At 51.3% G+C, this 60,948-nt stretch overlaps 1 protein-coding gene across 1 annotated transcript; it reads right to left on the reverse strand.

Annotated features, from left to right (window-relative positions):
* Window positions 1-15,606: 15,606 nt before the first annotated feature.
* KIAA1755 (KIAA1755 ortholog) lies at window positions 15,607-54,888 on the reverse strand. The gene is made up of 14 exons (XM_047746513.1): window positions 54,658-54,888; window positions 43,698-43,895; window positions 38,161-39,505; window positions 37,392-37,580; window positions 33,696-33,819; window positions 31,585-31,678; window positions 30,618-30,704; window positions 29,220-29,336; window positions 27,410-27,508; window positions 26,326-26,474; window positions 24,176-24,314; window positions 22,610-22,732; window positions 21,754-21,975; window positions 15,607-17,801 (listed from the first exon to the last, which is right to left on the reverse strand). Exons 1-14 carry the CDS (start codon window positions 54,658-54,660, stop codon window positions 17,100-17,102), a joined length of 3,591 nt encoding a protein of 1,196 aa, XP_047602469.1. The 5' UTR covers window positions 54,661-54,888; the 3' UTR covers window positions 15,607-17,099.
* Window positions 54,889-60,948: the final 6,060 nt, after the last annotated feature.

The raw sequence follows: 60,948 nt of genomic DNA on the forward strand, positions 1-60,948 counted from the left end.
AGCTGCCTGATGCTTCCCTGACCCGAGCTTCTCAGCCCGGGATGTCCTGGGTGAGGGTCCTTTTCGGGACACCTGAACAAGGAGATCCTCCAGGCTGGCCCTTGGTTTCCTCACAGGTGCAATGGTGTGAATGAGGCTCTGACGTCCAGCTAACTGTTGGCTCAAAACATCCACCAAGAAGGGGAAACAGCAGGTCTTCAGGCCTCTCCATGACCTCTGTCCCTGTGATCAGGGGCTGCCTCCTTGCGTCCTCCACAGTCAGATAATAACTGACCTGGGCTTATCAGCCCGACCTCTGGTTGCCTCCACATACAATGTCACATATGGGTTGCGAAACAACTGCCTAGTTCCCCAGAAGACTGTCTGTTCCAACTCCCAAGGCCCAGATGGCTGCTCTGGCCAGCCTGGGAAATGTCAGCCCCCGGGGGAATCTGAACTGCGGTCAGTGTTCTGAGGGCACTTCCAGAAATGGCTCCATTTCTGAAAAAAAGACCGTCTTTGGTGGTAGCAAACCTGCATCCTGGGCTCAGAACTGATAGCGCCTCGGTGTCTGTTCTTGGGCAATCTCTAATGGTACAGTGATCACAGCTTATCCTTCCGGGGCCTTCAAGCCTTCAGTGGGTTCTCCTTAATTTGACAAATATTTACTGAGTTTCTACTATGTGCCAGCTACTGTTCTAGGCACAAAGAGAGACAGTAGTAAACATTAAAAAAGCGAACAACAACCCACAAAAAACAAAACCCAAATTGCTGCCCTTGTAATGCTTACATTCTACTAAGGGTGTTCACTTCACAGAGGACACATAGACAAATGTACTACAATGCTGGTGGTGACAAGGGCTTTGCAGAAAAATACAGAAGGATAGAAGCTAGTAAACAAGACAGGGAGATGGAGAAAGTATTATTCTCTTTAGAAGTGATGTTTGAGTAAAGATCTGAAGGAAGTATGAGAGGGAACGACATGGATATCTGGAGAAAAGATACGCCAAGCAGAAGAAAAGCAAGTGCAAAGGTCCTGAGGCAACAATGTGTGTAACGTGTGGGAAATGGCAAAAGGCCAGTGTGCTGGAGTCCAGTGATAGGAAGAGTGTGTTGAACATGCAGGAGTGCATTTTGTCAGTGTATGTGTGTGTGTTTGGGAGAGAGAGAGAGAAAGGAGAGAGAGAGAAACTTAGAGACTGTTTCTTTCTTTTACCTCCCCTGCCCCATCTTGGCATCATCAAGATTAAGAGGGGAAAAACACAGATGATTAAATGATTTAAATGTGCAAGTGAAATAACACCTCAGTGAGCACATTATGCAAATCTATGCAATTAACATCACAAATGAGGTGAAGCCACCAAGGCCAGGGAACTAATTTCTCCGGGGGCTCTGGCTCCATTCTTGCCCCTCCTGCCTGCCAGAAACTTCTCTGGGAGAACAGAAGAGAAGCGAGGGGATGCCCTGGGCCCTGGGCGTGTGCACCGTGGGACTTCACCTGCATTAGATCCCCCAGGCACCCCACACCTGTCAGAAGCGGTGACAGTTACTGCCCTATTTCTAGGAAGAGGAAATGGAGGCATAGAGAGAAGGAGATTAGGTCCCAGGCCTCCTGGGGGGTAAACACAAGAGCTTTTTTGTGGAGAATTTTCCAATTTGTCCCTCGGGAGGTTTGAGTTTCTAGGAGGGGCTGCAGATTCTCCAGGCATTTAAAGAAGGTGAAGTTTCTGGAAAGGACCAAGAGATTCATGTTCTAGGCTTTGTGGACCATACTGGATTGTGCCTTTGTGGTGTAAGCGGCCACAGTCGGGTGTGGTTGTGTTACAGTAAAGCCCGCTTACAAAACAGGCCGTGGCCCCATGTGAAGGCTCTCCTGGGCTCAAGAGCTCGTGGCTCTAAGGCATCTGGTTTAGTCGGAACTTCCCCGGCCATGGAGCAGGGAGCCACCAGACACCGTGTGACCCTGAACCAGTCCCTGGTCCCTCTGAATCTGCTTCTTCACCTGAGCAATGAGCAGACGTCCTAGGGGAGGGGGCAGCCCTCTGCAAAGCACCGTGTTCAGCCCTACCTCTGCACTACAAACCACTCAGCAGTGGGTCCATGGCATAAAACGACCATTTCCTGAGGCTCCTGGGTTCTGTGGGTCAGGAGTTCAGATCTAGCCCCATTAGGGACAGTTGGTCCTGATCTGTGATGTCAGCTGGAAATACTTGAATGCTGACTCAATGGCTGGAATCTGGAATTACCCAGAAGCAATCTGCACTTGCAGATCTAGCTATCAAGCGTAGCTGTCAGTGGGGGCTCAGGGAGGCTCTGGCCAGAACCCTCTATGTGGCCCTTCCCAGTAGTCCTCTGTGTGGACTATCTGCTGTTTCCTCACGGCATGGTGGCTGGCTTCCAAGAGAGCAAAGTGGAGGTTCATTTTTATGACTTTGCTTTGGAAGCCACGGAGCACCCCTTTGGCCACGCTCGGCTGGTCATAAGAGTCACAAAGGGGAGGGAATATAGACAACCTCCCAGCCCCCCACTCCAGGAAGGAAAGTCAGAGGGATAGCTCCATGGGCGATGTCATGGTCATCTTTGGGAAACACAGTCTGCCGCATACACGTGATGTGGCATCTGGGCCTGGGATCTCTTTCTCTGCTTCCAGGCAGCCCCAGCCCTGTCACCAGAAGCCCATTCTCCTCTGACCCCTCCCGCGGACCCAGCTAAGACTTCTCTGGTCAAACTCAGCCCATGCTCCATCCTGGATCTCCTTCCAGAGCTGATCCTTGGGCCCTTCCTGCAGAGGGAAAAGTGGTTAAGCTTTTTTCTTACAAACAGTGAAGGAAACAAAAGCAAACACCCCCCCCCACACACACACACACCCACCCACACATCCACCCTATGACCCTGGCATTTGCAGGAGGGTTGGCCAAACAGATTGGGAAATGTTGAGACAAAACCAGCCGGGAAATGACTTCTCCAGCCAGAGGACACAATTCTGTGTTGAGGGCTGGAGCGGGGAGCGGGGCTCCTGGCCTGGCCTGAAGAGCAGAGATTCTCAGACAGTGAGTGGTCAAAATAGGGCCTCTGAATAGGGCCCGGAGCAAGGCAAGGTCATGTGGTTCTGAGCTGCCTTCAGAGGGGAAAGGATCATGGAAATCTGGGTCCCTGAGATTCTGGGCGAAGACGTGAGAGCCAGGCCAGCCCCCAGTTAGATTAACAACAGCTCCCTGGAATCAGATCCAGTGGATTCCCACCTTCTACGTCTTCTGGGGTCTGATCCTGCCCCCAGCAATGGGAGAAGCATCAGAGAAGGGGAAGGGCTCACTGTACATCAGCAACAGAGCTGAGACTTGAACCCAGGGCTCTGTGTCCTTCCACTGAGGTGGCTCAGCCGAGGCCTCTTAGGGCTCAGAATCTCTTATAAATGGGTGCGATTATTAATCATAATGTGACCTCCCATTCATGGAACTCCCAGGCAGAGCGCTACATGCCCCTCATTACCCAAACCCATGACAGTGCCAGAGGGTTAGGGGCTCTTCCTGAGGAGGCAATGTGACTGACACAGGAAAGAGATGGTTGAGACGGGTGAGCCCCTGAGCCCAGCACCCACGCCCTCAGAGAGAGGGAAGTGGCCCGCTCTGACAGTGCTGGGCCCTCGGGCGTAGTCCCGGCCCTTGCTCAGACACTTTGGCACTTCCTGCCCCAGGGTCATTGGCAACTAGAACCGCCAACACCCCCAGCTAGATGAGGCTATGTTAACAGGAGTTCCTGGGGGAGGAGGTGGTGTGGAACCAGGTGGCCCCTCCAGGCATCCCACTCCCGGCCATCCTATCTCAACCTCTTGGCAATTCGAGCCAGGATAATTGTCCCCATTTTAACAGATAGGCAAACTGAGGCCCAGAGAGAAAATCAGGGCACCCCTCTTCTGGATAGTTGAGGGTGGCAGGGGAGGGAGCAGAAGCTGCAGCCGGATCTTCGCGACGGCCTGCCCATGTGGCTCCTTCCCCAGGGCGCGTAGGATGCCTAGGAATGATGGAAGAACAGAGGAGCCCCCGGCTCCCCCCCCCCTCCCCCCCCCCCCCCCCCCCCCCCCCGCAGACTTCAACTGATCAGATAGTCCCTGTGACTCATCCCCACATCCCCACAGCCCCGGAGGCTGCTCTGGCTTCAGCCTTCCTACCACAGCCCTGTTCCTGGGCAGTGAGGAGGCCACCAGGCCTGCCCCTCCCCTCCCCCACTCCTGGGGAAGCATTGTCCTCCGATGAAAGGCACCACATGGGTGGGGCGACCATGTAATTTACTGTCCAAACCAGAACACTTTGGGGAGCTATTAATAATTATGTGGGGACAAGAGGCATTAACCTAGACTGTCTAAGACTTAAAGTATTAAGTCTGACACAGAAGCACCAGCCACAAACTGGGGCAATAGAGCTCATAGGAAGATATTTTTGAGAACACTTCAAGTCATACAGCGGGCCTGGGGGTGGGGAGTTCAAATCTGCGTGCAGAGCTTTAGAGCACACCCTCTGAAATGAGACTGTCTGGGTTCACATCCTGGTTCGACTTCTTGAGGGCTGTGTGAGCTCAGGCCTTTTACCTAACCTCTCTGACCCTGGGTTTTCTCATCCATAAGATCAACCCACCCCCCAAAGGACTGTTGTGAAGATGAACTCAGATAACATGCAGGTAAATAATCCACAACAATTTTGGCATAGATTACATGCTCAGAAAGTAAGAGGCCATTGTTGTATTGTATGAATTTTATTGTTCTTAACTAATGAGGCCAGGAACTGAAAGGAGTGGATCTCAAGGTCTCAGATAGGGCCCTGCCCTATTCACAGTCCTGTGGGAATGAAGGCTTGAAGGACAGACCCGGGGCTGTGGAATTCGGAGATGTAGGAGGGCCTTTCTGACTTCGATGTGGGCATCGCGGTGGGCTTCCTGGAGGAGGTGGCCTCTGGGTAGGGTCACAGTCCAGATTCTTTGGAAGATTAAGGCCATAGGTCCTGTTTCTAAAGAGCTTCTGATGTCTGTTTGGCTCCATAGGAGCACCCAAAAAGAAAGTCCACTGAAGTTCTACTTTTTCTCTTCATGACAACTTCCATGCTGCATTAGAGATGTCAAGTATCAGAGTCTTTTCCCTCAAAAGTTCCTTTTGGGGTCCTTGGGCTCGCATTTCATCAGCCTAATGTTTTGTCCTAGTTGCAAGGAACACAAGGCCCTAGAGCCAGCTGGAATGGAGCTCAAGAGAAGGAGCCGGGGCTCGCACAGGGGTATGAAAGTGGGAAGCAGGTGAGTGGGCAGCCTGGCCTCAGAGGAGGGCTGGTGACTGGACCTAGGCCCAGGGCCCTTGCCACCTCTGGGCCTCTCAGAGCTGGCTCTGGGCCCCTCAGTTGTAGTCACCCCCACCAAGGAATACTTTCCTGCGTTCTAGGGACACATTTTGACTCAGCGGCCTACTGCCCTTGAAGTTACACAACACCCTGGATTCAGAATCCGCCCAGCATCTCGGATTCCCAAATTCAAATCCTGGGGAAAGACTTGTACTGGCGAGCTTGGGTCACATGTCTACTCCTCATCCAACTGGCTTCAGCGGCCCAGGCCCCAGGATTAGCAGGTGGGACTTCGCTCTCAGAAGAGGAAGAAGGTTTTTGCAGGAGAGGGACACAGGCTGGGCAGAAGGCGTAGAGCTGGGTCAGCAGAGGCTTTGTGTGGAGGACACAGAGGGGCTGAGTTTGCATCAGCCTGGCTGTGGCTGGTTGAGGGGTGGCTGCTTCAGCCGCATTCCTGCGTCTGGGCTCAGTGGCCCCAACGTGGCCCAGAAAGGGAAGTCGCCAGTGAATCAGCAACAGAACCAGAGCTCAAAGCCGGTTCCTTCTCCCAGCCCAGGCTTGAGTGTCTGGGGTGTGTGCGTTGGAGGGTGGGGGCGGAATGTGGGTAGAGGAGCAGGGAGAATGAAATCAAGAAATAACAGGCTTCACAGGAGCGATAATGACATTTTAACTTGAAAATTGCAAGGAGACAGGGCTGCGGAGGCGTATGCAAATTTCCATGCAGATGAGATGCAAATGAGCCTGCCTGCTCTTGCCTGGCGCACCTGGATGTGGCTTGGTGACAAATCCTAACGGGCACCGCATGGCTGTGTGATTGATTATCAAGGCCAGCTGGGATGACAACTGCACTCCCTCCTTGCACCCCCCCTCCCCTGGAGCTGGGGGAGAGACGAGACTGTTTCTAGAGCGCCCTCTGACAGCGGACCCTGAGGTATGGCCCTACCTAGTTCCGGACCGCAAATTTGGGGTACGGCTATTACTTTTCTCCGCGCCAGCCTCCGTGGCAGACATCATTAATCAACCATCGAATTCTTCTTACTGAGCCAGCTGTGTGCTCTAGGCAGTCCCTACTAATTGATCAAAGTGGGCATTCATTCATTCATTCATTCATTCATCTAACAAATCTTGTTGAGTTCCTTCCCTGCGCCAAGGATATGTTGAACAGAGACTTTCAGTTCCTGCTCTCGTGAAACTCACAGTTTAGAAAGGGATATGAGCATTAATAAAATATTACAAAATGGCAATTGAGAGAGTGCCGTGATAGAGAAGTGCCTGGTTTTAAGACTTGTCCTCAGTGGCCAGGAAAGGCCCACCCTATTGCTGATATCTGAAGCATAAGAAAGACTTAACCAATTGAAAAAGAAGGAGAAGAACATTCCAGGCACTGACACAAGGAAGAACTTCTAAGCAGACATTGTCAACACTATACCTACATTCCCATTCCTTATGATCGCTTTTTGTTTCTTTGCATCCCTTCTGTAGCTTAAAAAAAAAAAAAAAGCTTTATTGAGGTATAATTTACATACCACACAATTCACCCAAAGTGTACAATCCAATAGTTCTTTATTGTACTCACAGATATACATAGTCAATTTTGGAACATCTTCATGACCTCCAAAAGGAACCCTTTCCTCCTTTTCTCCTTAAGGATTCATACCCTCCCACCCCACACGTTCAGCCCGAAGCAACCACTAAATTACTTTCTGTCTCTACTGATTTGCCTGTTCTGGGCATTTCATATAAATGGAGTCATGTAACATATAATTTCTCCTGACTGCCTTCTTTTCCTTAACCTGAAGCTTCATCCCCGTGTAGCATGGATAGTTCTTTTTCTTTTAGAAATTTTTTATTGTGATAAAAAATATATAACATAAAATTTGCCATTTTAACTATTTTCAAGTGTACAATTCAATGGCATTAATTCCATTCACAAGATGCAGTCATCACCACTATCTCCGTTTGCATCCCCCCGAACAGAAACTCTGTATGCATTAAAAAATAATTCCCCATTCCCTCCTCCTCCCAGACCCTGGGCAATTTTTTTTTTTTTCCAAAGTAGACTCCATGCCCAGCACAGAGCCCAATGTGGGGCTTGAACTCAGGACCCTGAGATCAAGACCTGAGCTGTTATCCAGAGTCAGATGTTCAACCAGCTGAGCCACCCATGTGCCCCAGGCCCCATAACTTCTAACATACCTTATGTTTCTATGAATTTGCTTATGCTAGATATTTCATAGAACAGAATCATACAATATTGGTCCTGTTTGTCTGGCTTATTTCACTGAACATATTGATCTCAAGGATCACCCATGTCATAGCAGACATCAGAACTTCATTCCTTTTATGGATGGATAATTTTCCGTCTAATGGACATACTATACTTTGTTTCTCCATTTATCTGTTGGTGGACACTTTGGTTGTTTCCACTTTTTAGCTCTTGTGAATGATGCTGCCGTAGGCATTGTTATACAAGTACCTGGCTGGGTCCCTATTTTCATTTCTTTGGGGTGTACACCAAGGAGTGGAATTGCTGGGTCATTTTATGTTGACCCTTTAGAGGAATGCTCGAACTTTTCCACAGTAGCTGCATCATTTACATTCCCGTCAGCAACACAAGGGCGTCAATTTCACTATGTCTTTACCAACATTTGTGATTTTCTGCTTTTTGGATGAGAGTCGTCCTAATAGGTATGAGATGATATTTTACTGTTTTTGATTTGCATTTCCCTAATGACTAATTATGTTGAGCATCTTTTCACATGCTCGCTGGCCACTTGTATATCTTTGGAGACATGTCTGTTTAATTTTTTTTTTTAATTTTAATTTTTATTTTTATTTTTTTTTAAAGATTTTATTTATTTATTTGACAGAGAGAGATCACAAGTAGATGGAGAGGCAGGCAGAGAGAGAGAGGGAAGCAGGCTTCTTGCTGAGCAGAGAGCCCGATGTGGGACTCGATCCCAGGACCCTGAGATCATGACCTGAGCCGAAGGCAGCGGCTTAACCCACTGAGCCACCCAGGCGCCCCTCTTTTTTTTTTTTTTTAAAGATTTTTTATTTATTTGTCAGAGAGAGAGGGAGAGAGAGCAAGCACAGGCAGACAGAATGGCAGGCAGAGGCAGAGGGAGAAGCAGGCTCCCCGCCGAGCAAGGAGCCCGATGTGGGACTCGATCCCAGGATGCTGGGATCATGACCTGAGCCGAAGGCAGCTGCCTAACCAACTGAGCCACCCAGGCGTCCCCTGTCTGTTTAATTTCTTTACCCATTTTTAAATTGGGTTGTGTATCTTTTTGTTGTTGACTTGTAGCTCTTTATAGATTTTATTTTATATATATATAAATATATATACGTGTGTATATATATATATATATAAATATATATACGTGTGTGTGTGTGTATATATATATATATATATATATATATATATATATATATATATATTTTTTTTTTTTTTTTAGAGAGACTGAGAGTGTATGTAAGAGCCAGGGGTGGGAGGGCAGAGGGAGAGGGAGAGAGAGACTCTTAGGCAGGTTCCATGCCCAACACAAAGTCTGACATGAGGCTTGAGCTCATAACCCTGAGATCATGACCTGAGTGAAAATCAAGAGTTGATCGCTTAACCAACTGAGCTGCCCAGGCGCCCCTGTAGTCCTTCATATATGTTAGATATTAAGCCCTTAATATATATATGATTTGCAAATATTTTCTCCCATTCTGTAAGTTGGCTTTTTTCACTTTCCTAATAATGTCCTTTGATGCACAAAAGTTTTCATCCAGATAACGTCAAACTTACCAATTTTTACTTTGGTTGCTCATATTTGGGTATCATATCTAAAAATCCACGGTGAAATCCAAGCTTATGAGGATTTACTCCTAAGTTTTCTTTTAAGAGTTTAATAGTTTTGGCTCTTACTTCTGGGTCGTTATCCACTTCCAGTTCATTTTTATATGGTGTGAAGTAGAGGTCCAACTTCCTTCTCTGACATGTGGAAATCTAGCTGTCCCAGTACTGCTTGCTGAATGGACTTGGCACCCTTGTTGAAAACCAATTGCCCGTAGATATTCAGACTTATTTCTGGACTCTCAATTTTATTCCATCTGTCTGGATGTCTGTCTTTATGGCAATGCCATATTGTTTTGATTACTGTAGGTTTGTAGTAAGTTTTGAAATTGGGAACTGTGGGTTCTCCATCTTTGTCCTTTTTTTTTTTTTTTTCCAAGTTGTTTTGGCTATTTGGAGCCGCTTGGAACTCAACCTGAATTTGAGGATCAGTTTTTCCATTTTTGTAAAAAAAGGCTGTTGGAATTTTGATACAGATTACATTGAATCTGTAGATTGCTTTGGGTAGCATTGACATTTTAACAATGTTAAATCTTCCTGTCTATGTACCTGAGATGTCTTTCCATGTTTTTAGGTCTTCTTTAATTTTTTCAGCAATGTTTTAAAGTTTGCAGTGTATAAGTCTTTCACTTCCTTGGTTAAATTTATCCTTAGCTTTTACCCTTTTAGATGCTATTGTAAATGGAATTGATTTCTTTTTTTTTTTTTTAAGATTTATTTATTTATTTGAGAGAGAGGGAGAGTGGGGGTAGGGAGGAAGGAGGGAGAGGGAGAGAGATAATCCTGAAGTAGACTTCCCACTGAGCACAAAGTCTGATGCGGGGCTCAATCCCAGGACCCTGAGATCATGACCTGAGCCAAAATCAAGAGCTGGCTGCTTAACCAGCTGAGTCACCCAGGTACCCTGCAAGTGGAATTGATTTCTTAATTTTCTTTTCAGATTATCCGTTGCTGATATATAAAAACACAACTGATTTTTGTGTGTTGATCTTATATCCTGCAAATGTTAGCTCTAGTAGTTTTCTTGTGGGTTAGTTGGAATTTTCTATATACAGGGTTTTGTCATCTGTGCATAGAGACCATTTTACTTCCTTTCCAATTTGGATCCCTTTTATTTCTTTTTCTTGTCTAATTGCTCTGGCTAGAACCTCCAGTACAATGTTGAATAGCACTGGTAAAAGCAGGCATCCTTGTCTTTTTCCTGATCTTAGGGGGAAAGCTTTCACTTTTGTACCATTGAGTTTAATGTTGTGGGTTTTTCATAAATGCCATTTAGCATGTTGAGTAATTTCCTCTCTCTGCCTGGTTTTATGACTATCTTTTATCATGAAAACGTGTTTGATTTTGTCAAATGCCTTTCTGCATCGGAATGGTTATGTGGGTTTTTAACTTTCATTCTATTAATATGATATATTTCATTGATTTATTTTCTTATGCTTAACTACCCTTGCATTCCTGAAGTGAATCTCAATTGGTCATGCCGTATAATCTTTTTTAATATATTGTTTGGTTTGCTAGTATTTTGTTGAGGATTTTTTATGTATATTCATAAGGTATATTGGTCTGTAATTTTCTTTTCTTGGGATGTCTTTTTTTCTTTTTAAAGATTTATTTGTTTATTTGACAGAGAAAGAGACAGCAAGAGTGGGAACACAAGCTGGGGGAGTGAGAGAGGAAGAAGCAGGCTTCCTGCCAAGGAGGGAGCCCGCCCGATGCAGGGCTTGATCCCAGGGCTCTGGGATCATGACCTGAGCCTAAGGCAGATGCTTAATGACTGAACCACCCAGGCGCCCCACTTGGGATGTCTTTATCTGGTTCTGGTATTAGAACAGTGTTGGCTTCATAGGATAAGTTAGGAAGTGACTTCATTCATATTTTTACGGCTAACTAATGTCCCATTGTTTGAATATACCACATTTTGTTTATCCATTCATTTGTTGATCAATATTTGGGTTGCTTCTACCTTTTGGTTATTATTAATAATTAACTCTAAATATTCATGTACTAATTTTTGCATGGACCCAGGTTTTCATTTCTCTTGGCTATATTCCTCACAATGGAATTGCTGGGTCATATGGTATCTTCATGTTTAACCATTTGAGGACCTGGGAAACTTTTCTAAAGTAGCTGTGCCATTTTACAGTCCCACCAGCAGTGTATGAGGCTTCTAATTTCTCTACATCCTCGCCAACACTTGCTTTATTTGACTTTTTGACTCCATCCCTCCTAGTGGACGTGAGGTGGTCCCTCACTATTGTTTGGATTTGCATTTTCCTGATGGCTAATAACGTTGAGCATCTTTTTGACTGTTTATTGGCATTTTTGTGTATCTTCTTTGGAGAAATGCTTATTCAGATCTTTTGCCCATTTTAAAATTGTTTTATTATTATTATTATTACTATTTAGTTGTGAGTGCTTGCTACGTATTCTTTATACTGAATATTATCCTCATGGGCCTGCACCTGCAAAGACTTCCAAAGACTGCCCTTGGGCTCCTGGGCCCTGCTTGGAGCAGCACCCTTTTGCAGAGAGTCCCATGGGCCTTGGCAGTATAAAATGCCCTGCGGGGTCCCCGTGTCACCAGGCAGAGGCTGACACTTGGTCTACAACTGCACCTTGGCCTCCTTCCCTTTCTGTCCTGATTGCCTTTCAACAGCTCACCTGCACCTGAGCCTCATCTCCAGGTCTGCTTTTAAGGGAACTTGACCTTATAAAGAGTTTGGAATGGTGGAGGAACTAAAAGGGAGTCAGCATTGCCAGAACTCAGAGAGAATGCGGAGACTGAGGGGTATGGTGAGGCTAAAGCCGTAGGCAGAGGCCACACAGAGCTTTGTGCATCACTGCGAGGGGTGGGTCTTTATCTGGAGAGCCACAGGGGGTCCCTGGGTGGTGTTAACCATGGCTGGACCTTATCTGACATTTTGTTAAGGTGCCTCTAGGTTCTGTGTGAAAGAGACATGAAAAGGGCCCGAGTGACTGCAGGGAGACCATGGAGGAGACACAGGACAGCTGTCCAGGGGACCCAGGGAAGAGAGGGTGGAAGCTGGGATGAAGATAGGGAGCGTGGAGGGAGAGAGAAATGAAGGTTAGAGAGAGATGGGCAGGTGGATTTCCGGGCTATGGGGAAGTTCAAGGACAACTGGTGGGTTTCCAGCCTGAGCACCTGGAGAGGTGCTGAGTGCACAGAGAGGGTGGTGGAATTGGGAGGGCAGAGCAGGAGTTCCACACATGAGATGACACTAGTTTACCATCAGCTGCTGGCCCCATCCCATTTCACAGATGGAGCAAGTGAGGCCTGAGGAGTGCAGGGGTTTACCCGGGGTCCCCCATCATGCTCCAAACAGAAGGGGATGGGACTTCGAGAGTCCTGTTGCCTACCCAGAACACTTATTTCCAGGGGGCCCACTGGCTCCAGCCTCAGAAGGCCAGTTTTTTAGGTGGGAGTTTTTTAGGGTGGGGTTTTGAGGCTGATGGATTTATTCCAGGCTGGAGGCCAGTTCACAGTCCCCAGAGGACAGTGTCTCTGTTTTATGAGGGCAGCCTGCGCCCTGACTCCGACCAGCCACCCTGTCCAGGTCTGGCGGGCTAACTTGAGGGCAGGAGGGTAGGGGGAGCCCACATCAGAGTGGCTGACAAGTTGGAGGCTTATCTGTGCTCCCAAATTTGCCATTAATCAGACCAGGGTCCAGATCCTGAGCTTTCCCCTCTTTGTCCTGTGACCCCTTTCCTTGTCATCTGACCTTGGGCAGGGCACCTCCTTCTCGCCTGTCTTTATTCAGTCTTCTCATTTGTAACATGGGGACATCCCAAAGTATGACTTTTGTGCCCTCAGGATTGTAAGAGAACAGATGGATAAAAAAGTACCTTGTAAACTGTAAAGTGCCTTAACTTCTGTTTTGGCTCAGTCTTACCTCTGCGCCAAGCCACTGCCCAGTGGGTTTCTAAGGCTTTGCTCCCTGACCAGACAGTCACCCCTCTGGAGAGGGAAAGAGGTCTGGTATGGAGTCCAGGGATGCAGAGATCTTATCACTCTGGCCCGGGAGGCTTGATAAACCCATTGTGCAGGTGGAAAAACTGAAAGGCAGCCCTCTGCTCAGAGTCCTCAGGCTGTTAAGCTTAGCTTCAAAGGCAGGGCTCTCATTCTAAAGATGAGAAAATTCCTTATTCATTTAGTGACCTGATTGGACAGATAAGCCAGAGGGGAAGCAACCTGCCTAGGGTCATGTGGGCAGTCAGCAGCAGCGGGTAAATGCCGCTGGAGGTCCCTGCCTCCCAGGCCTTGCCCCTCCCACCACCCCTTGCCCACCAACCCCTCAAGCACGAGAAAGGAACTCCCATCAGGGTGAGCTAGACGTAGTCATGTCACTGGCAGACTTTCCACCAGCATGGAGGGACCCTGCACCTCCGCTCCCCAGAGCGGCCTCTGAGGGGCTGAGGCTTCGCTGACACATAGCTCTGTGGTCACTCGTGGGACGTCTCCTGGGGGAGACCACATGCCACACCCCCACCATGGACAGGTTAGGGCAGAAGTCAGTTAATCAGAAAACTAATTAAGAAGTCCACACGATTCAAAGAGCAGAACGTTCTTTTGGAATCTCTTGGTGGCCTCTGGAGAAATTTCTTCCTTGATCGGCTGGATAGTGAAAGCAGGGGCCGGCCGGGTGGCGCCAGAGTATGATGCTAGATACCATCTAGATACCATTCCTTGAGCACTTAGTATACTCCAGGCACCTTTCCCAGGGCTTTCCACATCAGAACTCACTTAGCACGGACAGCGAGGCTTTGAGATCTGATTATCCTCATTTTATGGGGAAGGAAACCAAGGCACAGAAAGGTAGCATCACTTGGCCAAGGATGCACAGGTCTTGAGGCACAGAGCCCGGGCAGAAATTTGGTCTGTCCAGCTCCTGAGCCACATGACTGACCACTTTGCCACACTGGCTCGCGGACTACGGGAGACCGGAGGTGCCGCGCCCAGAGGACCAAGACCAGCCCAGCAGAGGCGGCTGGGGTACACAGCAGCGGCCAGGCTCAGCACGATTTCTGAGGGGACAAAGCCTGTGGCCGGTGCAGAAGCAGCAATCAGCCCAAACTGTCCCAAGACGAGTCCAAAATGTCAGCGTGGCCCCAAGTCCTGACTCTGCCACTTGCTGCGTGGTACTTCAAGTGTCTGTTTCCTCCTCATTAAGATGGACTGAACTTGGTATTGGCCTCACAGGACTGTTGTGAAGGATCCAGGGAGCCCTGGAAAGCGTCTACTGTGCTTAGTCCCGAGCTAGGCACAAAGAAATTGCAGACGAAATGTTAGCTATTAATATTATTATTTATTATTTGTATATGTCATTATTCATCATTAGATTTCATTTCTGCATCCCTCTCCCCACCATGCACTGCTGGATGTAGACAGGGTGTTGGGGTTTGGCTCTTTTTAGAGACAGAGGGATGCACAAGATGGCTTTGGGGAGCCCTCCCTTGCATGGATTCCGGAGCCATCCATCCCCCTCCCCACCCCCCCTCTTCCCTTGCAGAGTCTGTATTCTCCTCTCTCCAAAGTTAGTTTCCATCCTTGCACCCCAGGTGCCCTGGCTCCCTGCCTGTGGTCCCCACTGGTTGGATGCCGTTGCTATAGCAACAGCATTTTAAGAGCCTTCAGCCCCCCCTCTGAGGCGACAGGCATGGATGGAGGTGGGCTCAGCAACTGCCTCCTGCATCCTCTGACCAGTGTGGATGGAAGGCAGGAGAGTGGAACACAAGAATGAGAGCTGGCCTGGGCTGGGGGGCCAGTCCAGCTCGGACCCCAGCTCCAAGCGTTGCCCCACCATACCCCACCTCGCCTTGTCATAGGAGAAACACCTGAGCTCTTGATTACAAAGGCAGATTCTAGCCCTGCCTTGGCTCCAAGGCCCTGATTTTAATTATCTGGGTGGGACTCCCTAGGAAGCTGCCTTTGATCAGCTCTGCTCAAGGCTCTGAGGCAGACAGGCCACAGACTGCATGTGAAAAAAATCTGGAGTCCTAGAAGATTGCTGAAGCCATCTTGGGCATTGAGGTTTGTGTTACTTTCTTTGCTGAGCTCGCCTCATCCCCCTAGGCATGCTCCAGTCCCACCTCCCTCTCTTTCCAGAGCTGAGCTGAGTACCCACCCTCTGCCCAGAGTCAGGAAAATTCCAGGCCCAGGCCCCCAGAGGCCACCTTGTTAATGCATTCTAGATGGAGATGGGGGGTTCACCCTTTCCCAGCATAATGACCTTCAGCGGAGGCGCTAGCCAGGTTTACTTGGGGTGATGTGAAAGCCTGGCGGTCTTCTAGATACTCAAGAAGAGGGGTGCCTGGGTGGCTCAGTGGGTTAAGCCCCTGCTTTCGGCTCAGGTCATGATCTCAGGGTCATGGGATCGAGCCCCGCACCGGGCTCTCTGTTCAGCAGGGAGCCTGTTTCCCTCTCTCTCTCTCTGCCTTCCTCTCTGCCTACTTGTGACCTCTCTCTCTCTCTGTGTATCAAATAAATAAATAGAATCTTTAGATACTCGAGAAGGGACAGGCAGGGGTAGGTAGAGAGAAATAGGTAAGGAGCTACATGATTAGGCTCACAGAAATCCCAGAAATGCTGAGGCCTAACAAAACCAGAAATAAGGGAACAAAGCAGACTACCCTGCCCTGGGCGTCAGAGGTGGGGAATCTTTTTATGACAGTCACATTGTGACCAGCAAAGAATAACTTGACCCCAAAGAAGAAGTAAGCTATTCAAGATGTTATCACCAGTCCTTACTCAAACCAAGACAGCACAAGAATGATAAGGCCACAGGCCCCCTGAGCAGTCCCAAATAAAAGAGTGTCCCTGTCAGGACACCTCTCACTCCCGAGATTCTTTTGTCTGTGTTGTTTAGTAAAATTCCACCACATTACTCATTCTCCTTTGTCCCCGAGATTCAATCTTCAACTCCGTGGGACAAGAACTTCACTCTCCCGCTTCACCATGAGATCAGAGGGGCCTGTCCCCCTGCTGGATGGAGATGTGGTCTCCCCACTCTCACCCACCCCAACCACCAGCACGACGCTAAGACACTGGGCACCAGAAGCGGTGCCTAAAGCGGGGCGGGGCGGGGGAGGATCTGGGATGGGGGAAGTGGAATTCATAGAGTCTGAGTGGGTGGGGGGGAGAGGAGAAGACAGAACATCAGAGGGGGAGAGGGTTTTCTCTGGAGCACCCAGGGAGAGGACAAGACCCCATGGGGTTCCTGGAGGGTGAGAGGACAGCCTTGTCGGTGGAGGAGCCCTTGGGAGCGAGAGGGAGAGCGAGAGTGAGCAAGAGAGAGAGCGAGAGCGAGCGAGAGAGAGCTTTCCTCGCTTTCTCAAAGTGAATCCCAGAAGAATCCTTTCTTCTGGGATTCACTTTGCCCCAAGCCGGCCCAGAGAATAAACAGTCAGCCCCACTGATTCACTCGACAACACACCCTTTATTCCCCTCCCACACTCACCTCCCTTCTCCTCCACCACTGGTTCCTGAAATCACAGCCAAATAAACAGGCACCGGGATCCCCGTCCCGGATCAGAAGCCACGCCCGAATCCCCCCACTTCTGGCAACTGTGTCCCGTGGGCCCCCAGGGGAAGCTTATAGCACCCCTGCACTCCCGGTGGGTGTCTGGCTCGCCCAAGACTAAGACCTCTGGAAGGGTCTATGCCAACAGCTCTCTCCACCACAGGCCCCGGGGGTTGTCGAGTCTGTCCTGGGCTCCACCGTGTCCTGCCTTACCCTCCATTCTCACTATTCTGATGGTGAGTCACGTCTTCCTAGAAGTTTCTGGGGCAGGGAACAGGTTCAGCTTCTTGCCCTCTCCCAGCGTGGGCCAAACACACAGTGAGTGCTCACGAGCCCCAGCCAGGGCTCCACAGCTCCCTCCGATCGCTGGGCCCCTCCCCAGCCACCCTCGGGGCCCGGTGCCATTGGTGGAGGTCCTAGCTAGAGGGAGGCAGGGGGACTCGTCTGGGGTGAGTCCTCCAGAGACGTCTGTGAGTCTGTCCCCTCCGAGGAGAAGCTGCCCCCAGTAGGGTGGGGGGTCTCACTCTGCCTGAGGAGTCGCTGCCGGGAGAAGAGGGGGTCAAAGAAGGGCTCAGGGGCTGGAAACCGAAAGGGCTCCTGGGGGCCTTTGCCTTCTTCAACCTCTATGGCCCGACCAGCTTCCTGGGGCAGAAAGCCCGCCTGCACATTTCTGTTCTGTCCCTCTCTGGGGGCCCGAGGCCAGCAGGGATGTGGTAAACGGTCCAGGCCTGGTGAGTCCGAGGTGGGCAGGCCCCACCTTCCTCTGGAAGCGACGTCTCCATTCGGAGCCTGGCCTTCGGCAGCAGCCCTTCTGAGTTCTGGGGGTGCTGAGCGGGCCTTGGGCCCCTCTGGGCATGGGCAGTGGGCCAGGGCCTTCTTCAGAAGTGTCTGGATCTCCTCGTGCCTCACCCGGGCCTCCTCCCACAGGTCCTGGCCCAGGTCCTCCTGGCTCAGGGAAGCTACCTGCAGCCCCATGGCCGTGAGCTTCTCTGCGGGGAACTCCGAGGCCAGGCGCTGCCGGTAGCGATCGAGGCGGCGCCGATCTCCAGGGCTGGCCCTCTGGGCCTTGCCCAGCCTGAGCTGCCTCATCAGGTCCTGGCAGTCTGTGTGAAAGCAGGTCATCTGGGGGCGACAAGAGAGGGAGGTGGGGTTCAGTCTAGGAGCAGGACATGAGGACAGGGAGGCCCATCTCCAAGCAGAGAGGAAGTACGGCTGGGTTGGTCATAAGAAGTGCCCGGTCAATGTCTTGGCCTCCTGCGCGTGGCCCTGAGTGTCTCTGCTGCCAGCGAAGACAACGGGTCCCCTCTCTTCCCTGAGGTAAACACACCTGCCGTCAGCAAACGGTCCTCAGCCCCCTTTGGAGCCTCAGGCATGGTCTCCTCCCCACTGGGGGCCCACAAAGGCTCACCCCTTGCTGAGGCTCTGCCTTTCCTTCTCAAGAAGGGGAGGTGGTACTAGCAGATCATTCGGGTTCTCGGATTGTGGAAACACTGTCTTCACCCGTTCTGAGTGGCACAGAGGGAGGCATCTCATGGGTATTTATTGAGCACCGACTATTTGCCAATCTCTGTGTAGCTCATGTATGATTGCACTGAATAGTACCAGCAGCCCATTTTATAGAGGGGGAAACCAAGGCTCAGACACATGAAATCACTTGCCCCAGGTCACGCGGCAAATCAGGAGGGAGCTGGGACTTGAACTCAGATGCGTCCAGCTTTCCACAGATTTATCTCTCAAGCCCGTCCTTGCATGAGGGAAACTGGTCCAGCGAGGGCAGTGCCCACACACTCACCAGCGAGACCACCAGCCGACCCAGGCCCGGGGTGGGAGGGGGTGTCCACTCAGCTGGGCCTCTGCCTCATTTTGGGATTCTGCTGTCCCTACTTCACCCACAAAATGTCTGCAGGCTGCAAAGGAGCCAACATGTTCCCAGCAGCTCGTGAAAAACATAATCTTTCTCTCCATTAATTTAGAAGCCGACAGCGAGCTGTTAGCTGTGGGGATTGGGGAACCGTTTTCTCCAAGGAAACCATCTTTCCGCGGATTAAGGGAACTTGTCTTTAGATAAATGGCTTCATATTCGCGGCAGCACACGGAGCTCATGGCTGTGAAAGGGCTCCATAACTCTCTGTTAGCGGCACAATTGTTTTATTATTATTTAGTGCCAAAGCTGCCTGCTCTCAGCCTGGGGCTGAGCCCAGCCCAGGGCTGTCTTCGTCTGTCTGTCCGCCTGGCTGGGCCTCCATCTTCCAGGCTGAGCCGGGCAGGGATGTGCAGCACCTTAGCCATCATCTTACCAACCCTTTGGGTGTGTGGATTAGGATTCAGGCCCAGAGAGGAGCATAGGCCTGCCCAGGTCAAACAGCGAGATGGCCATGGTGGGATTACAAGTCAGGCTCCCACCTCCTGTAGGATTTCCAGGCCTGGGGGTACAGGGGGAGCTCTATCTTCCCACATGCCCCCCTGCCCCCCAGTCTTCCTTCCTCCGCCTCACTCCTCACTCTCCCTCTGGCCACTTGACCCCTATGGGGGCCTGCCCCGCCCCAGGAACCTGGGAAGGATGAGGGCACAGTCCTGGGGCTCACCTCCCCGGGGGGTGATGAAGCCATAGGATCATTCCAGATCACAGTGAGCACCTTGAAGTGAGACAAACAGGGTGACCAGAGAGATGGGCGGGGGAGGGGGGCAGACAGCAAGGCAGGAGGCAGGGGACATGTGAGCTTGTGAGCTGAGCGCTGAAGACAAGAAACCAGCAGGTCTCGAGGAAGAGCGAGTGAGAAGGCACAGAGTCGTTGTGAGTCTGCTCTACAGGGCTGATTTGGGCTGAAATTAGTAAGCAAGGGAGAGAAGCTGCCAGATGCCCTCAACCCATGAGGCATTACCACCGCTCCTACTGCTAATGATGATCGTATTGGTGTCGATAATAATAACACCAAATTAGAATACAGCCCCGGGGGCGGGGGAGGGGAGGGTTACTTACATTTCATTTCCTCCTCTCACTACCCAGCGAGGCTGGCCCCAGAGCCAGGGTCGGGGGGGACCTGGGTTGGAATCTCAGCTCTGCCACTTCCCCCAGTGTGACCCTGGAGGAGTTGTTTGACTTCTCTGTGTTTCTAAAATGGGCATAATCATAGCACCTGCCTCTGAGGGTGGCTGTGACAATAAGACGACACGTGAATGATGAACAGGGCCGCCACGTAACAGGAACTACAGGAGCATTGGTTACGATCACTGTTATGATCGTTATTCCTGACAAGGAGCTGAGACCCAGAGTAGTAGAGACCTCACTGAGGTCACACGGCCTGTGCGGGCAGAAGCTGTCCCTGACTCTGAGCCTCAGATGCAGCCACTGCTTGGCTCTCTCCTGTCAGCTGGGAGGAGGTCGCTTTGGTGCCACTGGCCACATCCTTTGCCAGCGGCCCCACAGAGACAGAGAGTGGCCTGTCCTCCCTTTGCCCCAGGCTAGACTTGACCAGAGTCCCTCTTGCTGCCCTCCAAAGCATCCTGTGTTTTCTGTCTCCTGTGTGCTGGGCCAGCCTGACGTCTGGCCCTTCCTACACTCTGTGTGAGGGGGTGAGTCTGAGGGCACTGGGCCTGGGCCAGAACTGTGGGTTCTTGGCCCATCTGGGGTAGCCCGGGCTGTTCCTTTGTCCCCCTAAGCCTAGTTCTCCACCAGGAAAATGAGAGATTTGACTAAATGGATTTGGGAGAGGTGGGGGTGGGGGTCTTAAGTCAAATCCTGCTTGGTTACTGGCCCACTGGGGAAAGATGAGTGAGACACTTCCGTCTTTGGGCCTCCGTTTATGCATCCGCAGAAACAATGTTGGCACCCCTCCCTCATAAAGATATGGTGAGATTAGGGGCACCTAGCTGGCTCAGTCAGTAGACCATGGGACCTGATCTCAGGGTATGAGTTCGAACCCCACGTTAAGCATAGAACCTACTTTAAAAAAATTAAATTAAAAAAGAACAAATAGAGATGATGAGATCAAGTCAAGCAAGGTTTGTGAAGCACTTGTTGGAGTGTCTGGCATGGAGTCCACAGTCACTAATGTGGGCTCATCTCATAATAATCATAACACCATCATCATCATCATCACACCTGATGGAACAGGGGAATCTATTACCACCTGCCCTCGCATCTTTGGAGAAGAACAGAGAGCATCATGAATCCATCTGTGTTTAAATTCCAAATCTTCTTTTCCGCAGCTGTGTGGCCTTACACAAAGCCCTTTCCCTCTTGGGGCCTCAGTTTGCTCATCTGTAGAATGGGACCACTCAACCTTGCTGCACTGGATTACGAAGAGATGATGGTCGCAAAGCAAAGGAGTTCTTCTTGCCTGCTACCCCAGCACTGCCACACTCCCATCCCCCAGAGGAGCCCTACCCTCTCCTCCCCACTCCTAGCTGAAGTCTGGGTTCTTGGCAAGGACTGAGACCTCTGTTCTGAGGGTGCTCAGAGAAGCCTTTCGGGCCTACCTCTTGCAACCGCCTCCCCTTCCCCAGCTCCCACCATCTGTGCAGGGCAAGGTGAGGCATGGGAAAGGCACTAGAATGGTGCCATGAGCTTGCTGTGTGACATTGGCTAAATGACAGCCCTTCTCTGATCCTGTTTTCCCAGCTCTGCAACAGGCAGGTGGGGCAAGATCAACGTTCTTGACCCGGTCTGACTACCTGCAGTCGTCCTAGTGAGCTACCCGTGGAGACAAAGTCTATGGCTTTGATTGGATTCTGGAAAACACCTGGCACCCTTCCCCTAATCCCAATGTTGAAGAAGCAGGTGATTTCTGAGTGTCCTCCGAGAGCTGACGTTCGGGTCGCTGGGAGGCTGCTGGGTGTAGTGTGACAAGCTGGGGTCAGAGATCAGCCAGGACTGATTTAGGGGGATAACCTGTCCTCTCCCACCTGGCTTCTCTTCTAGAAAATGCAGGTCATGCTCTCCTCCCACCCTACAGGGTTACAGAAGGAGTCACGCGAAGAGCCCCCGGCTGCACAAGGGCTGCTTGCTGTCCCCACCCCAGCTCACGGCTGCAGAGGGCGGGGAGGGGTCCGTGCAGGCGGCCACAAGGCTCACCTTCTTGCAGAAGAGGTGCAGGTGGAGCAGCGTCTCCAGGTCCGTGCGCTGCCGCTCAGCCGCCATGTAGAAGTGGGTCAGCTTCGCCTGGAAGGCCCGCTGGGTGGAAGCGAAGGCTGCCAGCTCCGGGAACTCTGCTCCTCCCGCTGCGCTGCTTCCTCTGGCCACGGCTCCCAGCTCAGCCGCCTGCTTGGACAGCTCCAGGCCACGGCGGTACTGGGCCTGAGCGGGGAGAGGAGGAGGTCCACTCAGCTCCCATCCTAGCCAAGGCCTCCTCCGGAGGTCCGGAACCTCCACTGTCCGGCCGCTGGGTGGTGACACTTGCCAGACCTCTGTTGCCTCATCTGTAAAACGGGGCCAGGCCTCTGCCTCAGCAGCCCACTTGCCTCACTGGGACTCTGCTTAGAGTCATCTCCTTCTGGAAAACTTCCCTGACCCAGGGTCTGGGTTTGGGGCTCTTGCTGCATGTCCCCACATGTTCCCAGTCCCTGCTGGCCAAGGAACTCCCTGAGAACTAAAAGGGGCTGAACTAGGGTCCAGTACATCAAGGATACAAATTCCTTGCTCCGACCTCTGAGCCTGACTGAAGAGATCTCGGGTGGGACCCTGGACTCTGCATTTAATGAAATCTTCCAGGAATTCTGAGAGAGGTTTTTTTGGTCTAGTGGTGATCCTGGAAGGCTTCCTGGAGGAGATAGCATCTAAGCTGAACCCTTCGTGATCTCAGCGGGTCTTCTTCCTATCTCTGGAAGTTTCATTGTGCTCTCCAACCTCCACACCTTTGCCCCAGCCATGCCCTCCTCCTCCACTGCCCTCTCCATGTGCCCTGGTCCTGCTCCCAGTCTTAGGAACGCACGGCAGCCTGGAGAAAGAAGTCCTCAAACTCCACGTGCACCTTCTCCACAGTCTCCAAGCTTCTGTCTTTGGGGGTCAGCGCTTGCAGGCACCGGCTCCCCTCCTGCTCCATCCAGTTGCTGACCTAGGGCAGGGGAGGGAAGTTTGGACATGGTAGGGGGACCTGGGGGATGTCTCTTAGCCGGTTCCCCAACTCCCTTGGAGATGGGGATCTTCTCGTCCTCAGTTATTCAGTGGCTGGACCCGTGCCCACTGGCCTAGACTGACACCTTCCCAGGTCTGGGCAGGAGCGATAGCTTGGGGAGGTTGGGTGCATTGTCACGTTCTTCAGCTACCTGAAGGGAAAGAGTGCCTGGGTGGCTCAGTCAGTTAAGTGTTTACCCCTGGCTCAGGTCATGATCACATAGTCCCAGGATCGAGCCATGCCTTGGGCACCCTGTTAGGCGGAAAGTCTGCTTCTCCTTCTTCCTCTGCCTGTCCCCCTGCTCCTTCTCTTTTGCTAACTCTCTCTCTTGCTCAAATAAATTAAATTAAATTAATTACATTAAATTAAATTAAATCAAAACAAATACCTGAAGGGGAGAGTACTCCCCGAAGGGGACCCCAGAGGGCATCTGGCCTGGCCAGCATCATGCACATTTGCTTGAACCAAGTCACAGGGTAGCAAATTTCGCTTAGTCTAACCACTTGCTGGCACCAATCATAAAAGAGGCAGCCTTGAGAGTAGTGAGCTCCCCACCCCCAGGGGTATACAAACAGTGCCAGAGGAAAAGCTGCCTTCTGTAGAGTAAGGTGCATGGGTGCTATGAAGTAAGGTGCTATGCACTCAGTGTATCGACTGGGCAAGTCAATTCCCCTTTCTGGGCCTCAACTTATTCAGGGGCAAAATGGGGCAGACATGAGGAATCAGCAAGGGACAGCGGCTCTCCAACCCATGGGCAAAAGTCCCCTTCTGATTCTGGGATGCCTTCAAGAGTATGTGTTCATTCATTTTATCCTCAAAAAGCCCAGCACAGCAGGCACTTACATTATTCCCCACTGAACGGATGGGGAAACTGAGGCAGAGAACAGTGCAATAACCTGCCTAAGGTCATAATCCGTGGCTGGAGCCAGGATTAGCGCCCACGCTGTCTGCATGCTCCACAGCTCCAGCCTGGAGGGGTGCACTGGCTCGAGACCCCGGCAGTCAGAGCAGCAATGCCAGGGGCAGGATCCGGGATCCCCAGGTGTGTGACCACAGGCGGGTGATGTCATGTCTCCCAGCCTCCGCATCCTCATCGATGCGTGGGAGGAATCCCGCCATCCTCCCACATCACTGGCAAGGAAAATCCTGGTAGGTGCAGAGGCTCTGGCCCAGGGCTTGGAGGGGTAGGGCTTTGGGGGGGGGGGGGGTTATGTCTTCACACGTCCGGCACCTAGAGAATGCCATGTCACGGCCTTGTCACTGGAGGCCCGCCTGGCATTGTAAGAATGGCCAGCCTTGTGTCCTTACGCCAGAGCAGAGTGTCTGCTGGGGCAGGACCTGGGGCAGGGTTTTCTCTGCAGGGAAGCCAGCCTCCCCTTTCACCTGGAGGATGGCAGCTTCCAGACGGCCCAGGCGGATCCGGAGCTCCAGCCTCCCCAGGAGATGGTTAGATGCACTGACGAGGACATGCAGCCGCTCATCCACGAGGCCGTACAAGGCGACAGCTTCAGCCAGATGGCTCCTGGGAGGTGGAAGAGGGGGAAAGAGGGCCCCAGATGTTTCTCCCCACCAGTACTCCCCCTGCAGCCTCCCACCAATTCCATGGTTCTGGCCTGGGGATTCCAGCTGCTGAGTTGCTGTGTGACCTTTGACAGGTCCCTATACCTCTCTGGACCTCAGACTTGGCCTTCCAAGGGACTGGGAAGACCAGAGGACACAGCACGAAAGCAAATGACCCCCTCCCCTTCCCCGGGAGGGTATGAAGTGAGCTGGACAGATCTGGGTTCAAATCTTCACACCCACCCCAAGCCCCGGAATCAGACGCTGAGCGCGGCGTGGACATCAGTGCTTTCTAAAGCTTCTTGGACAGTTCCGGGGGCAGCAAAGGCTGAGAAACAGGCCTCACACACTCAAACCTCTTAACACAGTGCCCAGCACACAGTGTGGGTTAGCGCTTATTACTTCTATTGTAAAGATGGTGAGTGGGTGTAACACACCCTTGTAGCCCAGCCTCCATTTTACAGATGGGAAAACTGAGGTCCAGAGAGAGGAACAGACTCTCATGCATGGCATTCTGTATTGAAACCTGGTGTGCAGCTTTTTAAATATTGTCAAAGCCAGAAAGACATAAGTGAAGGGACGCAGACGGGAGTGAGGCGTGGTAACACTGCCGTGAGGGGAGGAACACCCCTCAAATCCTACCCCACCCTCTTCTGCCCTATGGGGTCTTAACTTGAGAAGGAAAAAGGAAAAAATGCTTTGGAAGGAAAGCCTGCTATCCTTGCTCTGGGCCTCCTCAACGGACGGCAGCTTCCCACAGATCGCTGCCCTTCCAGGAAGGGCTGAAGGCCCAGGGTCTGTGGTGCTCAGGCTGGAAAATACCAGCCTGCCTGGAGGGACAGAGAGAGGAAGGGGCGGGCGTGAGGGCGGACGGAGCTGCAGGGTCCTCCCCACAGAACAAGTAGGCTCAGCGGCTCATGTGGGACCCCAGCGCCCCCTGGTGGAACTTCTGGGGATCAACAGTCTGGAGAGGCCCACGGAGGACAGAGGAGCCAGGGAACCAGCCAGCGAGGTGGGGTCACTCTGGGAAGGATAGTGCCAGCCCCACCAGGCCGTGTGAGGGGCAGGGAGATGGCTCCAGCCCAGCACCAGGCCCCACATCAGCGTGAATCTCTGTGGCTGCAGCTCAAGGTGACGGGTTCAGGCTGCCTGGGTTGAAGTCCGGACCCCGGTACAGGTCAGCTGTGTGATCCTGGGAAAGTCACTCAACCTCCTTCTGGGCCTCAGGCCCCTCCTTTGTAAAAGGAGGGTAATGCTAGATTCCTCCTAGTGGAAATTAAACAAGTTAATATTTGCAAAGCCCTTAGGACAGGGCTGTGCTCGTACTAAGTACTATTCAGGTGTTGGTTAAATAAACTAATGATTCTTGGAAGCTTGTGTAAACTTTGTAATTGTGTTTGTTCTAATGGAGATAAAATAGCTCCAATTACTGATGGATTTAATTACTGACTTGCACCCCCCACCCTGAAATGTAAGCAAACCAGTACTTTCCAGAAATATGTGTCTGTTGTTCTGTGGCTCTGAGACCACTGATGCCGCCTAAGGTTACCTGAGCGGGGCTGAGGAGCCCACCAGGGAAGGCGGGCGGTGCCGTTAGAGCATTTCCCTGAGCCTCAGCCTCCCATCGGCCAAATGAGGATGGTATGGCCCTCACGAGGTTCTTCTGGGGAATAAACAAGATAGACCCTTGAAGGGACGCAGCCTAGTGTCTTAGAAAGTCAGAGAAAGTGCTCGAGGTTGACCAGAAATGAGCAGGGGCTGTCCTTGGACACCTACCTGGGCTGAGGAGGGCCAGGGCTGAAGGAGGGGCAGCAGAGAAGGGACGGGGACCTTACCAAAGCCTCAGCCCAGGATATGAGCCCTGCAAATGCCCCCATCCTAGATGTCCTTAGGGCCCGCTTGGTGGGTCCCCAGCTCCAGGCCTCCAGGGCCAGGGAACAAAGGTGGGTGAGGAAAACCCTGGCCATTCATACCTGACATCGGGGTTGGAATCCAGCCTACCAGCTTCCTGCTGCAGCTTGGCCAGAGTGGCTCCCCCTTCCCGCTGGAGGCCCAGCAGGCCTGGGTCCCTCAGCACGGCCTCCATCAGCTCCTTGGACTTGCTCAGACACCTGGAGGCCTCCTGTCAGTGTAAGGAGGTGGCCTGAGGATCAATCCCCACTCTCACTCTACAGCCTTCCAGGGCTCCCCACACCCAGATCGTGCCTGAGTCCCCCAGTTTCGTATTCAAGGTCCTGCAGAAAGTCTATCCTTTCTATCTCTAAAACATCTCCTCCAGCCATGCTTCCTCTCATCACCATGGCAACCTCACTGGTTCAAGCGCCTCATCTCTGTGGGACACTCAGCCCAGCCTCTTCACTGGTCTCTCTGTGGCTCGCTGGCTCCCTCTGTTCTCCATATGGCAGCTGGAAGGATCTCAGAGGGCCAAGGCGTTCATCCTGCTGCTCAGAACTCTCCCAAGGCTTCTCTGGCAGCTTAGGGTCCCAGCCCAGTCCAACTCCTTGATCCAGCCTCTGTGGGGTTAAAAGATCCTCCTGTTGTTCTCTTCCTCTCCTACCCTGCTCCCACCGCTCTGCTCTACATTGGCCTCCATGCTCTTCTAGAACATACCAGAACAATCCCCCCTCAGCACCTTGGCACATATTTGCCCTCCACCTGGCACAGTCCCCCTCCTGTTCCCATCGACAGCCCCTTGTCATTCTCAGGAGTCTGCTTAAATACCATCTCTTTACGGAGGTCCCCCCTCTTTCCCTATGGTTCTCGATCTTTCTTGGCATTTGGCACACTTAGTAGCTACATATCCATTTCTTTGTTTGCTTTTTAAAGGACTGCCTCTAGCACTGCACCCACGACACCTTCCAAAGGCAGGGACTAGTCGTTTTGCCCCAGGCTGGGGTCCCCACGGCGTGACACACAGCGAGACCTATAAATATTAATCCAATGAATGAATAAAAAAGGGGGATGGTTATGTCCAGCACACTGTCCCCTTCACTGAGCCCCTTGGTCCACGGAATCTGGGGTACAGAGGGGCTTCCCCACCCCATGAACCTGGCTCACCTGCACCCCTCCAGGAGGCTCGCTCTTCTCAATCTGGTTGATGGAAGCCTTTAGCAAGGAGGCGGCCCGGCGGAGGTCAGCAAGGAAAGGGTCCAACTTCTGCATGATGGAAGACCAGAGCCGGGGTGTCAGCCTGGGCCCCCGAGGAGGGCGTCTGCCCATGCCAGGGGGAACCAGGGCGGGCATCAAGCAATGGTTCTCAAACTTGAGCTGCATCAGAATCACCTGGAGGGATGGTCAAAATCCAGACTGCTGAGCCCCACTCCTGAGTTCTTTATTGAATTCTTTTGGGTGGGGCCTGAGAAGGTACGTCCCTAGTAAGTTCCCAGGTGGTGCTGATACCGCTGGTCCAGGGACCATACTTTGAGAATCACTGGGGCTGGGAAGGAGAGAGGGAGAGGAAAGAAGACCCAAGGTATCCTCTGGGGGAAGGGGCAGGAGCAGATGTGGGAGGGCGGAGATAGGGGACATCCTCTGCTGGGTCCCCCTTCAGCCCAGCTCCACCACTGACAGGCTGTGAGACCTTGGGCAAGTTGCCTAACCTCTCTGTGCCTCTACTTCCTCCTCTATAAAATGGGATCGCAGTCATCCCTACCTTATAGGCTTGCAGGAGGATGAAACGGGTTCATGTGGGCGAGGCATTTAGTGTCTTAGCCATCATCATCATTAGTTTTATATTCTGGGTCTATGGGCTAGATTTCATGAAAATAGAGTTCAAAGACCACTGGATTCATCAGAGGGGAATTGAAGGCCGGTGGGATGAATAGGAAAGGAGATCGTTCAATATATACATCCTTCAGCAGCATTTTTGAATTTTGAACCCACTCTGCCTTTTCAAAAATGGGCACAGGTTCAACAGGCGAGAACCCAGGCCCCAAACAAGTAAACAAACCACCACACGCGACGGTCAGTGGGGACCAGCGGTTCTCACCGGGGGGTGATTTCGTCCCCCAGGGGACATCAGACAATGTCTAGAGATGTTTTCGGTTGTCGTAGTTTGCGAGGTGCTCCTGTCAGAGTGGGTAGTGGCCAGGAACAGTACAAATCATGCCACAATGCACAAGAGAGCTCCCCCCAAAAGGGAATTATCCAGTCCCAAATGTGAACAGTGCCGAGGATGAGCAGTAGGGAAAGTCGAAGATGACATTTATGGGCACTGGTTTCCATGCGATTTAAGCCTGGAATCTTCTGTGTGCTGTTGTGCTAGTCCCTCCCCACCACCACACACACACACACACCGTCCTGTGTGTCCTCGTGTGTTAAACTGGACATGAAATGCCCCCTCCGGGGTTGTGCTGAGGAGAGGCTGAGATCATGAGGGGAAGGAGCCCAGTGCGGGCTGTTTCCTGATCTTCCTCTCTCAGAAGGGAACATGTCTGCCTCCCCCGCCAGCCCCTGAGCTCTCTGAGTTGTGCGGGGCCACAGAACAATCAGTTAACAACAGACACAGCTCTGTGCACACACCAGCCACTCTTCCAAGCTCTTCGCCCGCATTAACTCAATTAATCTTCACAACAGCCCCCTCGGAAACGACTATCTTTACCCCCCCTTCCCAATTTTGGACTAAAAGAAAAGGACTCAGAGAAGGTAGGTAACTTACTCAAGGTCACACAGCAGAGCGGGGAATGGAACCCAGGCACTTTGGGCCCAGAGCCTCAGCTCTTAATCATCACCCTCTGAACCCTCATCATAAACGTTTGTTGAATGTCTGGTTTGGAACCTGACAGGGTCGCTGGATCCCTGAAGCAAGAGTGTGAAGGGAGGAAGAGGAGGAGACAGGGTGGGGGGTAGAGGCTGTGAGGGCGGGCACCTGGAAGAATTGCACCCACTCGCTGTGGCAGTAGGGGAGGGAGCCCTCCAGGGCTGGGGGCAGCTGGCTGGGGTCCACGTGGTGGCTGAGAGCCTTCAGTGAGGTCACCACCTCTACCTGCAGATCAAAGAAGTCAGTCAGGAGGACTGGAGGATTCCAGGTGGGGACATATGTTTGAGAAGGGCCTGCCAGATCCCCATCCCACCACTGCTCCACCCGCCGAAGGGAAGGCTGGCCCTGGCTTTAAGAGTTGCTTTCTGGACCAAGGATCTTCTCTGGAAAGTCTGACAAATCAACATTAAGAATGAGATCCTGGCTAAGGAATGGCACATCAAAGCACTTAATATACCCCACCTCTTAGCCTGTGCCCAGGGCAGACATCACTAATCAATCACAGCACTGGCTCCCTCTAAGCCAGGCTCTTTCCCAGCACAGCTCTCCAGGCCATCACACAAATTGATTGATGCTGACCCTTTTCTTGTAACTTCTTTGGAATCCTTGTACTGTCCTCTGACGACCCACCCAGGTGCTGTCTCCTTCTTGGGGCTGATGAAAAAGTTCACCAAATCTGAATGTCCTCTAAGACATGGAGGAGGGACGAAGTGGCTGCTTCTCCTGGGTGCTAAAGATGAATGTTTATGTCAGGCCCAGCTCCAGATACCTAAGCTTGGGATCAGTTTTTTTGGACCAGTCTGTTCTCCTTGATACTCCAAGAGTGGTCCACGGACCAGCAGCCTCAGCACCACCTAGGGGCTCCTAGAGATGCGGAATCCCACGCCCCATCCAGAACTCCTTCATTGGAACCTGCACTTCGACAAGGTCCCTCAAGGGATTTGCTGGTCCATAAAAGCATGAAATGCACATCCTGGTTCACAGTGTGTCTCTTTACCGATGAGGAGAAAGAGGAAGGAGACTTTTAAAATCATTTCCGGAAACAAGGCAGAGGGCAGGGTGCCCACACCATGATTGTAATACATGCACTGATTAAAGAAAATGGCAGGCCTCTTTCCTGCAAAGCCCTAAATGATCCGAACCGGAGATGGTGAGAGACCCAAGGGAGGGGGAAGGCAGGAAGATCGGGGCCGCAATATGCCTCTAGCCTGCTGCGTGGCCTTGGGCCTCAGTTTCCCCATCTGAAAAAAGGGAAGGAGGGGTCGAGGAGATGAAGCTTTTTAAATAGTCTTCATGCCATTGCAGGTCCGTCATGCGCCAGGAGCTGCTGGCATTGCCAGAGAGGGAGAACTGTATGGTTTGGAAGCACCCGCCGGAGAGGCTGAGGCTTGGAGTTGTAGCACCCGGCCTTGTACTTGCTGACCTCCACTAGGCTGACCTTGAACTTGTTAACCTTCCCTAGCTGCTGAATTCTGCACCCCAGCTCAGTTCAGCTCCCCCACTCACCTGGATGTCAGGCAGCATCCCCGGCTGGAGAGCAGCCTCCTCGTCCCCCAGGTAGAGCACAGCACCCATGGAGGCTGGGGCCAGAGCCTGTCAGAGAGAATCATTTCAGGGGGGTTCTGACTAGACCTTCACTGAGCCACATGCTAAGATTCAGGCAAACAGGGTGGGTGGGGCAAGGCGGGGGTGGGGGTGGGCGGACGTGTAGGTGGGATGTTTGGAGGGTGAGTCATTGGGAGTCAACAGAACAGCAGGTCCAGGCTGTGTTACAAACTTCCTAGATGATCCATCCCCACTGGGCCTCAGTTTCCCCATTATAAAGCGAGGAGAAGGAAGAAGAGGAGATCAGACCATAAGGTAAGCATACGCCAACCTTCCACTTCCTCTGTTGCCTAACCCATTGACTTAGGAACCTCTTCTTCCGGCCTTCTGCGCTCATGAGGTTCAGAGGACCCAAGTCTAAGCCGATCAGTGTGCCGCATTCCCCTGGCCATGAAGATTGGTTGGGGGATGACCACCTGAGCTAAGGAGACAGAAGGAAACTTGCTGGGACCCCTGGGAAGAGAATCTCTCACTCTGTCCTACTGGACTTAAATGAAAGACCATGGGAAGTGAAAGCTGTTGGGAACCACATAGCTACCAAGGCAGGGAGCCTGGCTGAGAAGAGCGCCCTCCCAGGAGAAACTGGCCAGAAATGCAGAGACAGGAACCAGGTCTTGGAGACAAGATTTGAGCCCCTGAATCAAGCCATACTTGGAAGCTGGATCTAATTTCCGGATTGTCAAGTCAAATGAACCAATGAACTCCCTCTCTCTTCAGGCCTCTTTGGGCTGGGATTTCTATACTGTAATTAAGAGTGTCTGCCTGGCGTTCCTGGTTCCAGCTCTCAGCCCCCTGGGCTCCATGAGCACCACAAGTCCCCTGGAGCTCCCAACACTTGCTAGGCTGAGGTTGTCCACCGCCCGCTCACCTGGGTGGCCTGCAGGGCACTGACCAGACCAGGATACGGGGGCTGTTTCCTGGCATCAATCACAACAGCCAGCCCCTTGGTTTTATCTTCAGGCCTGTGGGTGGTAAACAGAGTTGGCAATCTTGCTGGATGGACCAGGCTTTCTAGGGGGAAGGAACTATGGGGGTGGGGGGACTGGCTGCCAGGAGCCTTGATTTATTGGTGAACTCTTCCTCCTACAAGACCAACTAACTGCCAATGCCCACCCCACTCCAGGAAGCCCTCCATGATCTCTCTCCAGGTGGAGTCCATTGCTTCCTCTTCGGTGTTCCCACAGTACCTCACACAGCCCTCTCTCACACCCTATAAGCCACTGTCCCCACTGCAGTGGACGAGTCATCCAGCATTGAACCCATCCTTTCCCTGTGGGCAGAGCTCTCGTTTTCTTCAGGAATCCCACGTTTTGCTCAGGAATCCCATGCCCTCCGTATAACAGGTCCCCCAGGGGCTGGTTTCTGATTGGTTGAGGCCAGCAACCGTGGGGGCACTTCTGGGAAAGACAGGCTCTCCTTTACCAGTTTCCTCCTAAGAGCTAGAAAACGGAGACCAAGAAAGTTAAATTTCCTTATCAGTTAAGACATTTTGAACTGGAATTTGTTGCTTGCAGCCCGAACGCCCTCAGTGGTTCCCGGTGTACTTTTCGGTGATGACCTTAGGATTTCCCAAACTGGCCCAATTGTCAGGACTTGTTAAAATAATCGGTTCGTCACCCCCGCCCCTGCCCCATACCCCCAGCAGATCCAGGGTGGGGCAGGGAGGCTGTGCGGTTCCAAGTGCCCTTGGCCGTCCTCATGATCAGGCAGGTTGGGAAAATAACCCCCGCCCCGGGGACCTCCAAGCCTGAAGTCCAGCCAGTTCACAGAAAAAATGGAGGCGGCCAGTGTGGTGGTGGACTTGTGGTACAGTGTCTGGAACCTGGACAAGTTGTTCCATCTTGCTGAGAGTCCATTTTCCCATCTGTAATGGGGATCATAGTGCTGACCCCGTGGGACCGGCTGTGGTGAGGACTGATGAATTCATTGGAGTGAGGCACTCAGTGAATGTGCAGGGTAAGAGGAACATAAATGCCTGCTTTTGTCATGACCCTAGAAGGGGAAACTGAGGCACAGAGTGGCGACATGGCAGACAGTGAGAATAGGTCCCGCACCTCGCCTGCCTCCCACTGTTCATGCTGGGAGAGCCGTTTGTTTCCACACAGGCCTGGCCACCAACCTGGGGGGCAGGCCCCGATGTGAGGAGCATCTGAGTCTCTAGCGTGGCCTAGTGTGAAGCTGAGGCCAGGACTCCACAGTTTACATTGGTCCCCAGAGTCCACTTGGTCGTCCTTTTTTTTCAAGTGACACTCAGAGAGGGGGAGGTTACTGCCCCAAGGTCACATAGCAAATTGGTGGGATTCCAGGACTCTAACACACTGACCACTTCTCAGCACAAAAAATGTGGGTCCCATCTGCCCCTCAGGCCAGAACAGTCACACCACCTTGAAGAAGAGGAAGAAAAATCTTAATGGCCAGCAAGTGGCCATAATAGTTCCCATGGGGTAGAGCGTGTGAAGGTTCCAAAGGGTTCCACCAGTCCCTCCATCCCCTACCCCTAGCCACACAGCCTCTAGGTTGGGTTGGGGTCTCTAGCACAGTCCTGAACAAACACCACCTCTGAGACCCTCCTGGCTGGGGGCTGGAACGCTGAGGAAAGGATGGTGGCTTTCCCCAGCCAGCCCAACCTGAAGTCACACAGGTGGGGGAGTGGAGGTCTTAGAAATCAGCCAGGATCACCCACTAATCATCACCGATCTACATCACCCCCGTTCTCTTCACCACACTGATGCTCCTAAGAGTTGCTCGTCCATGCTCTGCTCCTCACACGCCATCCATCTCCCGCAATCTGGGAACCACCTGATGGCAGGGACTAAGTCTGTCCTGCTCCCCTCTCCCCCCAGCATCTGGCTTGGGACTGGCTCTGGGAACAGACGACTGGGTGGAAGGGCACAGTGTCTGTCCATTCAGTGCCCAGCCCGGGACTCTGGGCCAAGAAGTCAAAAGGGGACAGAGTGGCCAGCTGGCCCAGCCCCTTACCTGGGGACAGTGCACAGGTAGGAAAGCAGCTTGGTGACTTCTGAGGTTGTGCACCACGGTGCCTCCCAGGCCCCCTCAGTGGTTGACACCAGAAGCAGGGGCCTCCCTGCCCTGTCCCGACCACCTGGAGAAGGGAGGACACAGGTGAGCAGTGAGAACCCAAAGTCTCTCCACCTCGGATGTCCTTTCTCTCCTCCCTCGGCAACTCTGAACTCTGAGTCAGCCTTCAAGACCCAGCTCAATAGCCACTTGCTCAGAAAGCTGTCTTTGACTCCCCCCTCCATTCTGGACTCCCTCGTTCTGGACTCCCTCATTCTGGACTCCCTTCTGCACAGGGCACTCTGGGACGCACAGCTCAGGGACTAGACTTTGGAGGCATGTGGATGGGTTCAAGTGTCAGCCTGGCACTGACTCACTGTGTGTCCTTGGGCTAGTCGCTGTGCCTCTGAGCCTGTTTCCTCATCTGTTAAGTGGGGAGAATAAAATGTGGAGCTTACTAGGTCATTTCGAGGGCTAAATGAGATGGTCCTGAGAAACACACGGAGCCATGGGCTCAGTGACAACCATCGTTACATGGAACATCGCCTCTGTCCTCATCTCTGCCCCCAGCCTAGGGCTGCCAGCTCACGTTTCATTCTTGCAGACTTTTACCCAGGGGTTCCGTAGACTGTTTCCCATTCCAGGAATCAGAGCTGCATGGCTCACTGTCCCCACAGGGGCTGAGAGTCCGAGGCCCAGGGAGTCAGCACAGCCCAGCTGCATGGTGGTGAGGGGAGAGCACAGAGGAAGGAAAGAGGCTCAGGCCTCTGGAAACTGGGCCTGCCTCACACCCTGGGCTCAGAGCCCTGCCCTCCAGAGTCACCTCACGCAGAACCATCTTGCAACAGCCACCGTCCACTCCACGTGGGCACGACCTTCTACAGTGTGTAAGTGTGTAAGACCCTTTATGGCTCAGGAAGTCTTAGAGACAAGCTTAACAGCCTTCATAAGTGCTGTCTCACACAGGGGTGCAGACTTTCTAGAACAGTCTTTCCTTCATGCACATTTGCAAATTTGACATAATTGAAAAAGATGTCTGACCGTGTGTGTCTAATTTTAGATCCTCTTGAGATCATGGGTTTGATTTTTCTTTTCCCCGTGATACTCATTTATAAATTTCAAAAGGAAAAGCATTTCACTGGGGACAATATGGGAAATTTGAATATGAACTGGGTGTTGAGTAGTATTAGAAATTATATTTAATTTTGTTAGATGGGCTAATGGTATTGCAGTTCTTAGGGAAAATGTCTTCAGAGCTGAGAGAGGCATGCTGAAGTATTCAGGGACAAGATATGAAGATCTTTCACTTACGCCAAAATGTTAAGACTTATTAAATCTGAATAATGGGTAAGTGGGTGTTCATTACACTACAGTCTTTGCTTTTTTTTTTTTTTTCCGGTATGTTAGTATTTTTTATAAGAGAAAGTAAAAAATGTGAAATTATCAAACATGAGAAAATGATATAACCTACAAAGTCAGAGATATCTGTCCATGTTCTTCTGAAATCCTCTCGCAGCCACTGGGGCCGTCAGGTCAGGCAATGCTGCATCATCGTCCCCAGGCCCATTTTCTTGATAAGGAAACTGGAGCCCAGCGAGGGGAAGTGGCTTCCCAGGCTCGCACAGAGCCAGGTCCCTCACCTGTTTGAGTCATGCTTGATCCTGCCCTTGACCACCAGGAGAGATGAGCTCTCCTGTAGATCCATGACTGGAGCTCAGTAGAGGCTCTGTGGGGTGCTGCTCCCCTACTCTAAACAGTTCGTGGCTCCCCATGGCCTCTAGGAAAAAGTGCAAGTTTCTCCACTTGCCCCTTAAGTCTCCCCAGAGGCTGCACACTCTTCCAGGCTCATTTCATTCATTTTGTGTTATCAGCTATATTGTGTTCTTCCTACAGCCCCCCACTTCCATATGTTGAAGTCCTAATCCCCGGGAACTCAGAATGTAACTGTATTTAGAGACAGGGTCTTTAAAGACATGATTCAGTTAACATGAGGTCATTGGGGTGGGCCCTAATCCAATATGACTAGTGTCCTTATGAAAAGAGGAAATGTGGACACAGACACACAGAGAGAAGACCACGTGAAGATCAGATCATCATCTACAACTAACAGACTGTGTCACCCCTTGCCACCTATGGCCCAGCCAGAAAGGGTCATCTGTCATTGCCTAACCTAGGCGGATCCTTTCTCACCTCTCACCTCTGTTCATGCTGTTTCTTCTGCCAGGGATTCTCTCCCCTCCTATTTCTGTCTGGTGAAACCTTCCTTATCTTTCCAAGCCCAGTTCAGATGCCACCGCCTCCAGGAAGACCTCCTCTCTGCCCTCTGTAGAAGCCCTTTTCCTACTGCAGCCTCCTACAGCAAATGTAGGCCTTTATTCAATCCTGCAAAACTGAGGGCTCCACTCATTGTATCCCAGCACTCAGCACAAAATGGTACAGGTCTATGAAGTAAAGTAGATTTTCAAGACAGTAGGTCACAAAAAGCCCTGAGGTCTTTCTTGCTTCTGGACATTTGCACATTCTGTTCCCTCTGTCCGGAACACTGTTCCCACCCCTTCACCTGGATAAAACCTAGTCATGCTCTAGATTGAGCTTTCTGTTGCTTCCTCCTTCCTCCCTGACCTCTCCTCGTGCCCAAGCCTGGGCCAGGGCACTCATCGGTCCTCCCACAGCACCCTGTACTCCTCCACAGTGCAATTTGTTTACACTGGATTGTAATAACCTGTTGAATTTTCTCTACCCTGAGAATATAGACTTTTTGTTGTTCCCTGCTGAATCCTCAGTGCTAAGCCCAGGGCCTGGCTGTACACAGCAGGTATTAAAGAAATGTTTGTTGCAAAGATGAATAAATATTCAACAGAAGGGATAATATCCTCTCTACTGGATGCTGGTAAAACCCCACTCGGATCCCTTTGTCAGGCTTGATACCCATCCCCCAGCAGCTGTTGACTGCTGGCTGTATTGGCTCATAGATGTCCCGTTCTCTAGAGAATTGCCCTCAACTGAACTGGGTCACAGGTTCACCCTGCATCCCAGGCCCTGCCTGGGTTGATGACCAACAGACCCAAGCACACAAAAGACCAGCCCCCTACACCTTAAAATGGAACCAGCTCTGTGGTGTAATTCATGTCCCAGATCTTCACGGGGTCAGGCCCATTGTCACTCAGCTCCTCCCCTGCCATGTCCTGCTCTCCTCACTCCCCTTCTCCTGATAACCACCTTCAACAAATCACTTCTCCAAGAATCCCTGTCTTAGGCCCTGTTTCTAGGGAACAGACCTAAGACACCCATTCTGGCTGCTTCACTGAAAAGTAGGATGGATGGATGGATGGATGGATGGATGGATGGATGGATGGATGGTTTAATGGATGGATGAATGGATGGATGGATGGATAGATGGATGGATGGATGGATGGATGGATGGATGGATGGATGGATATCTAGAAATTGCTTTCATATAATCCAGTTCCTTCACTGGAAATATGAAGAGCCTGAGTCCCAGGGGTACTTGGTCCAGAACACAAGTCTCCAGGACCTTCCTTGTCTCCTCCACACCCACCAACACCAGGATGCTTGGACACTCCCCACCCCAACACACCCTCACCCCACCCCACCACCCTCCTCTCCACCTCCTGCTGCCCTATGATCCCCGAGGACCTGGCAGACATGCTATTCTTGACTGGAACATCTCCACACTCAGAGCCCCCATCCTGGGCTCAGGCCCTGGGGTCTCCTCATCCACAGCGGGGACTCTTCCAGGAGGGCCTTCTGGAAAGCCAGCCTTTTCCCTGGTCAGTGGGCCTGAGTCAGCCGCTGGGCCAGATGCTTTGGTCTTAGTTGTCCCAGCTGGGGAAGAGCAACAAAGAAAACAGTATTAAGGAGAATCTGGGTTTCCCCAGATTCTTCTCTGACATCTTCTGACTGATAATAACAGCTTATGGCTACTGGTCTCCTACCACGTGGCAGGTGTTATGCTAGGTCCTTTTTTTTTTTTTTAAGTTTATTTATTTGGTAATCTACACACCCAACGTGGGGCTCAAACTCACAACCCTGAGATCAAGAGTCACGCGCTCTTCCAATTGAGCCAGCCAGGTGTCCCTAAGCTGCTTACTTTTAGTGTGTCTTTGAACCTCAGAACAACTGTGTGAGGCAGAGGACACCCACACTGCACCAAGAGGGAGTCCTTGACCAAGGTCAGCCATCCGCTGCGGGGCCGAGCTGACTGTGGACTCAGGATGGCTCAGAATAGCCATTCCAGATTCCTGAGACTTCAAGCCTCTTGACATGCTCCTGGTGCACTAAAACCTTGAGGCTGAACCAGTTCAGGGAGGGGGGGGGGTCTCTGTCCCTGGCATCCTGAGCCTCCTCGTCACCTGTCACGTCCAGAGAATAGTCCCCTGTCCAGCCGAGCGAGTGGGCACCTTACCTTTCCCCAAGCCCTTGGCCCGGTTGGGTTTGGGAGAGTAGAGCGAACACAAAACTTTCCAGGGCCCGTCGTGCTGGAGTGAGGCTTTCTCTGGGGGCCCCGGGGCTTGCCTTTGCCCTTTCAAGAAGGAGAATCTGAGCCCAGGAGTGGGGGACCTGGAGGAGGAGGTGTTCTGACTGGGGCCAGGCCCAGGTTTGGAAAGTCTCCCATGGCTCAGTTTGGCCCTCTCTTCCATCTTGGTTTCAGGGACTGGAGTAGCAGGAGGGGAAGCTGGGCACAGGTGCAGGGAGGACCCTTGTTTTGGGTCAGGCCTGGGCTGGACCATGTTTTCTGGATTTCCCAGATGTCTCTGCACCTTGGAGGAAGCCGGGTCTTCTGAACCACCTGCCTCGAGGCCAGAGGCACAGGGAAATGGCTTCTCAAGGACGTTGAGGCAGGGCTCCCGGGGTTGCTGTTCTGAGTCGTGGGTGTGTGAGTCAACCTTATGGTTGACCTTTCTCCTCAAGTCGAAAATGCAGGGCTCCTCTTCTGAGCTTGCTGCCTTCTCACAAGCCCATTTTTTCAAGGACGGTCCCCCACTGGTGCCTGAGAGAGGTGGTGTTCTTTGAGAGAAAGGGATTTCTTTAGTTCTGGATAATTCCTCCAATGCCCCCAAAGGACACCCATGGGATGTCTCCACTTCCCTACTAGGAGACCCTCCTCTGCTCTCCAGAAGGACCACATAGTCTCCCTCCAAGTCCTGGCTGGCCACATGGTCCATCCTGAAGGCCACCTCCCCAGGCCTGGCTGGCTCCACTTTGATGAGTCCTGGGTACTTGTTTCCATAAGTCCTACCCTTGCCCTTGACCAAGCTCTGGGCATGCAGCTCCTGGGAGCCTGGGGACTTGGGCTGGGGCAGCTCCGGAGGGCAGCTCAAATCGAGGGCCTCTAACTGAAGGGACCCCCAGGCCAGGGAAAGGACATTCACTGCTTGGGATCTGTCATCCACAAACTCTGGGCTGGTTATCTTGGTCCAGGGCACAGAGACAATTCCATCTTCTGAAGCAACCAGGCAGTTGTGAAGGGGGCTTCCCTCAAAGTCACTGTTGATGGCCTCCAGCCCCGTCTGGGTGAAAAGTATAGGGTAGGACGACACGGGAACAGGCTTTGTGTCCACCGTGCGGAGGTCCAAGGAGAGGCATTTGATCATGATGCAGACGGACTGTTCCTCCTGGGGCTCGACTTGGAGGTAGAAGTCCCCTTGGCGTAGCAAGAGAGGGTTGAGGGGGGCCAGGTGTACCACGACCTCACCCCCCAGGCACAGAGGCCAGCCCTCATGCAGGAAGAGGCAATGCGAGTACGGGGCCTGCGGACAGAAGGGTGATGTCAGAGAATCCTACCCCGGAAGGACCTGCCCATGGGGCTGACGGAATCTGGGGCAGGTCGGGGATGGGAGCAGGAAGGCAAGGGAGGTGCCCACAACATAACTCTTAGGGCCCCATCTCAGAGTCTCGCAAGTCACACAATCCCTAGAGCAAATGCCTCTCCTGCCCCACCCTAGTCCTGACCCTGACCTTAAAAATGCTAGCTAGCCTTCTGGCCCAAGAGAGAAAAGCTCTGAGTGACAGGTGCTACTTTACAGGTGCCTTTCCCATGAGGATCGTTTTGCTTGGGTCACGGTCCCTTCTCCACATCTACCCCAGACTTCTCTCAATCCAAATCAAGTCTGAGCCCTTCATTCGAGAGCCAGAGAGACACGGGTTCCAAGGTGTGAATCGCTAACTTGTGCAGATTACATAACCGTTTCAAGCCTCGATTTTCCTATCTGCAAACAGGAATGACCATATGTATCATACGACTGGGTTGGTCTGAGGATTAAGTGAGATCTTATATACGTGAAAATAAAACCCCCCACAGCACGACGCCTGGCGTACACTAAGTGGGCGTTCAATAAATGTTAATTTCCTCTCCCTTTGACATTTGCCCTTTGAAAAATTGTGGGGATTTTCCATTAGAAAATGAGTCAGTTACGGCATTTACGCCATTCTCTAATTTTTAAGACAGAGAGATTACAGAGTGAAGTCGAAACAATCCTGGGTGAAAAGCCAGGAAACACGACCCCACCACTGCCTCGTTGGATGATCTTGAAACAAACAAACAAGCAAACAAACAAAATCATTCCACTATTCTGGACTTGAGTGTTTATTATTTATTGGTTTATGATTTAATTATTTATTTTTCTTCACTGAGTAATGACATGGCAGGTGAGGAAAAACTTAATTTTTTTTTTTTTTTTTTTTTTTTTTAAACAGGAGGCACCAGCAATTCTCCGTATAGGTGGGACACAGCAGGGCATCCCGGAGCCGGTTGGACCTGACCTCTCTTGAAGATTTTTTATTTATTTACTTGACAGAGAGAGAGAGAGAGAGAGATCACAAGTAGGCAGAGAGGCAGGCAGAGAGAGGGAAGCAGGCTCCCCGCTGAGCGGAAAGCCTAATGTGGGGCTCAATCCCAGGACCCTGAGATTATGACCTGAACCAAAAGCAGAGGCTTAACCCACTGAGCCACCCAGGCACCCCAGACCTGATCTCTCTTGACGGAACCCCTCCACTGGGCTGCGCAGGACCCACTCCCACAGCGACACAATGTGGCAACAACAGAAGCATCACCCCCACCCGCCACGGGACTGGCAGGTATCTCTCTCTTTCTCTCTCTCTCTCTACCTGGCTTTTGGAAAAGAGCCCCGTGGCTTGAGTAAAACCTAGATAATCTTCTATAATTTGGATGTGTATGTGGAGGAGCTCCAGAGAATGACCCTGAGGTTCCCCTTAATGAAGCAGGTGCTTCCCAGGTTGATTAATCGGGGCAAGGACTGACTGCCCTTGTACCCTGAGTGGGTAAACCAGTCCCCGTCAGGGACGCTGTAGATTTGGCTGCCGCAGGGAACCTTCCTATCCACAAACCCCTCCAGTCCGCGAGTTCCTCCGCTACTTTCACTGAGTGTTCTGCTGTTTACAACCTGCTTTCCCTCGCCCTCCCATTGAACGAGGCCGAACTGCCCAGCAGTATTGTGCAAACAGCAACGCACCACCGAGACGACGGTTATGATCAATGTATTTGAACCTCACAGTCACTCGGTGGGGCAGGGAGTTTAGGTACCTTTATCCCCACTTTACAGATGAGGACAACTGAGGCTCAAGGGGGTGAAAGAACTAGCTCGTGGCCGCACAGCTGAGAGCAGCATAAACAGGACTCGTGCCTCGGCTTTCACATTTGGAGGCATCTGTGTCTGTTCCTGCTCCCCACTGGACTTCATCTGAGGGTGCTGGCCGCTGCCGGGTGCTGGCCTTTATCAAGGCCAACTTTGGGGCTGGCACATTCCTATTTTCAGGGGAGAAAGATAAAAGTGGGAAAGTAATAGCCAATGGCTACTGAGCACCTACTGCATACCAGGCTCTGTGCCAGGCTGTGTGTGTCCTCTCTGGGACGTGGGTACCGTCTTATCCACATTCCTGCTTTCCCATGAAGGAAGCTCAGAGGGTGATCGCCCAGCTCTGCAGTGTTGGAACCTGGCTTTGAACTTGGGGCACCTGACTCTTGCCGCCAGAATATTAATCCCACCCCAGGCTCGGAGGTGACATGAATTCCCCTATAATTATAATTAAAATCTCCTATGATTAAAAATAGGGAAATTGGGGTGCCTCAGTGGGTTAAGCCTCTGCCTTTGCTCAGGTCATGATCCCAGGGTCCTGGGATCAAGCCCCGCACCGGACTCTCTGCTCAGCAGGGAGCCTGCTTCCCCCCCCTCCTCTGCCTGCCTCTCTGCCTACTTGTGATCTCTGTCTGTCAAATAAATAAACAAAATCTTTTTAAAAAATAGGGAAATTAAAGCATTGTGACCCTTGTTCCTGGAAGACATGGGGAAGGAAACCATGCAAATACAGATTTAAGAGCCGAAGAAGGGAAGCGGGGAGTCACAGAGCTTGTCATGGGGAAGGAGTTGGGAGGGGCAGGTTATGCACAAAATAGTGTCAGGGTGGGTAAATGGGAGCCGGCAGCAGGTGCTTGGTGAAAATCTTCCTTCTCCTGCAATAACAATGACTGTGTATGCCAGTTTCTGCCTTCCAGAAGCCACACCAAACAAGGGAAACAAAGGATCGTAGTCTCCTTCCAGTTCCAACCATCTCTAGTTCTGGCTCCCAAACCTGAGCTTTTAGCTGTCATATTCAATTTCTTGCTACCCCTGAAATGATGCGCACGGTCCTCACTCTTATTTTTTGCTCCTGGTGCATTAGGTCTCCGAGGCACATGAGCCAGCGGGAGCTTCAAACCTTTTAGCAATGCTTGAGGCTGGGACAGCGGGGGTACAGTTGGCAACCCCGTGAAGGGTGTAGACAAGTTCCTGTGACAGGCATCTGAGGGCTTGGTCTCCAAAGGTCTGTCCCCACCCTTAAAACAGTCACCACCTCTGACCAGAGGCGTAGGCGTATGATGCAAGCCTGGCCAACCCCGCTATCCCATTTCTCTGGCTGCAGCAACTGGTCCACAGATGGACATCCAATCCAAGCCTGGCCAATCAGGATCTTTTCTGGCATCTTTTCTATCTGCAGTTGAGGGGGAAGAGTTCTTTTTCCTCTCCAAGAGTTTCTCCTTTCCAGGACGGGAGTTGATCCCAGTCTTGGGGGGACATCTAGCCTGTAAGATTGATGTTGGCAGAGACGCCTGGGTGGCTCAGTTGGTTGGGCCGCTGCCTTCGGCTCAGGTCATGATCCCAGTGTCCTGGGATCGAGTCCCACATCGGGCTCCTTGTTCTGTGGGGAGCCTGCTTCTCCCTCTGCCTCTGCCTGCCACTCTGTCTGCCTGTGCTCGCTCCCTCTCTCTCTCTCTGACAAATAAATAAATAAAATCTTAAAAAAAAAAAAAAGATTGATGTTGGCAAAAAGGAGAAGCAGAGACACGAGACAGAAAGGGATTTGATTGGTGTATCAACTCGGGGCTGAGGCCAGATCACCTTGAGTAAAGATCTATCATTTGCAGCCAAGGAGACCTACCTAAAACACTTTTCTTTCCACTTTGCTTTAGAGAGGCCTCCCTGAGATCTGGGTTCAAAGAGGTCTCCTGGGACAAAAGTGAGTCCTGAGGCCTCAAGGGCTCCAGGAAATACCTGGAACATTCTCTGCTATTTCCACTGAAACTGACCCACTTCAGCCAAGGCAGCTTGGTGATACCCACAATGCCAGCCTCAGGGCAGGCTCCCAAGGGTCATCCCACCTTTCTTCCAGGATTTACTCCCCGCTAGTGAAAGGATAAATGTGATTGACTCCTAGATAATCAGAGAGCAAAGAGCCAAGCGAGCTTCCTGCTCCACTGGGGGGAGCCAGGGGGAGGGTGGAGACATCTCCCTTTGGGCAAGCAGTGGTACCTGGAGAACCATCCCACATCTTCAATTCTTGCTCTGAGACAAGACACACACCAGCCCGCTTCCTTCCCTGCTCACCTCCAGCCCTCTGGTTCTGGGAGAGTTTGTCCCCCGGCCCCACCCTCCCTCCCAAACTTACACAGGCTGCTTCTCGTACTTGCTCACACAGGCGCTTGGCAGGAATAAGGAAATCCAGAAGGAAGCTCAGCCCATCCCCTTGGAAGTCAGAATCCAGCAGACGGAACACCTGCCCCAGGATGGTGGGTGCCGTGGCCTCAAAAGGGGGATAGAGGCCTGCCAGGGCATGCTGGATGGCTGTGTCCAGAGATGGGGGGTCCTGTGGGGGATAGGAGGAGAATATGAAAAGCGATCATAGCAGTAATAATTAGGGTAGTGGCCACTTCCCATGACCCTCCAGGCTCCATATGACTAAGGCTGCAGCCAACTTGCTGACCTCCTCTGCTACCCTTACCCTTCATTCATCCCCTCCAGCTATATTGGCCTTCTTTCCTGTTCCTCAGGACCTTTGCACTGGCAGCTCCCTCTGTCTAGAATACTCTTCCTCAAGACATCCTCATTCCCTCCCCTCCTGCGGTCTTTGCTCAGTGCCATCCATAGGCCCAAGGTGGAGGGGAGGAATGGTGGGGGGCATTCTAGGTCAGGGCCAGAGGGAACAGGGAGGTCAGCAACCTCCAATCCCACCATCTGGCAGACCTGCACACCTGCAGGTTGAAGCTGAGCCATCAGTGAAGACCAACCTGCAGGCAACATGCAGGTGCATCAAAACGCAGGTGCATGAACAATAAGTAATTGCTGGGGTTTTTTTTCAACACCAAGTTTTGGGGTGGTTTGTTACACAGTAGTACCTGATTGATACAAATTAATATAATTGACACATGAGCTCACAGATTCAGACTCACATGATGAGCTGCCTTCTGGGTGCTTCCCCTAGGTGTCCACCAGGCACAGATCATCAATGCGTCAAACCCAACTCAGTACGTCCCTAAACCCACCCTTCCCCTATGTCCCTATGTCTGTGATGGCCCCACAGTCCAGTCAGACTCCCAGGCCAGAAATCTGCCCATCCTCCTGCCCTTCCTCTTGCCTCCTCCGTTCACACACAACCCTCAGGCTCTTCTCACCTCCAGCAGCCCACCCACCAACTCGGCTCTGCTCCCCCATCCCTGTCCTGACCCAGGCCTCTGTCTCTTCCACGGAATCCCTTCCTCATTGCCATCCAACCTTTAGACTGCCTAACTTCCAGCCATTCTGGACCAGGAACCCGCAGTGGTCTTTCCAAACATGAACCTGACCTTGGAAGTGTCCGCACTGCCTTCAGGAAAGCATTAGCCTCCAGGCATTCAGGTTCCCTGTGATCTTGGCGTTGGCCTCGCCCCACAGCCCGTCTGTCTCTCTTGTGCTTCAGCCACAGCAGTGCGTGCATTCCCTTGCTTATCTCCAAGCCTCTGCATGCGCTGTCCCTTCCTCCTGGCATGCCTTCCACTTCCATTCCCCTTCACCTGGCTGAGTCCTTCCCATTCCTCAAGAGTCAGGTCACCCCTCATCTCTCCCATGGGATTCCCCCAGACTTCCCTCCCCCACACCCCCTGGGGCAGGCATCCCCTTTCCTGGGCTTCTGTGGCACCCCTATCATAGCAGTTCCCATGCTGATTGCCATCTCCCTCCAAGACTCTGGGCTCCCTGAGGACGGAGCTGGTAAACAGAATAGTGGCCCCAAAGATGCCTGTGTCCTAAGCTCCATTACCTGTCAGTCTGTTTCCCCATAAGGCAAAGATGGAATAAGGATGACAAATCAGCCCTCTTAAGATAGGGAGAATATATCCTGGATTAGCAAGTGGGTCCCATGCAATCCCATGGGGTCTCCAAAGGGCAAGAGGGTGCAGAAGAAGTGAAAGTTGGGGAGAAATGTGACATGGGAAGAAGGATCTGAGAGACGCCATGTTGCTAACTGTGAAAATGGAGGAAGAGCCCAGGAACACGGGCTGCTCCTAGCTGCTGGAAAAGGCAAGCAGGTTCTCCTCTAGAGTCTCCTGAAAAGAGTGCAGCCTGCCAACACCTTGATTTGAGCCCAGTGAGACCCATGTTGGACTTCCGATCTATAGGATCTATAGAACTGTACGTTGCTTTAAGCTACAAAGTCTGGGACCATTTGTTTTAATAATGCCTGAAACTGTCACAGTGAGGGGGGCATTGATGACTCCTCTTCCAAGGGTCTCCCATTCCTGGCACAGGGCCTGGGTAAAAATAGGTACTCAGTAAATGCCGTGGAAGGACAAACAAAATGTCCCTCTCTGAACCACAGGTTTTTCCATCTGTAAAACCATTTGGATAAGACCAGAGGTTTCCAGTCCAGTATAGTAATAGAACCCATGGGTTATGATTTTCAACTCTTAAAATGCCTGATGGAAGCCATTCTGGTTGGCCCGGACTGCTCACAAGCTCCGGTGCCATCTGTCACTGAGACATGTAAAGCAAGATGAGAATAAACTAGAATCCAGCATAAAGACAGTTTATTTGGGGCAGAAAAATCATTTTTACAAATGAGGTCCCTTCAGACAGGGAAATAAAATCCAGGATTGGAGGAGGAGGAATATGGCACTTCTCCATTCCAGCAAGAGGCCAGGGCCAGGAGGCTATAACACAGGGGCCGCTAGCCCATGGTCATTGGGCCAATGTCAGGGTCGCCACTCTGCCCTCGCACCCACACAGCACTGAGCACAGGGTAGGGTCTCCATCACTATTTGTGGGAGGAATGAATATATGTCTACAGCCCCCATTCTGAAGGAAGGAGGGTCTTGCCACTGACACAGCATCAATGCAGTGGGGGTGACCTATCACAGGTTCTTGACATCAAAAGTGAACATGGCCAGAAGGGCTATTTTCCCATTGAGGTGCCAGGCAAGGTCGGGGTGGGGGGAGGGGCGTCTTCAAGTTGGCAGAACAGGAAAAGCTTCATCTGGCTTGACCACTTCTTCTAATGCTCTTCCCCTCCAAAGCAAGGCCAAACCCCTAGAGTTACCCCTCACCCATGCAATCCTGAGGACAGCAATGGGAACGGGGACCCTGAGTTAGAGGACCCCAGCTGACATCTGTGAACATGTGGACACACTAAGAAGCCAGCACTCCTCCCTTGCCCCATGCCCTCCCCGCTCCACCCAGCCTCTCCTAGGGCACTCGCTTTCCCAAATTCCACGCCACTGTGCCACCTCGAGCAGGCGCCTTCCCTCTCTGGGCCTTTCCTTGTGTGCACATTGAGCTGGGCTAGGTTTGTTTCATTTTGGTTTTGGAAATTTAATCATTCACTCACGTCTTCATGAATTTTAGCATATCCAAGTACCATTTGTACTATTAGCGCTGACCGCTTCCCCCCCCACCCCAAGTCACTCACCAAAAATACTTACATAATTGTATTTTCAAACAGAGACTTTATGCCTCCAGACGGGTTAGGAGAAGGCGGCCAGACTGCCCCAGTTCAAATCCTGCTCTTGCCACTTTCTGCTTAGGTGACTTGGCAAGTTGCTTAGCTTAGCTCTGTCTGCCTCAGTTTCCTTACTAGGGAAAGCTGGGGCTCATAATTGTATGTGCCTTAAATGGTTGAGCAAGACCGAATGACATGAGACATGGAGGGTCTCTGCACAGGACTAGCTCTTAGTAGGTGCTCATTCAGCAAGACCCATCACTGCTATATGCTTGTGGCCATTACTTTAGTTCTCACTATGTTATTGCTTTATGGGGAAAACTGGCATCAGCTGGCATAAATGGAATGGAACTTCAAAAATAAACTGTTGATGCATTGGGTGGTTTTGTATTATTTTATTCATATAAATATATTTATATCTATCATATATATTTATTATTATAGCCAGAGGGTAGACCTTACATTAGTATATATTACCATAAATAATGTAATATTTAACTATATAATAAATACACACTTATTATATAAAATATATTTCATTTTCACTGTTCTAGTTCTATAAAAATAAACTATTTTTTTTTAAAGAAAAAGGAAGCAATAAGAACAAATACATTTTCTAAATTAGGTTCTAGGACATCTGGTCACTTCCTGAAGGCTCATCGAGTTTCTCTTCCGTTCTTTCAAAGCAAGCTTGCCACACATTAGAAAGGTAGTGAAGACATCTTATCGTGAGTGGTGGGTTTTCTCTGGGGGTCCTCAGAATATCAGAGGGAAACTCAAAGGCCCTGAGTCTACCAGCACATGACTCCTGTTATTTAGGTCCACTCTGTGACAGCCTGTGTCCCAACTGTGGTCTGCATGTCAACCTCGGGGCAACAGTGAGCTCAATCATCTCTGCCTTGATGTGCCTCAGTTTCCCCATCTGTAAATGGGGATTCTAGAGCCTATCCTATCTTGCTCAGATGATTCTTCTGCAAATGCAGGGAGTTGATGGATGCAGGGGTCCTGAGAAAAGAAAAAGGTGTTGTTGCCTTTTTTTTTTAATCTTTTTTTTTCTTTATTCCTCCTGTCAGATGAAGCTAGAGTCCCAGCCTCTGTGTGAAGCCATGTCCCCCTCCTGGCCCCTTCCTGAACCCCACTGCTGTCACCCAAAGAATAACAACAACTTCCAGGCACCTGCTGTGCACGGGGCCCTGTGCTCACTCACATTCTCTTGCTTAGCTACACAAAGGTCCTGGGGCGGAGAAGGAATGTCCTGCTCTGCAGATAAAGAAGAGGAAGCAGATCTTGTCCAAGATCGTGGAGAGGAGGGGAAAGACAGCCAGGATCCAACCCTGTCTTGGCCAGTCAGGCCCACCCTCTTCCCCTGCCCCCTGGTGCCTTGCCAGCCATGCGGCCAGCAGCAGCCACCAGCCTTCAGGGTGGCCTTCCCAGCCGCCTGTCCTGCAGTGTTTCAAGCTGTTTACTTCTCGCAGACTAAAGCTCACAGATGGGATGCCTTTGGCTTTCACAAATGGGCTCACTGGCTGCACACTCTAATGATTTAAGGGGCGGCCAGTAAAAAAACAAGAATGTTCCAAGTTAATGGGACTCCAAGCTCTTGGCCAGAGCATTACCTGCTATGGGCCTGAACCCCAGGGGTTCATAAGCTGTCCAAATATGGGCGTAAGCACACAGTGTGGAGCCCTTAGGAAGGAAAGCTGGCCCCTCTCCACTCAAAACCAATCAGGCAGCCCAGCCTGGGCCCTCAGGAACCCAAATACTGCTGGTCAGACACGGGCCCCTCAAAATGATTTCCGTGAAACTTAATCGATGTGTTTCCATTCCTCCCCAGTGAGCGCAGCCAGGCTGGGCCTTTAACTGTTCCTTGCCAGGAAACAGCAAGAAGTTGGAAAGGGAGAAGCCAGAGCCGGTCTGCAGCCCTCCAGCCCCTCCCCAGCAGCAGAGAAGGAGCCCCCAAGGGGGCCTACAGACCCCGCTGCCAGGCTGGTGCCTGAATGATGCTCAGGGAACTTCTGGATAGACCCAAGGAAACTGCTATGGGGCTGGCAGAAAAGTGTCTGTCCCCAGCGGTTCCTTCTGGGCACAGGAGGGCGGGAAGAGGTTCTTACACTTCTGTGTCAACACTTTGCACTGAGCCTCCATTATTTTTTTACTAACACACAAGTTTGATGTCGTTTTTACCCATGTGCCTTTCCCTGTGAGCAGTGGCCAGATGAACATACAAGATTTCCACCACCCCGGAAAGAGGCTCCCTGCCAGGCAACTCCCTCACCCCGGGAAGCAACGACTCTTCTGCTTACTGGAAGTTTCTAAAAGAAAAAATTCCCAGACAGTGTGATCTCCATGCTGTAAAAAGGTGCGTAAGCCAAAAGGCCTTGGAATAAAGTGTTAACAGCCGTCACCCCCGAGCGCTGTGGGGGGCAGGGGCCTCGTAAGTCACCCTTTTCATTTTCTTCATAGTTTGCTGGATTTTCCGACCACTCTGTAACCAGCCTGTGTAGCTTTTATAAACAAGGGGGGAAAATAAAAGTGTGATTTTGTGTGTGTGTTTTAAGGCCTGTTCCCTTTCTAAATGGTCTCACCAGATGTTGTTAGCTGGGCTTTCTGAGGTGTGCCGAACTCTTCTTAAAGGCCCAGGTTTGTCCATTGGCTCCACCAGACAAAGCTCTGAGCATCACTGAGCATCGTTCCCTAGCTTGGGAAGAGAGAGGGCTGGGAAGAACTGAGGTAGGCAGGGCCCCAGGGCTGCTGTCATCCCCTGCTCTCCTCCATGGCATGCCTAGGGAAGGTGAGATTTCACCCTTGACTCACAGGGTGACCATGGCCTCAATTTCCCCATCTGTAAAATGGGTGCTTTGGGCTTATCTATCTATCTCTAAGGGTGCTTCCAACAGGGTCACTCTAGAATTCAGGGTATAATCAGGTGCAGGAAGGTTTGGAGCTGGGACACGGTTTCTAAATGGGATCAGTTAATCCTCAATTGATGGGAAAGTTTAAAAAGATCTGGTCTCATCCATCTCTCTACTCAGCCCAGGAAGAATCCAAACCACCAGCCACAGGCACAAATGCCCACAAGGGACTGAAAGGTGACATGGAAGACAGAAGTAGCCAAGTGCAAGAAAATAACCCCTCTGGCCCCTTGGTGAGTGGCCCCTAATAATCAGCCTCAGTGTCCGGGAATCAATAGGGAGTAGTGGGGACTGGGGCACACGTCCCATCTCATCAGCTCCAACCCAGTGTTGCCTTCACCCAGCATTGCTGGGTCTGCTGACATTTTAGTAAAGTTTCCCAGTGTTCTACAGATTAGCCACACCAAACACATCTGTGAGCCAGATAGAGCCCAGTGGATATCAGCTTGTGGCCGCCAGGTTCAGCTACCTGGGACCTTCCTCTTGAACTTTTCCAGGCTGGAGATTCTAAAAGCAGTATTCTGTGGCCCTGGCTGCCAGGAAGTTGTTGCTCATGTCCAACTAAAACTTCTCCTGCTTTAAATCCTTTTTATTTGTGTGTGAGTGGAGGCATGAGTGAGAATTGACTCCTTACTTTAAAAAAAAATAAAAGTCGAAGAAGAACCTTTTAGAACTGGAAAAACAGCCCAGATGCAGTGAACTGAAAAACCAGTGGGTGTTAGAAGACCCACATTCGAGACCAGCTCTGTCATGGCTCATTGGTGTAACCGTGAGCAAGCCACTTCACCTGTCCAGGGCTAAGTTTTGTGTTTGTTCTTTTCTCTCCCTATCCCTTTTGCCCTTGCCCTGGGGCTCACCATCACCCACCTAAAATACATAATGATAATAATAACAATTATAACTAGAGCTTCTTACTGAGCAAGCTTCGGTATCAGGCTTTATCCTAAGCACTTTTCATTATTTTATTAGCATTATTTTATTTCATCTTCCCAACAATTCTATGGGATTGGTATTTTTATTCCCATTTTACGGGTTAAGACACTGAGCCCAAGGCTTTACCCTCAGTATATGGTAGAGCTGGGTAGAGGTCTTCTGTCCCTTCCCCAGGCTGGGCTCTCCTTTGGCCATTACAATGGCCTTTTTTTTTTTTTTTAAGACTTTATTTATTTATTTGACAGAGAGAAAGACAGCGAGAGAGGGAACACAAGTGGGAGAGGGAGAAGCAGGCTCCCCGCTGAGCAGGGAGCCAGATGTGGGGCTTGATCCCAGGACCCTGGGATCACGACCTGAGCTGAAGGCAGACGCTTAATGACTGAGCCACCCAGATGCCCCTATGATAGCCTTTTAGCACACAGATGTGATTGTGACCCTTCACTGCTCAACAACCTTGAGTGGTTCCCCACTGCCTTAGCAACTCTGCCCACCACTAGTGGCCATCAGTCCACGGCAGCGTACTTTTCTGCTTCTTCCAACACACTTGATGCTCTAGCCCAGGGCTTCCCAATCACCCATGTGCCATATGCAGAGTTTTTCTTGCTGTTTATACATCTTAATTTATTTTGCTTTATATCAATTAGTATTTACTTCACATTCATCTTCTTGTCAATTCATTTCCAACTTAAATCCATTGATTTTTATTTATCATCCTGTGTTTGTGTTGCCTAAACCACTTCTGCCCACTCACAAAGATGAACAACTATAAATAAAAATATTCATCTAGGGGCGCCTGGGTGGCTCAGTGGGTTAAAGCCTCTGCCTTCGGCTCGGGTCATGATCTCAGGGTCCTGGGATTGAGCCCTGCATCAGGCTCTCTGCTCAGCAGGGAGACTACTTCTCCCTCTCCCACTCCTCCTTTCTTTCTGCCTGCCTCTCTGCCTACTTGTGATCTCTGTCTGTCAAATAAATAAAATCTAAAAAAAAAAAAGTTCATCTAAAGTCTCCCTACCCTGGACCCATGGCAGGTGCCCCACTTGGAGAAGCACTGCCTGAGCTTGTACTGTGCCCCTCCCTGGGCTGGGTGATCTCCTTCCCACCCTTCAGAGCCCCGCTCAACCCACATCTCTTTGCTTTTCATGACACATATGCTTCCAGGCAAAGAGAGGGACTCCCATCGCCGGTCACCCAGCCCGGAAGTCTCAGCAACTTTGCACTAGAAACCCCCAGGACAGGAACCAGAGCTTACTCTTCTCACACTCAGGTCCTTACACAGGGCCGGGCACATAGCAGGTGCCTTGGAGAAGCAGATACTTTGGCAATGTTGAATAAATTGGATTCAACTAGCTTTTCTCAAAGTGTGGGAGAGGCTAGCAGGGGACCCATGAGATGAGTTGGGGAGGCCATGAACTTGATGTGAAATCACAGAAAGTTATCCCAACTCTTGTTTAGTCCTCCTGAGAACACCAAAGAGAAAGTCTCAGTTCAGTGCCAGGATATCTTAAAACACCTCTCAGACACACAGTGATCACTCCTTTTAATGAAAAGAAAGCAGTCCTCCCGCTTGGAATCATCCAGAGCCAACCTCATTGAGCCAGAATTTACCAACACAAATTTGCCCTCATTGTAGACATTTTTACAGTTATTTTGTGTTTATAACCTCAGATACTGACTTTTCATGGTCATGATATAAAATGTCTTAAATATACCTTTAAGTGTATAAGGTAAGCTGATTAAAAGAAAAATATTAAGCAAATAGTAATTTTGATTTTGTTCTTTCTTCATAATATCTTATCCAGCAAGTGAATGTGCACAAATTGTTATGATAGAACTAAAAGTTCGGGAATGTGAAACCAAATAAGCCCAAAGAGCCTCTGTCATAGGATGCTCTGGCACTGGGATGCGCCAGGGCACTAGGTAGCCTTTAATCAAATCATCCCAGGCAAAGAACAACTGTGGTAGGGCCGTGAAGGAAAGATACATAGCATGCTAGAGTGGGAGTCAGGGAAATTGGGAAAGGCTTTCCTGAGGATGTGATACTTGGGTGGACATTGATAGGATGGATAGGAATTCTTCAGGTGAAGGAGTGCCACCCCAGCAGGAACAGCACATGCAAAGGCCCTGTGGCAGGAAGGAGCATGAAAGATAAGAGACTCTGAACCAAGGTCAGAGTGGCTGAAGTACAGAGGTGAGGTCAGAGAGGTGGGCAAGTAACAAAAGTGGGAAAAAAGTCTGTCCATCATGCGTATTTAAGAAAGAGTTGCTCAGCCTTTTCAGGGAACCACCCAGGGCCTGCCTCTTAATCTGAGGGTCTGGCGTTCAGCAAGGAGTTTCTGGATTCCAAAAGTAATCCCTGAGTTCAGTCCAAAACCAGGGAAGGTTTAGCAAACACTGCTTGATGCAGGTGTGGTTCTGGGGTGGCCTGGACAGCTGAACGCACATTCAGAATTCAGGCTGTCCTATCTCCCACTTCCTGGTTGGGTGACCTTGGGCAGCCACAGAAGCTCCTAGAGCCTCAGGTCCCCATCTGCTGGGTGAAGATCCCAGCAGGTCTATTTTTAGGGCTGATGTTCGTGACATGAGCTCCTGCATATAAATCCCTGGGCACAGTGCCTTGCCCATAGGGAAAGGTGAAGAACCACGAGCTTATGACTATCTCTTTCAAACAACTCAGGCAGCAAGGTGTGTCGTCCACCTATCCTGCTGGTGTGTGGATCTAGCAGCCTGGTTTTGCCATATGTCTGTGGCATGGATGCAGATGGATGTCCATATTTTGGCAGTGGGGACAGCCGGTGGGTAAGCCGTGTGTGTGTCAGAGGGCACGGGTGTTCAGCCGTGGGAGGCAATGGGAACATACACTGCTATGCTCTGTGTGTGCGTACCCGTCTTAATAGAATCCTTGTGCACTGAGTGAAAATCCACACGCATTCAACATGGGCCATCAATCAAGGGGTTAAAGCCTTGGCCGGTCTTCAGGACTTTTCCAAACCCCAGTGCTCCCGTGAACCCGCCTGGGGCTCCTGGGCCTATTGGGAGCTGGGCTGCGATTCCCTGAAAACAGACTTTTCTTTCATTCCCTGTTCCCAGATACTGGCACACGTGTACGCGCGGGCACACACACACACACACACACACACACACACACACTCCTCCCACTCCTCCCAGAGCATCTCAACATTAGAGAGGGGCCAGCCAAGGAAGCCACAGTATGGCGGTATTGCCCTCCTTCTTCTCCTTCCGCTAGGCCTACCTCCCCACCCTGTTCCCATGAGACTACCTCACATCAGGACTAGGGACACACCTGACATTTTGGCCCTGAGTCTAAAGTGAAAAAACCACCCCACGTTTTGGTAAGGAACTCTGTCCTCTCCACTGGGCACTGGGCGGGAGGGGGGCTTGAACCCTCATCTCTGTTTGCACCTTGTGTGAGGACAGTGGGTATACCTGACCCTCAGCCCCAAGTTGAAAGCACAACACCACCGCTTGTTTTATCTAAGACCCAAGGGCTAGGGTTCCAGCTCTGATCTGTGCCAGGGATGGGGCGACATCTAAGTTCACAAGTCATCCAATCTTAGCCATCCACATCGCTCCTGGAGAGACAGGGCCCAGAGAGGAGAGAGGACATGGCCAGAGGGGGTTCCCGACACCTCCACCCCCATTCCCCCACCGCCCCCCCCCCCGCTCCTGGTGGGGAGCAGTTAACACAGACCCCTAGCGAGGCACTGAGGGTCATAGCATAAAAGGTTGGGGTCCGCCCTGGACACCCGCACCAAAAGGGGACAGAGCGAGGTGGTCCAGGCCTTGGCAGGCGTTACCATGGTGATGGGCTGCTCCTCTCCGGGGCGCGGGATCAGTCGGTCGGTCCGCAGGTCGGTTTGTGGGGCGCGGCCCCCTCCTAGCACTGGAGCGAGTGGAGCGGGCTGGCCAGGGACACAGGGAGAGGGCCCGACGGAGCCGGCGAGAGGAAACTGGAGGCAGCGCGAGTAGAGCGGGGGCCGCTGGCGGCCTCAGGGGCGGGTCAAGCTCTGCTCCCCGCGCGGGACGGGGCGGCGCGACAGCGGCCCTTTTGTGGCGGCGCCCGGCCCGCGCCCCGCCTGCCGCGCGGGAGGACGAGCAGCCGCCCCCCTTCCCGGGGCTGCGCCGCCGCTGCCGAGAGCTGCTGGGCCGCCCGCCGCCTTTCCGCCCGCTCCCCTCCGCCCATCCGCCCCCGGTGCACCAACGGCCGTGCCAGGACTCCGCGCCCGCGCTGCACCCACCGCTGGGTGCGCACCGCTTCGGCTTCAGCCCTGGGTTCGAGTCTCCACCTTGTCCGCTCGTCAGTTGTGGGAATCGACAAGTCACAAAGTGTCTTAAGCCTCAGTTTCCTCATCTGTAAAATGGGGATGATGCTACTGATGGGGCTGATGGTGATCGTACCTGCTTCTTAGACGTGGTGGCAAAGATTGGCATCTGTCTCAACGCCCTGCCCCTGGGAAGCCCACACCGCCCCCACATCAGGATGGCCCAGTTCAAGACTTAAAGGTGGTGGTAACTTCTCGAGTTCTTGTCTTGTTTCTCGCAGATAATGACTAGCTTTGTGGCCTTGGTCAAGCCATTGTTCCTCACCTTTGGAGGGAGAACAGAAACTAGATGATTTCTGGCTGGGTGACTCTGGGGTTCCTCTATTTATTGAACAAACATTGTGCCAGGAACTGAGACAGAAGTCAGAGCCTCTGCCCTCAGGTAATATATAACCTAGTGGGGAAGATAGGCAAGAAACCGATAAAGAGAAACAAATAATGTTTGAGTGTGCTAGCTGCTAAGGCAAGAGACAAATGTGGACCTTGAGAACTGTAGAGGGACCAACTTGGAGCTGGTGGTCTAGGAAGGGACAGAGAAGCCTAGATCTAAAAAGGGGGAAGGAATTAGATGAAGAGTCGGGGAGGGAAGATGGTGGAAGAAACAGAGTTCCAGGCAACAGCATGTGCAAAGGCCCTGAGTTACCATTAAGCTGAAAGAAACTTAGAATCAGCGAAGAACTGAAAAAGGACAAGTATAGTACTGAGAGTTCAAGGTCAAAGCCCAAGCCTTATTTTTAGCCCATCTCCCACCCCACATAGGTTAATCAGTCTTTTAACAGTGAGAACCTGAGCTAGGAACCATCCCATCCTGCTGTGTAGCTTTTAACAAGTCCCTTCATATCCCTGGTCCTACATTTGCTCATTGTTAATTTGGGACTAATAATCCCGAATAGCTTCACTATGCCACACAGCCCAGAGGACCCCTCCATGGCATGTATTAAGCAAGCAAATAAATGTCTCCCACATGCAGGGGCAGTCTCTTTTGGCATCACTGCTCCAGACATGAATTTAAGAGAGAACAGACTTGTTGATGTCAAGTGCAGAGTTCCACTGGGAATTGGCGGTGGGGGTTGGGGGGTGGTTTCCCAGCTTGGAGCCTGCAGAGTCCCAGTTTTGCAGTGAAACAGAACTGACATTACGCCCAGCATTCTGGGGTTGCAGGCAACAGAGACTGACTCTGAGTTAGTTTCGCAGAGAAATAATGGATTAGTAGAGTATCAGGAGCTCGCAGAATCAATGAGAAGACTGGGATCCCACCCTCTGGAAAGCACAGGAACCAAATGAGATGCTCCAGGGGTCTCCTTGTGGGAATGAATGGCAAACCCTTGAAGACTGATGGAAAGACATCAAAACACCCCAAACTAGAACTTTCTAAATGCAGGTAGTAATTGTTATGTAACTGTTATGGGGTAGATTCTATGATTGTCCTTATTTTATAGATTAAAAAAAAAAAGAGGTACAGAGAGGTCAGCTAGCTTGCCCAATGGGGAATAGGTACTGATTGTGGAGCCTGAAATTGCACGAGGTTATCCATTTCCAGAAATTATGTTATTAACCACCTTCCCGCGCTACCTGAATGAATCCCAAGCTATGTGTCACCCTTTTCTAGAATCAAAGACTTAAATGAGAGATTCTTTTTTTTTTTTAAGATTTTATTTATTTATTTGACAGAGATCCCAAGTAGGCAGAGGGTGGGGGGATGCAGGCTCCCTGCCGAGCAGAGAGACTGATGCGGGGCTCAATCCCAGGACCCTGAGATCATGACCTGAGCTGAAGGCAGAGGCTTAACCCACTGAGCCACCCAGGTGCCCCTTAAATGAAAGATTCTAATTGGGTCATGTGACAAGGTAGCATAACAATGAATATATTGGGACCAGTTCATCATGTAAAGGGAAATTAGGTCACACAAGAAGAGTAGGAAAGGATCTGAAATAGCTTGTAAACAACGGTGCTCATCACAGCCCATCCCTTGGACCTCTCAACATCCCTTATATGTTTATTCCAGTGCACACTCTTCCAAAAATACTCTTTACCGACTTAGTACTACTTCACGTACAGCCAAAAATGTACACACGCATACCTACACCCTTGTATGGTTTGGCTCCATGCTGTGTGACCTCAAAGAAGTTCACCTTTCTGAACCTCAAATCCATCCTTCTAAGACAACATATGACTTACTTCCTCATGGGACTGTGGTGGGGATTAAATAAGTCAATGAATGTAAAATGCTTTGCACTCTGTCTGGTACGCAGCAGAATTCATAGATGACACATAAAATGGTGTTGTTTATGTAAGGGACCAATGGTTGTGAAATCAGCCTCCAACTACACAGGCTTAACTATTAGATTCGATTTGGTTCATCTCTCAGGGACTTTCCAGAGAGAGGATTTTCCAAGGACTGTCCGATGTATTTCCTCTCCCTTTGGCAAATGATTAACTGAATGAATCATGTTCCACTTGCTACACCAGATTTGGAGAAACCCATCACTGCTCTGACATAGGTTGGAATGGAGAAAGTGGGGAAGCGTGGTAGAAGTGGGTCTCTGCCCCCGACCTGCTGGGTCGCCTTGCACAGATCCCTCCTCTTTGGGGACCACAGTTTTCTCAGCAGAATCTGAAGGCTCTAATCCTCTCCTCATGAGACTTTTGTGAGAATCCAATGAGGTGGTGATTGAAAGAGCCTAACTCAGTGCCTGGCATATAGGAGGTCCCCAGCAAATGGCAGTTGTCCCTGTAACTCTGAGACTCCCAGAGCCAGGTGTCTGGCTGTCAGGATATCTCTCCCCAGAGACAATCTCGCTTGGGGGAAGAGCATTGCCTAATTCAAACAGAATGTCGTGGGATTCCAAATTCATTCATTCAGTATTTATTTGTTCTTTCTGTAAGGGTAGCAAATTCTTGGCTCACCTATGCACGTTCACCCCTTTCCTACCCATGGTAGGCATCAGGAATCCATCATGAACCTTCCTGCAGAACTTAGAAGCAGCCTTAGAATCCTCCTCAACACAGAGCCCAGGCAGCCACTACCCATCAGCAGGGCTGGAGTTAAGACAATGCTTAGCTTATCCACTATTGGCAGTTCCTAATGTACAAGGTAGGATAGCATTGAAAAGGCACCTGCTCTGGAGGTGGAAGGCTTGGCTTTGAACCTTGCCTTATAATTTCCTATGGGCTGTTACTGGAATGAGTAGGTATCGAGGCACTGGATCAGCCACGGACTGTGCCACTTAGATCTCCCTTCAAGACGGATCCTATAGCAGGAAGTTCAGTGAGCTGTGGATTCCTCCAGGATACAGCTTTTGCCCATCTCCCCTTCACCCTCACGGGCATCGCCCCCGGTAAGTTTCTTGCACTTCTAACTCTGTCTTTGACATCTGCAGTAGAGGATTCGACTAACACCACACTGAGCTGCCTAAGTCTGGGTTGGAAGGGACGGTGCTCCCCTCTGGGATGCTGAGAGTAAGGGGAAGCACTGAGATTACTGACAGGGTTGGGGGAGAAGACCCAGAACAGGGAGGCTGAAGATCACAGTAACTTAACCTATGGCCTGCCCTAGATGAAATTGACCTTACCTATCAAGGACAGATGTTCAACTCAACAATCCTAAGACCACAACATTTTTTACCCTGCATCTATATACTAATCCTAGGGAAGAGACCTTGGTTGGCCTTGCTTGGATCCCAGGTCTATTCCTTAGCCAGTCACTGTGGTTAAGGAAATGAGGATATTCCGATTGGTCAGAATAGACTCTATGCCCACTGTTGGGTGGGAGCCTATGATGGCAGCTCTACCAGAACTGCATGGAGTGGGGGACAAGTTCTTCCAAGAAACCAGAAGGAGAAGAATGGAAACACAGCCCAAACCAACAAAAGCTTTGGGGATCATTGCCCAGTCCATAAACAGTGGGAAGACAAAAAATGGAAACGACTTGGTGCTGTCCTTCAAGGACCTTCTCTTCTTGCAGGTGAAAATGTGATGTTTAGGTGAGTTTCCTGAGACCAGATCTTGGGATGGGAGTGGAAGAGAGATGGGGATACATGGATACCTCCCTCTCCTAGGATGCCCACAGTCTGGTGTACAGGGACAGAGATGGAAACAATCTATGAGAACAAAAGCCCCTGAGACTTAAAAAACTTACCTTGTTCATCTGTCCTGATTGACAGCACAGAGATCCACCCACAGAGGGCTGACTCACACAATGTGACACTCCCCAGCCAGGACACCAACCTGTCATGTTTGGACTGTCCCTAAAATTGCTTCCTGGTGGAGGAGCCTATGGTATATAGTCAGGGCTCTGAGTTCAAGTTCCTGCCTGCTCACTAACTCCCCGGAGGTTTATGGGGGTTTACTAAATTCTCCAAATCTCAGTTTTTTCAGCTATACAATGGAACCAATAATCTTTGCTTTGCCTCCTTCCCCTGCCTGTTGTGAGACAACAGCCACAAGCACTGGTCATGTCCTGCAAGAGACACAGATGCATTTATTGATTACCTACTATATCCCAGGGACAGTGTGCTGAGTCCCGGGAGTAGCAAGGTGAACATGACAGACAGGACCCACCCTTGTGTAACTCACAGTATAGTAGGAGATCAGATCTTAATAATGAAGCATGATACAAATCGTGGTATGGTTATTCAAGAGAAGAAAAGCACATATCAAAAGAATCCAGTAGATTCTAAAGGTCTGGGAGGGCTCCCCCTGAAGTCTTAAGCTGAAATCTGAAGAGAGAGAAAGAATGAACTAATGAAAGGAGTCAGGGGAAAGCATTACTGTCAGGAGGAATAGCATATGCAAAAGCCCTGTGGCAGGAGAAGAATTAGAGGCAGAAAAGAGGCACAGTGAGAGGCACAGGGACACAAGAAGAGGTGGAGGAGGTTTTTGCCTTAGAGCCCTGAAAAGCCATGGGAGGAAACTAAGAAAAGAGTAATGTGATCTGACTTATTTTTCCCCAAAATTCCTCTAGCTGCTGGATGAGCCGACAGTAGAAAGTAGAGATCAAGGGAGTACAAGAGGGGGCAAGGACACCCATCAGCTAGAGGGCTGTCACAAAGGGTTGGAGAAGGTTCAAGCTCCAAGGACAGTGGGAACTAAGAACCAAGGTCCCATGGCAGGGCCACTCCCTCCAGCCCATCCCTTAGCCCCCACCTGGGGTTTCTCTTTTCCTCCCAGTCCAGCCCTTTCTTGTTATTGTAGGATAGACTCCATCAATGACTCATCCAGGACTTGGGTTTCTCATTCCAGTCACCTCCCCCTCCCCAGCTACTTGGAACTCCTCTGGGCCTGTGGAGCTCTCCTCCCCTCACCATCTGGGAAGGCAGCCAAGAGCCCCTCCAGCTCGGAGGGGAGTCTAAGAAGGGAGGAGCTGGGACTCTGCTTGTTCAGGCACCATCCACGCTTCCCTGCCTCTGTGATTTTGCTCATCTTCTTCCTTTTGCCAGGGGACCCCCCTGTCTGCAAGACCTATTCATTCTCCCAGGACTACCTCCTCCAGGAAGCCCTGCACCATGCACCAAGGCAATTGTTCCCCTTTTGCTTCACACCTGTCTTTTCATTCACCCCTCAGGAGCTCACCTCTTCGTGAGGGAGGCAAGGGAGTGCAAAGTTGGGGCTGGGACACACAGATAAGGTAGCAGCCTACAGGAGCAAGCCAGCAGCACCCCCCAGAGGAGGAGTCAGAGGAGGTTTCTTAGAGGGAGAAACATTTTCACCTGGGTTGTGAAGGAGGAATAGAAGTTCACTATGGGAAGAAAGAAGAGAAGGCATTCC

Source organism: Lutra lutra, chromosome 9 (genome assembly GCF_902655055.1).
Source record: "Lutra lutra chromosome 9, mLutLut1.2, whole genome shotgun sequence".
Taxonomy (NCBI): domain Eukaryota; kingdom Metazoa; phylum Chordata; class Mammalia; order Carnivora; family Mustelidae; genus Lutra; species Lutra lutra.

Coding starts and splice junctions, on each gene's coding strand:
- KIAA1755 (XM_047746513.1), bottom strand. Junction 29,337..30,617: donor GGATGCTGCCTGACATCCAG/GTGAGTGGGGGA, acceptor TTTGATCTGCAG/GTAGAGGTGGTGACCTCACT. Junction 26,475..27,409: donor AGCCTCCTGGAGGGGTGCAG/GTGAGCCAGGTT, acceptor TTACACTGACAG/GAGGCCTCCAGGTGTCTGAG.